The sequence below is a fragment of the Xyrauchen texanus genome, chromosome 12, assembly GCF_025860055.1.
Source record: "Xyrauchen texanus isolate HMW12.3.18 chromosome 12, RBS_HiC_50CHRs, whole genome shotgun sequence".
NCBI classification, from domain to species: Eukaryota; Metazoa; Chordata; class Actinopteri; order Cypriniformes; family Catostomidae; genus Xyrauchen; species Xyrauchen texanus.
In genome coordinates, this window is record NC_068287.1 from 1,853,753 (window position 1) to 1,920,063 (window position 66,311).

General features: G+C 41.4%; 1 long non-coding RNA gene across 1 annotated transcript; it reads right to left on the minus strand.

Annotated features, from left to right (window-relative positions):
- Positions 1-44,273: 44,273 nt before the first annotated feature.
- Positions 44,274-47,654, minus strand: LOC127653369 (uncharacterized). Its single transcript, XR_007971794.1, has 4 exons — positions 46,158-47,654; positions 45,824-46,007; positions 45,499-45,658; positions 44,274-45,413 (listed from the first exon to the last, which is right to left on the minus strand). It is a non-coding gene; the product is annotated as an uncharacterized LOC127653369 (long non-coding RNA).
- Between the last annotated feature and the right edge of the window lie 18,657 nt (positions 47,655-66,311).

Consider the following 66,311-nt stretch of genomic DNA (forward strand, 5'->3'; position numbering starts at 1 on the left):
CTTCAGAGTATCTTCTCTAATCACCTTTCCATCAATACAACCTGGACTGGTGTAGGGGATAAAGCATGTTTTAGAGACATGTTCCTGAAGACCATTGTTCAAAGTAAGTTGGATATTTTTTTTATATTTAATTAGATGTGTATGACCTTATGCCATTCAAATGGAATGACAGATCTTTATTTTCTACAGGAGCCATCTGGAAGAACCCGGCAACCCAGGATGCCACTGATGAGGTGATCCAGGTTAACGTTACGCGTTACCTGAAAGGAGCATCTGAACGTGAAGGTGGAAAAAGGTGCCGCACAGCTTAGAGGGACCCACAGCCGACCCCTTAAACTTAAGCTGACTACTGACACCCCAGCATCACTGACAACTGGAACCCTTTCTTTATCCTGCAGTCAGTAACATCAAGACCCCTAAAAAAGCCTGCTAAAAGTGTCAGACTACACTCACCCAATCCACACTGTGGAAATTGCTCTCTTTTTTTTCTTTTCTTTTCTCTCGTGACCCTGCTTTGAGGGCAGCTCCTTGGATGAATATGTGATAGTTTGTCCTTTTATACAGGCGCACAGGAATCACTGAAGATATGCTAATTTGCACTGCCTCATTCTGGAGGTCGGGGAAAACCGGTGATTCTTAGCCCACTACGCCATGCAGACCCCAACCACTCCAGACATTCTGATTGGCTGTGTTCTCTACAGCCAGATTTTCTGCTGTTAATTGTATTTGTTCCCACTTGTTGTCATGTGTAAGTTGAATGTCAAAATTTATATTATACCTGTTATCCTGCACATTCTTTTATACCAAAGATCTCAATTATTTCATATACAATTTGCTGCTTATTTCATTGTTACAGTGCTTAACTATTCTATTTTTAAATATAGCTTGTAAATCCTAGATTATACATCTAATACTTGATATTTGCACATTATCTGGTATCAAATATTCTACTTACCGTGACTTTAGTATTGGTTTATTTAATTCCGTCAGTGCTTAACAATTCTATTATAGTTTGTAAATCCTATTTCATACCTCTGATACTTGATATTGCACATTAACTAGTACCAAAAATTCTACTTTCATTCAGTCACAATGCTTAACTGTTATTCTATTGTTAAATATAGCTTGTAAATCCTTGTGCCACAGGTCAGCATTGCAGTTATAATGGTATATTCTACTCCAGAGCTTTACTCTAAATTATTACCACTTATCCTATTGTTAGAAATGACTTGTAAATATGATGTTATACCTCAGTTTATTTGGTATCCTGCACTTTCTTTGGTACCAAATATCCTCATTGATTATGTTTACTGGTAATTCTTTTCATCCCAGAGCTGACCTCTTTATATTATTAACAATTACTGTAAGTGTTATAATAGTGTGTTTTTTTTTTTTTTTACCAAAATTGAATTGGAAACCTGCATGTTCTTTAGTGTGTGTGTGTATATATAATGTTTGTATTTTTCTGTTATTTATATTTCAGTGATCTGACATCTTGTTTCAATGACAGTTACTGTACTTTGAAATGTGGAATTAAAACGCCAAATGGAAATTTGTCTGGTTTGATCAATCATTATTCTTGATAAACTGCATGCTATAAATATAAAAAAAAAAAATATATATATATATATATACACACAATAAGCGGCGGCAGATCGCTCGAAAATAGCGTTTGCCTCCGACACCCCGCGGAAGGTCCGCCTTCGATATAACGGCGGCAGAACGGTGGATGGCCAGCGGGCCGGCCGCGGAACGAAGGCGGTAGGAAGGTGGCTGCCGCTTTTAAAAAGCGGCTGCCGCCGGCGGTGCGCCGTCAAACGTGTTTGCAATATCGCCATTCTGCCGCTTCTACTGCCTCCGGAGCACCGCCAGCGGCCCGCCGACTCATTGCTATCTGGGATGTTGTTGATTTTGAGGTAGTCATCAATGAATGGGCCCCCTAGTGACGTAGGGTAGTCGTAGAAAGTAGAGAATGAGGCGCTTTTGGTTTCAATAAATGCTTTTATTGCATTGGGGATTAATTTTGATTTCTAAATTTACAGCAAGTTTTTATAGTAGAATGACCACTTATATGTCAAAATATCAAGGACGATTTTATTCCTCATGACACTTTGAAGGGATAGTTTACCCGAAATATAAATTCTCATCATTTACAACTGGGAAATGTAAGGAAACTTATCAGAGGGAAAGTCTTATAAATGTGAAAGGCATCAATATTTCAGCCCTGCCTCTTGAGGGGGAGTGGTGCTGCTCGGTTGCCACTACATTGCCTAATTGCCAGATACACAAACCAGGAGTGGTGTGAGGTTCTGCATGAAGGATACATGAACTGAAGCTTTGTCTGTGGCACTGTGTGGTCACATGGGCAGGAAGAAACTTTGTCACTCTGGAGGTGTCGCCACTGCAGCTACTGCTGGTGCTGGTAATGTCAGTGTTTTCCAGCAATACTGGTGTGTTCATACGCACTCGCTCAGCATTAAATTAAACTCACACACCTCATGTTTCACTGGGTTTTTAGTGGCCATCCTGACATTAACACACTGTTAAAAAGAATGGAATACAACCAGCTTATTAAAATGAATAATGAACACAAACAATAACATAAAGCAGTCTTTCCCAGGGGTTGTTTTTATTGCGTGTTGCCTCAGCTCTGCAGTAAGCATTTAAAATAGGGTAGAGTGGTCATACTAGGAAGTGTTATATCTATGTCAAAAGTCCTATTACACAAATGTTTTTTCTCTAGTAGTGGTTTTATATTTTTACACACCTCCTGTAATTCAACATACTCTTAAATCCTTTTTGATCATTAATTTCCCCAAATTAAAATTAGTTATCCAGATAACATTTTATGTTTGCTGGCATGCATTCAGGCAAATGCCAACTATATAATGGTAACTCTTCACATTAATGTTCTCTTTGTTAAGGCTTTATAAAGGGGTTCATTAATAATTAACAAATCATTTAAAAATGTGTTATAAGTAATTTATGTACTTACAGCAACATACAAGACAAGAAGGGCAACTTTTGCTAGATAGTGAACATTTTAACTTGCTTTAACATACTTATTCAAAAACTTAAAATGCCCTAATTCATGATTTATGCAGCAAAAATAGAATATTATAGAGAGATTAAAAAGAGGGATAATGTAATTTTGTTACAGTCCGGTTTGTGTTTATATTCATCACTGTAATGTCTTGTCTGTACTGTGCAGTCCCTACAACCTAGTCCTTGTTACCTTGATTGTTCTGCAAAAACACTTTTCAGGTCTTTAAGCTCATTCACAGCATACAGTATATCATTTAATAAAGCCTCAAGAAAATTAAACCATACTGGACTTTTATATACAGTATATGATGAAAACTCAAATGCTTCACAGGTATCTACTTTAAATTTAGGTAAATTTTTAAAGGTCACTTATGTTGGATAAGTGTTATTTAGCATTTATAACATTTGAGGTAATATGGCTCACTATTTTACAGGCATTGCAGGAAAGCCTCCAATTGTATTAATGTTGTTATAACCACATATCAATGATTATTAATTCATTTGTAAATTAGTTTTGATTTATAAGTCAATAATCAACTTCTTTATAAACCCTTGAAAAATTTACCAAAAAAAAAAATTTAAGTGTTACCTATATTATTTAGATAGATTTTTTAATCAAAGCAATAAAATGTGTTTTTAGGACAAAGGTTTTGATAAATGTCAGGTCATGTCATTTTGTCATTAGGGCTCAAGCACTGAAAGTGCGGAGACCCTATTGTTCTTCTAAAGATTATTATTTTATTATTGGGGTCCAAGCAATGAAAGTGTGGAGGCCCAATTGTTATTCTAAGTATTATTATTAATAGGGCCCAAGCACTGAGAGTGTGGAGGACCTATTGTTCTTTTAAGGATTATTTGTTTTACTACTATTATTATAATTAGGGCCCAAGTAATGAAAGTGCTGAGACCCTATTGTTGTTCTAAGGATTATTTTTATTTATTTATATTTCTATATGTGGACAACTTTTGTGCTGATAGTCATAAGCTCTGCCCAACAGGAAGTCTGCCATTTGGATTGTTTGAAAAAGGCATGCTCTGGAATTTTAAATACTCCTTCTAGGGGATTCATGTTACAGGTACCAACTGGCAGAAGGAAGTATGGCACTTTTAACAGTCTTTGAAATATCCCTCATATTTACATTTACATTAATGCATTTGGCAGACGCTTTTATCCAAAGTGACTTACAGAGCTCTTATTACAGGGACAATCCCCCCGCAGCAACCTGGAGTTAAGTGCCTTGCTCAAGGACACAATGGTGGTGGCTGTGGGGATCGAATCAGCGACCTTCTGATTACCAGTTTACCAGTTATGTGGTTTAGACCACTACACCACCACCACTCTAGCATATATTTACCTGAATTGCTTAAACATTTTTTTTAATAATTTTAAGACAGTGTAGATATACAATTCTGAAGGTATTATTGATATCTTAAATGGTGTTGCATTAAATGTCATTATTCCTTTTTATGTATATTCATGTTTTTGAGGTACTTGACATGCTTGAATTTTCATGATATTTTGCACACACATCAGAGTTGTCAGCTATTAGGTCTGGCCAAAAGTTAACACATGAGTGTGGCTAAGGAGCTCTGTAGCTCAACCTTTTGACACAAGTGGTGAGGTCAGTTTCTTCTATGGAAGCAAACTTCCTACATATATTGTTCTCTTTTACAATTATAGTCATTAGGTCCACCCAACAGTAAGTCTTTTGATTTTTGATTTTTTTTAATATTGCAGTCTCTGAACTTTTAAATACTCCTCCTAGGTGATTAATGAGTCTGACACCCCATTTAGATAACATTATGCCAAGACAATGAAGATGCTTAATTGCAAAGAGATTTTGAAATATTGAATGGTGTTGCCATGGCAAGGCATTATATTAATGGCGAAAAATGGGAAACAGGAAGTGTCTGATATCTTTTGTGTGCAATGTATGATTTAGAAAAAAATTTTGATTTCTGTTTAATCTTGGGGGCCAATCACATGGATGTGACTATTTGGGTCATGGTCATAGCACCACTATCTGGCAGCTGGAAGTGTGGCTCTTACAACAGACTTTAAAATAGTCCTCTTATATTACCCAGATTTCTTCAAAATTGTTTAGAATAATGTCAAATGCCAAATGCATGTGTCCCCCTTGCATTGTTTTCTAAAAGACACCAGGTGGAAATGGACCAGTTGTGCTTGGACACATCATCGCTGCTTGCGGCTATATTTAGGGCCCAATCACTAAAAGTGCGGAGACCCTAATGTTCTTCTAAGGACTATTAGTAATTATATTAGGGCCCAAGCTCTGAAAGTGCAGTTGCTCTTTGTAGCACATCCCTTTTGAGCTACCATAACCAAAATATGTACACATATAAAGCTCATCAAGCCGGACAACTTTCGTGCTGACAGTCATAAGCTCCGCCCAACAGGAAGTTGGCCATTTTGGATTGTTTGAAAAATTAATGCTCTCTAATTTGAAATACTCATTCTAGGGATTTCATGTTACAGGTACCAAATGTGTGCAACATCATGCCATTTTGATGATGCTAAATTCTGAATGGATTTTTGATATATCGAACGGTGTTGCCATGGCGACACGATAAAGTAACGTCAAAGAATTAGAAAAAGGAAGTGTGTGCATAGTGTAATTTACATCATAATTGAGCCAAATGTTTTTCTTTGTGGGCTGATCACATTGGTGTGGCTATTGTGGGTCACAGGCATACCAACTGGTGGAAGGAAGTGTGGCACTTTTAACAGACTTTAAAATATCCCTCTTATGTTTACATTAATTGCAAAAAAAATTTGAATAATGTCAAGACTGCAGATTTAAAATTCTGAAGGGATTCTTGATATCTTAAATACTGTTGCAATGGCAATGCATTAAATGTTACTATTCCTTTTTATGTGTATTCACATGTTTTTGAGGTACATGGCATGCTTGAATTTTCATGATATTTTGCACACACATCAGAGTTGTTGGCCATTAGGCCTGGGCACAAGTTAACACGGGCTTGGCAGGGGAGCTATGTAGCATCACCTTTTGACAAATGTTCTGGGGTCAGTTTTTTCTATGGTCACCAAACTTGCTACATATATTGTACTCATCAAGCTGGAAAACTTTCAATATTACAGTTATTAGCTCCACCTCACAGGAAGTCGACTATTTTGGATTGAATGAGCAGGCCCTTAACTTGTAAATACTCCTAGGGGATTCATGCGATTCTCACCAAATTTGTTCAACATGATGCCAAGACATTGTAGATGCTAAATTGCAAACAGACTTTTGATATTTCAAATGGTTTTAGCCATGGCGAGGTAATACATTTATGGCGAAAACGTATAATTTTTAAAAAACCTTTTTTCTGAGAGCTTGATTGCCTTTTCTGTGAGCTTGATTGCCTATAATCCAATGTTAGATCGTAGATGTTCTGAACAAAATATGCCATCCAGAAGGAAAGCATGTTAAATAAATCAACAGCTATTGATGATAAAATGTTAATCGCAAAGGGGAGGATCTCAACTTTCTAATGACACTGGAGCTAGACAGCTTCTAGTCCACTCAGAGGCTAAGATATTCAATGAAACAATGAGGGTGGTGCATGAATTTAAAATTAGACTGAATGTCTATGGACAAGCACATCTGTGAGGGCTAAAATGCGTTTGAGCACCACCTACATTTCAGATCTGTATATTGTGATGGATTGTGATAGAAAAAAAAAATATTGTGCTTGCTGCCATCCAGTGGAATGAAATAAGAATTTTCAAATAGAGATAGAGTGAAAATAAACTTTTCATTATTGTTTACAAAGTTAGGACAAAACTTTATCATAGTATTATAAACACACTAAAATATTTATGAATAATTTGAGTCTTTTTTATTTATTTGGGGAGTTCTTTGAAACATAAGACTAATGTTTTGCATTTAGTCTATAGTATGTGTGAATGGTGAGCTTTAAAATGTGAGTGTGAAAAATTGAAGGTGGTAGCCCAAAAATGCACCAGAGTTTAAAATGTTGCTTTCCCTGTGTTAGTACTGAAATGTGACCGCATAGTGTCATTTGTCATTGTCCTTTTATAATAGCTTGGCACGTAACTTAATAAATACATGTAATTTACATTGCTGTAAAATGTTTTAAGTTACTCTCTTAAATAATCAAACAAATGATGTACATAATTAAATATATAGTTTTGCATTTATTATTTGGCATTACGATCTATCATTTTCACACAATCACTGCTTTGTTGTTCATCATATGCATTTGCAATTTTTCACAAATTCATCTGTGGGTCGTTGTGCAAGCTGCAGAGTCAGTGAAGACTGTATATACAAAATATACACACTAATGAGCAAAAACATTATTACCACCTGCCTAATATGCTGTTGGTCCTCCGCTTGCTGCTAAAACAGTGCAGACTTGCCAAGTTATGGACTTTTAGCAGCAAATCCTGTAAGTTGCAATGTGGAGCTATTGTGGATTGGACATGTTGGTCCAGCACATCCCACAGATGCTCAATTGGATTGAGAGTTGGAGAATTTGGAGGCCAGGGCAACACTCTTCATCATGTTCCTCAAGCCATTCCCGAACAATGTGTGCAGTGTGGCAGGGCGCATTATCATGCTGAAAGAGGTCACTGCCATCAAGGAATACCATTGCCATGAAGGGGTGTACCTGGTCTGCAACGATGTTTAAGTAGGTGGCACATGTCAAATTGAAATCCACATGAATGGCCGGTCCCAGGGTTTCCCAGCAGAACATTGCAGAGACCATAACACCCTCCATCGGCTTGTTGTCTTACCACAGTGCATCTTGGTGCCATCACTTCCCCAGGTAAACGGCTTACATGTGCACGGCCATCCATGTGATGTAAAAGAAAACGGGACTCTTCGGACCACATTTTCTGTGAATGTTCGAACCGACAGGAGATCTACTGTGGCACAAGATGGGATAGCCTTCATTGCCCTCGCGCATTATTGAGCCTATGTCACCCAATACCATTTAGCTGGTTTGTAGTTTGTTCCTCCTTGGCCACTCTGGTAGGTACTCACCACATGCCACCCAGTGTTTTTCTTCCACTGTAGATGTCAAACAAAGATGGCACGCTGCACAAGAGTTTGTTTGTAGCCTGCTTAGGCTGCTTAGCATTGCTTATTCTTATGCACCCGTTTTTCTCCTCTGCGGTATACAGATTATTGCATCAATCTCAAAAGCACCGCTTATCAAGAACAACCAACAACATAAACAATTTTGTGAGGGATTCACATCAATCTCAAACCCTCAACTCTCAGGAACAACCAACAACAAAGAATTTGCGGTAGCTCATGGCATCCCCTCATGTTATTTCTTCCTGCATTGCATGTCACATGTTTACTGTAGCCTCGTCCGTCAGCAGTGAGGGATTCACATGTGATATATGTAAGGAATGAGTCAGGCTGACGGAGAAGGTTAATGAGTTAGAGACTCGCATCCAAACGCTAGTGGAGGTCAGTGAGAAAGAGAAGCCGGTAGACAGAGAGCAACATACACACTTTGGTTCCTGCTGTAGAGCTCCTGCAGCAGGGCATTTGGGTGACGTCTCGGCGGCATACTCGCTCAGCAAAGAGACACCACTCACCCTTTCCTGTTAGGGTTTCCAATCTCCCCACTCAGTGATAGACCCACTGAGAATCATGTTGAAAGAGCCCTTGTTATTGGCGATTCTATTGTAAGGAACGTGGAAATAGAGACTCCAGCCACTATTATTAATTGCATTTCGGGTGCCAGAGCATCTGACATCAAAACAAATTTACATGTGCTGGCTAATGCTAAACGTGCATTTTTTTTCGACGACTAAAGATAGCTTCACTAATAATCTTCCAGATCTATCTCATACACTCAATAAACCCCAAAGCCCAGAATAACTTGATGAAATATCAAAAAATATAAATGCAGTCTTCTCTTGCACTCTTGATATTGTCACCCCACTTCGATTTAAGAAATAAGCCCTGCACCATGGTACAATGATCACACTGATGCTCTCAAGAGAGTAGCTCAGAAAATGGAGCCCATGTAGAAAAATACAAAATTAGAAGTATTTCGTGGTGCATAGAAGGATACAGACAGGCATAAAAAGCTGCCAGGTCAGCATATTTTAGTAAACTCATAGAAAATAGCCACAACAATCCTAGAGGTTTATTCAGTACTGTGGCTAAATTGGTTAAGAAAAAAGCCTCAACGGAACCAGACATTACTTCGCAGCACAAGAGTAATGACTTCATGAATTTCATTACAGATAAAATTGAAATAATCAGAAATAAAATTGGAATTATGCAATCATCTGTCATAGCACCTCAGAAAACAGTGTCTAATAATTTTCCTCATGTCCAACTTCAATCCTTCTCTGTCATAGGTCATGAAGAGCTAACAAAACTTATTGAAACATCAAAAGCCACAACATGTTTGTTAGATCCTATACCAACTAAGCTCTTAAAAGAGGTATCTCCCGTCATTTCAAAACCTCTTCTTAATATTATTAACTCCTCGCTATGCTTAGGACATGTCCCAAGAAACTTTAAAATGGCAGTTATCAAACCGCTTATTAAGAAGCCACAACTTGATCCTGGAGAACTGACTAAGTATAGACTGATTTCAAATGTTTCTGTTTGTGTCAAAAATACTACAAAAGGAAGTATCCTCCCAAATATGTTCATTTCTACAGAGAAATAGTAAATACGAAGAATTTCAGTCAGGATTTAGGCCTCATCACAGTACAGAGACTGCACTTATCAGGAGTTACAAATGACTTGCTCTTATCAACTGATCGCGGCTGCATTTCTCTTCTAGTGCTTTTAGATCTTAGTTCTGCATTCGACACGATAGATCATGACATACTCTTGAATAGGCTAGAGAATTATGTTGGCATTTGTGGAGTTGCATTTGCTTGGTTTAGGTCATATTTAGCAGACCGTTACCACTTTGTCTGTGTAAATGAGGAATTGTCAAACCAAAAAAAAAGTAAATTATGAAGTGCCACAGGGATCAGTTTTAGGGCCTCTGCTTTTCTCCATGTACTGTATATGCTTCCCCTGGGAGATATTATCAGGAATCGTGGATTAAGTTTCCATTGCTATGCCGACAACACACAACTTTATTTTTCTTCAAAACCTGATGAGATTTCACAATTCTCCAAATTAGCAGTGTATCAATGAAATAAAAGATTGGATGGCCAGAAATGTCCTTCTACACAATTCTGACAAAACAGAGATAAAAATTATTGGACCAAAAAACTCTAAAAATAAGCCACTACAATATAATTTGACTCTCGATTGATGTACGGTTACATCATTTTCAACAGCGAAGAACTACCAATGTTTGTAGAACAGCATTTTCCACCTAAGAAATATTGCTAAATTAAGGCACATGCTCTCTGTTGTTGATGCCGAAAAACTAATTAATGCGTTTATGACCTCAAGACTAGATTATTGTAATGCATTACTGGGAGGATGTCCAGCAAGGTCAATAAATAAACTTCAACTGGTTCAAAATGCAGCAGCCAGAGTGCTAACGAGAACCAAGAAATATGATCATATTAGCCCCATTTTATCATCGTTACCTGTTAAATTCCAAATTAATTGAAAAATGTTAACTACGTACAAAGCTTTGAATGGTCTAGCTCCACAGTACTTAGGTGATCTTCTACTACGCTATATTCCATCACGTTCATTAAGATCGCAAATTTCTGGCCTGTTAATAGTTCCTAGAATATCAAAATCCACAAAAGGAGGTAGATCCTTTTCATATTTGGCTCCTAAACTATGGAATAGTCTCCCTAACACTGTTCGAGATGCAGACACACTACCTCAGTTTAAGTCTAGACTAAAGACTCATCTATATACCTCATTTATCCTCCAACCCGCAATTAGGCTGCTTTTATGGAGTTTTTCCACAGTCGCTTTCAGCATGCTCACTGGGGTTATGACAAGACAGCCACATCTATGGAAAGTGCTACAGTACGTGTGGGGTGAAATGCCACCTGGGTATCTGGACAAACTGACAGCTAGAATGCCAAGGATCTGCAAAGCTGTCATTGCTGCACATGGAGGATTTAATGAGAACTATTTGAAGTAGTTTTTTTTCCAAATTGTAATAGTAATTTTTCACATTATAAATGCCCTGACTATACATTGTGATCAGTTGAATGCCACTTGGTGAATAAAAGTACAAATTTCTTTCTATAAAAGCAAAGTCTGTACATTATTCCAAACTTTTGGCCACCAATATATATACATAAAATACAATTTCAGTCAGAAATTTACATACACTTAGATTGAAGTCATTAAAACTCTTATCACTAATATTAGCAAACTATAGTTTTGGAAAGTAATTTAGCTCATCTACTTAGTGCATGACACAAGTAATGCCATTCCCAACAAGAGGATGCCATTTGTCCCAATTTCAAGCATCCTCGTGTATGAACTTACAAATTATATTTTTCAGGGTTCGATTAAATCGTTCCACCAGCCCATCAGTTTGCGGGTGATAACCCTGTTGCGAATCGATTTAATCCCCAGCAATTCATTAAGTTCCCGTGGTGTTCGTGACATAAACGTTGTGCCTTGGTCATTGAGGATTTCTTTTGGAATCCGCACCTGAGAGATAATTTTGAAGAGTGCCTCTGCAACCCCACGTGCTGAGATGTTGCTTAAAGGCACTACTTATGGATATCGTGATGTATAATCCACCAGGACTAATACAAAACGGTATCACCAACTGACATTCATGTCATCCCACACATCATCTGCTTACATTCCCGCGAATGTCTGGCCAATAAAAGTGGGCCATGAAACAGTGTAGTGTTCGCTCCGATCCTAAGTGACCCACCATAGGATTGTGGTGAGCTGCCTGGAAAAGCATTTCCAAACAGCTCCTCGGGACTAATAACTGGGTTGTATTTTCATGAGTTTGAGTATCCTACATCACTCGATACAACTGGTCCCTAATAATTGAAAAGTACAGGCATGTGAGGGTGATGTCTGACTGGAGCTGCTGACTCTCACAAGGTCAAAGGCGAGCCTAAGGGTTTCGTCACATGACTGCTCCAGAGGGAAGTCCCCCTCTGGGAATTTCCTGAGGGCAGGAATAACAGAGGATTCTCCTGCTGAGTCATTCTGATGCTGAGCAGATGTGGACGGCCCGGCCCCCGCCTCCCCAGCCATCATATCACACATCACACAAGGTGTTTTTGGTTTGCAGGACCCATACGTACACCGCGCTTTCAATAATCTTTTAAACCCCAGCCAATTTGTTCCCAAAATCAGTAGATGGGTGAGGCGGGAATTAACCGCGGCCTCCACTCTATGTTTTACTCCCTGAAATTGTATGACGGTGGTCACTACTGGGTATTCGTGAACATCCCCGTGCACACACACCTCACCACCACCCTGTGATTTGTAATCAAAGCCCCTTCATGAACCAAGCCATGGTCGATCAAAGTTTGATTGCAACCCGAATCCACCAAGGCTTGGAATGTACGCCCCTCAATCCTTCCCGGTATGCAATACATCCCAGGTAGATCGAGGGCGGCCTGTGTAGTGTCGGGACCCGGATCAACATCCCCACGTACATTACCGGACACCGGTCCCAAAGTGTCCATACTCCCCACAACTACAACAAACCGGCCCAGGCTCCCCGACGACGGAGAGGGGTATGGGGTCGGCGTGTAATGCAGCCCGCGGACGTGGGGCACCGGTTTGGGTAAATACACAGGTCGCAGATCGAGAGGGAGGGGCAGAAGGGGGTGTAGAAGAAAGAGAGAGAGAGAGAGAGAGAGAGACTCTGACTGCTCGCCAGCTTCGGGCTAGGCCGCCATGTGGGCTTCAGCCAGCTGGACGGCATCATCCACCACGTGGGACGATAGCACTAGACCCATTTCGCAGTCATATTGGGCAGACGAATGGTAACCTGCTCCAGCACCTTCAGCTCTATTATGTCCTCCACAGTGCACCCTCTCCCGGCTAGCACCCATTTTTAGCAGGTATCCCAGAGCTGCTGGGCAAATGCAAATGGCCGACTTCAATCAGCGTAAGGGAGAGGAACCACTGGCGATGTTGTTCAGGGGTACGGCCCACCCGTTGAAGAACAGCGACCTTGAGTTTTGCGTGGTCCAGGCGGTCCTCAGCTGGCAGTTGTTGCGCGGCGAGTTGGGCCTCCCCGGAAAGCAGCGGTAGCAAGTGGAGGGCCCACTGGGCTTGAGGCCTGCATGGCTGAGTGTTCAAAGAGGCCCAAGAATGCCCCTGGGTCATCCTGAGGGCCCATCTTTGTCAGGAGATGGTGCGGCTTCATCACTGCCTCCAGGGACGTGGCGGAGTATCCGCCTGGAGCTAACCAGCTCCATAGAGCCTGCCAATCCTGGGTCAAAACTTCACTCCTGGGCAAGCAAGGCTTGGTGATGTGTCTCCTGGATGCTAGCCAGGATGCGGATGACTTCTCCCAGCGTTGAGCTGTCCATGGCGACCAGTCTTCTAACTTCAATTTCCCGGGTTTTGGTACCAGTGTAAAGGTTCTAACAGGAAGGAAGCGGGAAATGGGTTGGCAGTCCAGGTAAATCATCTTTATTCAAGCGTTCAGCTTCACAGACAAAGTATAGACTTTTCAGCTTCATAAACAAAGAGCTGGCTTTTCAGCTTCACAAACATTAAACAGATTTCACAGATACAGAAGAGGCTTTTCAGCTTCAATCAACTCTCTCTCTCACCATCTCGCTGCTTCCTCTTTCCCCAGTGACAGACAGACAACCACGTCCCGCTCCACAAAGTGATAAATAACAAAATTTAAATGAAACGTATATGGCGGTCTTCACTCCTGTCCAAGCCAATAACAACCACTACAGGTTACAATAGTTACAATTTTATTTTCTTCTATAAACACAAAAGCAAGCATAAAGACTTCAATAGGGGACCAGGCCAAAATAATAAACTAGCTATAGTTAATTGAGTCTAGCTGATGGGAGGCACAAACTACTTACCCTTACAAATAAAGAAATAGAAAATTAACAACAGAAGTCTAGTCTCACTCCCTATCTAGCCATAAACAGGAGAAAACAGAGTTAACAACAAAAATGGCACCTACCTCTTTATTACTTCCATAAATGTTAATGGGTGGAAATAAGCACACACCTAACAAAGGACCTTATACTTTCAAGGTTTAACCAAAGCTACATGCTGGGGCAGGAGGAAAGATTATATTTAAGCTGACTTTGCACCTCAGCTTTATCCACATGTTCCCCATGTTGTCCACCAATCAAAGCAGCTCAGCACTTGACCTTAATCATTGGCAGCTGATGTCAATTAATCTGGTTGGGAAAATGACAGAGAGAGAACACAAGGAAGAACAAGAAAGACAACATTTACACATCTGCCCTGCTCTTAAAATGTATTTTTGAATGCCACAAGGGGAGTGATACAAAGAGTGAAGTGTCTGAGTACTGCTGTTCTGAGACTCAATCAGATTTGAGGGCCGGAACTAAATGTTGTACCGTACATATCGTCAAATCACCTAGCCCTAAACAATGCTATCATAAATTATGCATTTTTTTCTTTCTTTTTTTAGCAGAGATCACACAAAAACTATTTCCCAAGCTGATCCAGCTGATGCGCATGCACATTCCCGAGTTCACTGACAGGCGATGTCTCTATCAAAAAGGTGATTCTCTTTTACCTGTAAGGAAAAACTTCCTTTTCTACTCCCGGCATATTGGGTGTTCCAATTTCTCCCATTAATTTTATTACAAGTGGTCCATCTCAGCTAAACTGTCTCTGGATTTGAGAGATTTTTACTTATCTAAGTGACTGCAAATGAGATTGGCCACATTCATAACTCCTCTCAAGTGTAACCAACAGTTACATGGAACAAACCAAAAACTGAGCTAATGTCTCGACAGGCATACCAGATTACTTACTAGCAGGTTTAAAGAACCATGAAAGCGTGTTTCAGTGCATGACACACAACACACAGTCTACCTTTCAGAAAGAGTCTCAGCAAAGCCAGCAGACATTGAAAAATTCCATATTTTATTGGAATAGGTCAAAATGTGTTTTATTGCATATGTAATACAATCCTGTACAAACACAATGAAAGGTAAATTCTAATTTCCAAAGACTCCTTGAGAAGGAAAAGGGGAGCGACACATGCAATATTCACATTACTAGTTCTATTTTTCCAGCGTGCAGAACAGCCATTCCTACTTCCATGTTTAAAAATAAAGTATGCCAGCAGTCTGCTTGTTATTCTCGGAAGCTACGACACAGATTACTTTATCAAAACATGCCTCGCACTGACATTTGCTTCTGTTGCTATTGGCGCGTTTTCCAATTTGTAATCATTTTGCAACTGTTTTGCAAACAAATGTTTGCATTTTTTATTTTGCATTCTTTCATAAATACTAAAAAATAAATGACAAAATGTCACTATACAGAGCACCAAGGCATTGTCTATTAAAAACATAAACAGATTCTAAATGTTTTTTTAGCTTGACCGGTGCTAGTTGCCACAATTTTTTGTCCAGTAAATATTTTTCAAAGTAGGTGGTAGTAGATTGGAAAGTCATATAGGCCCTATCTGTAAAGCCACATACATTGAAGTCTTGGCTACAAAAAAGCAATTCAACATTTTCACTATAACTGCCCAGATAAAGTTTACTGAACGCATGTTAGTTGTCACAATGGAAACTTCCATTAAAACCAGTGGCATAAGTTTAATGTGAACATTTGTATCAACCCTGATAGAATTCACAAAAATAGATGGTAATTTAAGAGGGTTTTGAACTAAGTGTTTTAAACCAGCATACAAAACCACTGCTAAAGAGAAGAGACATTTGTGTAATTAGACTTTTAACTTAAAATCTCATTGTTACTTAAATATAGCCCTTGAGACAACTTCCCACATGTGACAATTAGTCTCCCTTTATCAAATTTAAATGTATAAATAAATAAAATATTTCCCAAAATAATAATATTTTACATACTTTATATAACTGGCATTAAGGTTAATGAATAGATCACACTTATTAAGCATCAATGTTGTAAGGGCTTGGAAAGGCAAAAACACAGGACGAAAAGAGAAACAAACTATGCTGTTAATAATGACAGGTTATGTAGAGCATGGGGTAATAAACTGCATGAATAATTGTAATAAGAGGTCAACTCTGACATTGTATCTTGTTCAGTGAAGACCTGGAAAAAACTGAGAAATTCACATTTTACCTCTAGAGTTGAGACAGCATCAGCGATAATATACAGTACTTACATTTATATTTTATACATTGGGATACCACATGCTGGGGTGGCACTTGGCACCCAATGTATATCTGCCCATAAAAAGATTTTAATAGACATTTTGGGGTGAGCTCTTTGGACACAGGTGCTCAGAACACCCTTGCAACTGCTTAAAATACCTGCCTACAATTTGCTAACAATTCTGCAAACATTTGGAAAGAAATACAAACATTGTCATCAACATCTGCAGAAAGTTATGTCTTTAGTAGGTACATGAATTAAGTTCAACATGTTGAACATATCTTCATTCATAAAAATGGAATACTTGGTGTCATTCCTGATGCTAATACAGGGAAAGTAAAGCCCAGGTAAAGTATGGGGTGCCACAAGGCTCTATTTTAGGTCCTCATTCCGATGACACAGCTTTAAGTTTAATTACAAATGTGCCTTAAAGACATTAAATATTGAATTGATTTTGGGAGTTATCCAAGCCTGAATACAGAATCCAAAAAATCTAGAGCCAACTCTGTTTTAATAATGGGAAATGGTTCCATCTTTTCAGTATGCAGTTTTGTGTTCTACCTTTATCACTTTGGATTGATGATCAGACTTTGGTGTAGTACCACACAGTGGAACCTGCTGTATTTTGCTCTCCATGTTCCCCTGTAATGAATGTGTCTACTGTGATTGTAAAATAATTATAAAAGGTTGACCTACTCGAGGTTGGCAGAATTTTCAACCTGGATGGTGGTTACATATGCAGCCAAACTCTAAGCTAGTCAGCCACCACAGGAAATATTTTGGTTCTTTCTCCCAGACCTTTCCGATAGTAAAATTGAGTTTGTTTATTTATCTGTGGTCACTAGGTAAGTAAGAGCCTGTCAGATGTTGAAATTAACACTTGTGTAAGTCTGATTAAATGTGGTTTAGGGGTCTGTCTGGAGCAGTCTGTTCCACACGCTTGGTTGTAAATCTCAGGTAGGGAGTAGCCGTGGTGACATTCATCTCTGACCATACCACACACCTTCAGTGACATACCCTTCTAGACAGAGCCACACTCACTTTCTCCAGTCACTTCAAATTAAACTCTTTAAGAGATGAAACATGTTTAAGATATTTACAGTGCTCTTATTAAATGAACTCCATTGAGATCCGATGAATAAGCTTACTTGCCCATTTCTCCAACACACTGATAAAAACTGGAAAAGGACAGTTACAGATTCAAACAACAGATGCTAATTCAATCACAACATTAGATGGTAATTAAATAAAGACACCATTAAAGGGGTTAAATGTGACAAAGCAGCTTTTTTAAATTAGAAAATAAACATCAGTGTCTTTACATGCATTATCTGACTCTGATTGTACTGAATAGTGATGTGTTGTTCATCAGTGTCTTTGAACAAATGTTTTATGTGAACGAATCATTCTTGTTCGCCTCCGTACACTGAAAATTAACTCTTGTTCACTGAAGTCTCTCCGCTTCCAAATGTTTGTAGCCCAAGATGGCTTTGGTGGCTTTTCCTGTAAGAACTGACTAAAGCATGAACCAACAGCATTCGAGTGTGGGCTGTCAAGGAACATTTAATTGGTTTGACCCACTGAATGAATACGCTTTTCACAGAACTAGTCAGTGATCGGAGTCTGAACAAGACGTCTTGTTCATGAACGAACTGAATGCACTGGTACACTCTGTTTCTGAACGAAATTAGCATATCAGTCATCTAGTTCATGAACGAGGATCTGTTTACCAACTGCATGAGAGGAACAGCCAAATCGTTCATTCAGTTCGGCAATCTCGTTCAACAAAGAGAGAAAGCGTCTGGAGGAATTCTGAGTAAAAGTAACTGATGATCTCACATTGCAATGATATAAGGATGTTGTAGAAATTATTATTGCCTTTTTCGTATAGTTTGATAAAAGTTGTGCTACATATCAAATTATAGAAATACTTTGTTGTCATTTGTGGGGGATATGCTTATGGTGCTTAAAAAATCTGCTAAAGTCGCTTAGTAGATTTGTTGAGATGCCGATACACTTGGTTTTAGCATGAACGACTCATTGCTCTGGTTCAGTGATTCACTCATAACACAAAAGCTTCTACCAACATTTGTTGCTACCAACTGGCAAAAGGCGTAAATGCAGAAAAAGTCTTGAGTCACTGGAATGAATACCCATCACTAATATTTAATTAAATACAATGAGCTCATTTACATGCACAATCTTTAATGCTTAACACACGATTAAGCTTAATACGCTGACAACATGTAAGGTCATGTAAATACCTTAAACGGTTTTCCTTGATAAGGTTATAAATGGTTTAAGCATTTAAAAAGTACAAAAGTAGATTTTTGTCCAATACCCTGATTTAGCTCTGCATGTAAACACCCATACTGGTGTTTTTATCTGTGCATATGCTGTGCGCATGACTGTATGCCAGATCAAAATCAGTGAAGGAGCTTCTGAAAATAGTAGGGGTGCTCTGTATGAAGGGAATAAATCATTTAAAGGTGCACACTGTAACTTTTGTCTTTGTCATCTTGGACTTACACCTAGCGGCTTGGAGGCAGAATCATTAAAAATCAATAAATTTTAGTTTCAGATGCTATTGTATAAATTTAGTATTCACAGTCAGCCATGATTATTTTAATCAATGAGTGGAAGTGTCAAATAACAGGACGGTTACTGAGATTAAGCGAGTAGTATTCGACTGGTCATGTGATTCTAACATTGCAGCCACCATTAGGGATGGGCGAATACTAAAATATTGATACTTCTGATACTGATGTGGTATCAAGAATATCGATCCTCATATAAAAATATAATGAATAAATATAACTAGTATAAATCTTATAATTTACATAACATGAATATTAATGCATCTTATAAGGTTCGAAGTGGAAAACAGAAAAACTGCATCTGGAGTTATTAACACTAAGTAATGAAAAACCTAGATGTGACATGTATTGTAATGGGCTTGTTTGACCATTTTTACAGGTTTATTTAAATTCATGTTTTTTTTGTTTTTTTTGGCAGTAACCAAGGTTTTGATACAATTAACCATGGTTTTACTACAGCATTACTGTAGTTGTATCCATATGGTAACATGTTGTTAGTAATAGTAACTATATATGTGGCATATTGTGGATTGTTAACGATCTCTCTGTCCCGCACGATCCCCTGCAGTCGACCTTTATCCCTCACAGAGGCATAATTAGCCTAATACGGGACCGGGTGTGTAGGATCACGACCTGGCCCCGCCCTCTGCCCTGCCACAAATATCTATGGTTAATTTTGAGGTATGTGTGGCTTATACTAACTAATTATTAAAGGGTAAACAAAGCAGCCTAATATTTTTTTGTTTAGGTCCATGAATATTTAAAACATTTTAGTAATCATTTAAGTTACTAATATTATACTAAGAATTTGTAAAAATTAAATGTTATAGAGGTATAGGTATTTTTATCGATATCGGTGATATTGGCCTAAAAGTACTTGGTCTTGGATCGAAAACAAAATAAGTGGTATCGCCCATCCCTAGCCCCCATATGTGGACCTTCTCCATTTAGAATAAAACAGCTTTTATAAGGTTACTTATATGAATGGAGTCTTTATTTTAATGTGAGTGCTCATGATTTCATATATATATTGTTAGATAATTTTGTCATCCAATGTATTCAATTTATTTTGTTGATCTGCAATCCCCGTCTCGATATGGCTCAGCTGAGGGAAGAAAGAAATGACACAGAGAACCAATGGTATCAAATCCTTCTTCCACGTTTATTTGTTCAGCATTCTGTTATATGGTCCAGAAAACCACATTCCACTGGACCCTCCCAATGAAATAGTTCTTTACCTTATATGGGGGTGACATACATTTGAGGTGTGAAACGTGAGAGTAGAGAGAAAAAACACATTCCTTAGAACATCTTTAGAACAGGAAACAGCTGTAGCTACCCCCAACAAAAGAAGTTTAAAAGAGGCCTTCATTATTCCACATTACATCACCAGAGAAGTTGTTGAGAAGCATTAATTATTTCACATTGCCCACTTTGATCCTGAAAGGATCACGTAGCCTTCTCAACCAACTTCATTATTAGGTATACACACATAATGGAGCATGGCGATATTATGCCTGTTTATCATCACATTCAACTTCTGTATTAGTAATTATAGTAAACAAGGGCCAAATAATAACATAAGTAGAATGCATACAGCAATCGATATAATGGAAGACATTCAGGGTGCAAACCACCCAAATACATTGAAAAATGTCCCCATATTCCCTGATGTTATCAGCTAATTCTTTATTCAACTTATCCATTTCCTTTCATACCTTCATGAATTCACCATCATCATCAATGTGACCCAGGATGTATGTATAGCATTTGTCACCAAATATTTTACATATTCCTCCTCCATCTTTAGCCAAGAGTTAATCCAAACATTTAATACCTCTTGGCTGTCCAATGCTGTCTAGATATACTTCAGGGTCACTTGAGGCATCACCTTCTATGTACCTTCGTTTCCGGGTGTTTACCTGTACCTGCACGTACCCATACGTAGAAACATCTTCCTTTAACATTACCATAAAACATAAACCATCATACATTATTTCTAGGAATTGGAATTACACTTGTGACTCCTTGCTGTTGTGTTGATACTGAACAGGCATAGGCAAGCACGACCACCTGCCATATGCAGAGTGTCAGTAGGAATGTTTTCATGTTGACTGTTCCGGGTCCCTCCTCAGGTCCTCCTAATTCACAGATTCCTGGTTGGGCACTGGCGCTGCGTGTTCAGCTCCTCCAGTGCTTTCACCGTTCACCTTGAATCAGTAAGGCCCTCCTCTGGAGCAAGCTTCACGTGGCTTGCGTGGATCCACTGTGGTTGAAGGTCAGTTAGCACCCCCGTTCTGGTCACCGGCAGTACAGTAGTTGGGCCCACTTTGGTTCACCTAACTTTGTTGGTTTCAGACACTTCACCAGAACCTGCTGATTCGGAAAAAGTGAGTAGGGCTTTCTGCAGGCAGAGGGAGAGAGATATCATCATTTATACCATTTAATATTTATTGAGGGAATCCACATATTCTGCAATCACTACCTCCTTGTCACCTGTGGAGAGAAAGCTAGCACGGCCTTTGACCCCAAGGGGTCGGGAAAGGCTTACCCATTAGTATTTCAAATGGAGAGATTAACAACAGAGGATGGTGAAATTCTGAGCTCAGTCAGCCGAATCTCTGTAATTTATTTTGCCAAATTTTCACCATTTTATAATTTTACCTCACACACAGGAAAGCTTCTGTCCATTTAGAATGGCAGTTCCGAGTGTGTTAATGAGTTGTGCTTCATAGGCTTGTGTCTGTTGTTCTGTGTGCATATTAGACATAAGACATACATTTTACTGCATTTTGTACCCCATTTATGCAATAAGTTTGATTTCACTTAATTTGAGGCCCAATGTTGTCAGATTCAGATGGATTTGCCTGTAACAATTTAATGTCATTTTCTTTTACCAGTGTTGATTGTATTATGGAAAGTCTTATCAGCTTGATTCAGCTCTGGGCTTACCATAACTTCCCTTGCAGCCCACTTTGCTACCTCATCAGCATACTTCGAGTCTGTGTATATATCTATTGATTTAACTTTAGCCAAATGGCATGCTCTGATCAACGCAAACAACTCAGCATCTTGTGCAGATTTATATGGGTGAATAAGCTTCAATAATTCGATTCGGATGTTCCATTACGGCATAACCAAACAGGACCAATCAACATACCAATGGTCCCCCTCCTCCAGGGCGGATGATGAAACATCTGGCCTGCATAAAGTATATGTTTTTAGGCGATCAAAGCAATCATGTGGATCGTTGTAAAATTCACCTTTAGTTAGTAATTTGTAATGATAAAGTCGGGGCGTGTACAGTGGAGGTTGGTTTAATGGTCAGATTAGCAGTAACCAATAAAATAACTGTCAATGTCATGCTGTCATGTGGTAATGTTGTGCATGATTGTTCCTACCTGGTGAGAGGTGTGCACAACTAATGGATGTGAGAGAACAATACGTTCTGCATGTTGTACCATCAACGCCGCAGCAGTCACTGCTCACAAACATGCAGGGAGGCCTTTGGCGACTGCCTCTAAAATTTTGACAAGTACGCCACTGGTCTATATGTTCCGCCATGGGACTGAGCGAGGATCGCTGCTGCTGTGCCTGCCGCCTCGTGCACGTATAGATGAAAGGGTTCATCATAGTTCGGTAAGCCTAGCGCAGGTGGAGAGTTGAGGCTGTTTCGTAGATGTTTGAAAGCCATGTCCATTTCAGCAGTCCATTCTATAGGTTCTTCAGCATTTGAGAGTGTTGCTTCTCTCAGTATTTTGTCATATAACGAGCAGTTTGGCACCCATGCTCGACAATAGTTCACTAAGCCCAATAAGCTTTGCATTTGAGCCTTTGTTTTAGGGTGTTGGAAGGTATTAATCATCTTCAATCTGTCTGTGGAGAGACGTACTGTTCCTTTCTGTAGTTCATGACCCAGATTGAGCGTTCAGTTTCACCCATTGCATTTTTTCTTTTGATGTCTTGAAGCCAGCCTTCGCTAATACATTGCACACAATAGTTGAAGCGGTTGTGCATGACTTGATGTCCGGACCGGAAAGCAGAATGTCTTCAGCATATTGCAATAGAGAGGTGGCAGCTTGGTGTCCTTCAAAGTAGCGTGCACTACAGCAGAGAACACAGCAGGTGAGCCTCTAAATTCTGTTACTATTGGCCTCCATATGTGAATGCGAACAGCGGCAGCGTATCAGCCATGACTGACACTGAAGAATGCAGAACACAAATTAATAATAGTATAATGAGTGTGGTCTGCTGGAATTTAGTTAATAGTAGTGCACACATCCGGCACCACTGGTGACGATGGCATTAATTTTCAAATCTTGTGTTAACCACCATGTATTATTAGCTTTCTTCATAGGATTAATTGGTGATTTATATGATGAGTGAATGTGTTTCAAAATACCTTGTTTCAGGCAATGCTGTATTATTGGGCCAATGCCTTGTTCTTTGGAAAGTGGATACTGTTTGCAGTAGGCTATACTGGTAAGTTAAAGCAGAGTTTTGCAACATACGGTCTTACGTCAATAAAGCCCGCCTCGTCTTTTTGGGCGGCCTTTTTGGCCTTGTTGTCAGACGTTCAGCTGCAAACTTCTCCGTAATGTCCTGAATACACAGACTGAAAATATACTGAGGGAAACAGTAATTGTAATCCGGGGGGGATTACAATTACATCCCCCCAAATTCATGCATCGGATCACAGACCAGTAGGCAGAACGGAGAGTCAGGCAAAATCATACATTTTAAACAAGTTTGTGTTATCTGGAGATGTTACGGTTCATTTTGGTGTCATATTACACTTCACAGGATTGCCATTAATTCTCACAGATTTCAGAGTGCGTCCCGTAATAGAGCCCTCATAGCAATGCGCTGTAAATGAACTTTTAAATGCAACAGTTTCGATGATAAAGGTATGCGGTTTTTATATGGTAATTCTTTGCATATAGCCAGCATCTCTGACAATGTTAGTGGAATGATTTTATATCCGTCTGGGCACTTGATACAAGGAAATGCAAATGTTGTACCCTCATTCGTATCTTTCTTTGAATCTGAATCGAATACATCCGCGGCTGCAGCGAATGAGTTGCCTTTAAATTGTGTTAAATCGGGATATAACAGTACACATGGTGACTTTGGGTGGTTAGGGGTAAAAGCTTTGTTCACGACAATATCATATTTAGGATGTTTGGACAGCGGCGGTCTGGAACCTGGAGGAGTTAGAACAGAGAACGTACATTTAGTAAAGTAGCAAAGAATTGGATAAGTGCAAATTCCAGCAAAATCTTTTCGTGGCTAGAAGACAAACATGGTTGCTTACATGATTGTTGTCAACATGGAGCCATTAAATCTCATATGCAGTCCGACCACATATCGGCGGTAAAAGGCAGACAGCAATTAACTATCTCTAGTTACTTCGCAGTGACCGACAAAGTAACATCTTCAGCAACTACTACTACTACCACCACAACTGCTGCTGTAGTGACCACCGCTTCCTGCGGAGACACTATCAAAGGAAAATCGATCGAACTTTGACCAGTGTTTGGTTCGAATGTGACACTGCAGGCAGAGGTGCAGCACCACTCATACGCATCAAATGAATGTGTATCTGAGTTGTTCCAGGGAATGTTTCCTGATTCTCAAAAAGCCAAATCTTTCACCTGTGGAAAGGACAAAACCAGCTACATTTTAAAATGTGGACTTGCCCCATACTGATTTCTGCGATTAACAATGCAGGACAATTGTGAACTACTGGCTTTTGTAGCCTCAGCCTGCACCATATACAGGATCTACCTTGATGAAGAGAGGAGGAAGAGAGAGGGTGCCATGCGTGGACTTAAGAGAAAAGCTTTGGAAGATGAGCTGGAAGAACTGAAAAAGAAAAGGGAGGTGTTGATGGAGATGTGCGCCAGCCTTCAGAATGATGTCGATAAACTAGCTGAGCAGGGCAAAAACAAATCTAACACACTCATGGCTCAAATTATTACAAAATCTAATACTATGAGGAGATACAAGGATATATGCAATGAATTTAAAAATGTTGAGTCAGAGTTGGAACTAAAAGTGAGCGAACTAATGCACATGGATTAATTCTCTTAGTAACACAAAGTTAAAACTGTGTAATTTCTATAGCACTTGAATTTTGCATACATTAAGTTCCAGCCTTTTTTTTTCACTGTCCTAACTGAATTTGGGGTTATAGTTGAAGGAGGTCACGTGTATTCGATGGCGGTACAATTTACACAAACATGGCTTTTTTCCAGTCATGGACTGATTTTTCAGTATGCCTTTAGCATTCAATATCTAGTTGATTGGTACTATGTTAAATAAAATTTGACATATCTGCAAATAAATTTATATTTTAAGCTGTCTCCTGAGCCATTTCTAGTTCAGGTCAGAGTGATACAGTTTTTTTCAATTATGTAGATTGTCTCAAATATCCTTGATTATCATCATTGCATCATTGTCAAATTGAATGGTTACAATTGGGACATGGGCTTTTTAAAAATGTATCGTTTGTATATGTATTTGTGTTTATATATGTGTATATATATATATGTGTGTGTGTGTGTGTGTGTGTGTGTGTGTGTGTCTATATATATATATAGACAAACACACATATACACTCACCTAAAGGATTATTAGGAACACCTGTACAATTTATCATTAATGCAATTATCTAATCAACCAATCACATGGCAGTTGCTTCAATGCATTTAGGGGTGTGGTCCTGGTCAAACTCATCTCCACTACAAATAGGAAAAAGAGGCTACAATTTGCAAGAGCTCACCAAAATTGGACAGTTGAAGACTGGAAAATTGTTGCCTGGTCTGATGAGTCTCGATTTCTGTTGAGACATTCAGATGGTAGAGTCAGAATTTGGCGTAAACAGAATGAGAACATGGATCCATCATGCCTTGTTACCACTGTGCAGGCTGGTGGTGGTGGTGTAATGGTGTGGGGGATGTTTTCTTGGCACACTTTAGGCCCCTTAGTGCCAATTGGGCATCGTTTAAATGAGCATTGTTTCTGACCATGTCCATCCCTTTATGGCCACCATGTACCCATCCTCTGATGGCTACTTCCAGCAGGATAATGCACCATGTCACAAAGCTCGAATCATTTCAAATTGGTTTCTTGAACATGACAATGAGTTCACTGTACTAAAATGGCCCCCACAGTCACCAGATCTCAACCCAATAGAGCATCTTTGGGATGTGGTGGAACGGGAGCTTCGTGCCCTGGATGTGCATCCCACAAATCTCCAACTGCAAGATGCTATCCTATCAATATGGGCCAACATTTCTTAAGAATGCTTTCAGCACCTTGTTGAATCAATGCCACGTAGAATTAAGGCAGTTCTGAAGGCTGAAAGGGGGTCAAACACAGTATTAGTATGGTGTTCCTAATAATCCTTTAGGTGAGTGTATATACACACACACACACACACACATATATATATATGTATATATATATATATATATATATATATATATATATATATATATATATATATATATATATATATATACATATATATATATGTGTGTGTGTGTATATACATGTATACATGGTTAGTCATGAGTCATGTATGGCATTAAAATTTAAAAATGGCATTAAAAATGGCATTAAAAAGCATTTAATTAGATTTAATGATACTTGCAGAAACCCTGTATTTATATATATATATATATATATATATATATATATACGTGCACAATAAAGTTTCAATGGCAATAAGAAATGTTTATGGCGAGTATTCTCCCACCATGTAGCCAATAGCACTACAAAGACCCACACCTAAAAATTTCTTAATTTCAAGAAAATTACAACAATTAGGTCTTGATTCTGTGTATCTATTATTTTATACGGTATATGTTTTTCACATAATTCGCTCCATGGGACTTCTCTCCTTTATTTGAGCTTTGTTTAATGGATAACAAACCAGAGAAATATTAGCTAATGAATTCATTGCTCAACACTGGAGGGTGATCAGGGGCTGTTTGGGTCCATCACCCTGGAGGTTAATTATGCTAACATATTTGAACAGGAAAAGCATACTAGTAGCCAGGGTTGAAGAGTAACAAAATACATATAACTGGATAACGTATTTAAAATACAAAATACAAGTAACTGTATTCCACTACAGTTACAATTTAAATCATTGGTAATTAGAAAACAGTTACATTCAAAATTTATTTTGACTACTGAAGAGATTACTTTGCATTTTATTGTCATTTGTTTAATTTAATATTGAATTCTTTCAGATGGAAAACATTTACACATATAAACTGTTACGATTCCCTGTTGTCTGCCCCGCGTTTCACATGTCACTGTCATGCACTACATTTCTCATAGTTCCCTGCCCTCATCACTGCCATCGCTATGTCATTGTTCGCACCTGTTTGTCATTTGTATCCTCATGTGTCTGTGCATTTAAACCCTGCTGTTCCTCCATTACACTGTCGTTCGTTGTTCCCACTGTTTTGATGTCCCATGTTCAGATGTTTGCTCGGTTACCTGTCTTCCCGTGTTCTTTCCAGCCGTGTTCAACCAGTTCGTGTTCCCTAGATGTTTTCGTGTTTTTAGTTTTGATTTACCCATCGTGGTTGTTTCATTTGTGCGTGTCTGGTTTTTCCACTCTTGTCAAATAAAACCCGCACGTAGATCCAACCTCCTCGCCTGCCTTCATCTGCACTCATAACAGAACGAATGACCCAATGGATCTAGCGGTTCTACAAGCGAACTGTCAGCTGCTCAGCCTGATGCAGGGAAGCCGTCCGGTTGAAGAGCACATCCGCGATTTTCTCGCGATTGCAAGTGCCACCGACTTCCCTAACTCCTCCCTGGTGGTGTTCTTCCGGGCTAATCTGAACTGTGCGCTCAAGGAGCGGTTGCCACTGGCGACGCGCGGCTGGACGCTCCGCAAGTACATTGAGGAGACTCTGCTGGCCTGCACCTCACCATTCACTGTGGGCGTCGTCGAGGAGAACCCTGACCCTCCTCCCACAGTGGTAACCCTCCATTCACCCATGGTTCGTCCCTTCATGCCTGCCTTGGTCAAAGAGCCAGCCCTGCCAGCTTCGTCCGCCCGGAGGAGGAGGAGAAGAAAGGCTTCCGCTCCCCAGTTTATGCCTGCCACGGTCAGCGAGCCAGCGCCTATGCCTGCCACGGTCAGTGAGCCAGCGTCTACGCCTGCCACGGTCAGCGAGCCAGTGCCTGTAGCCTCGACCGTCCCAGAGCCAGCGCCTGTAGCCTCGACCGTCCCTGAGCCAGCGCCTGCAGCCATGACCGTCCAAGAGCCAGCGTATCCCAAGCCTCTCGAGCCTCCCAGGGGTCCGTCCCTCGAGCCTCCCAGGGCTCCGCCTCTCGAGCCTCCCAGAGCTACGCCTCTCGAGCCTCCCAGGGCTACGCCTCTCGAGCCACCCAAGCCTCCCTCGGCTTCACCTCCAGAGCCTTCCAGGCCTCCGCCTCTAGAGCCTCCTACAGCGCCACTTCCCTCGGCTCCGCCTCCAGAGCCTTCCAGGTCTCTGCCTCCTGAGCCTCCTACGGCGCCACCTCCCTCGGCTCCACCTCCCTCGGCTCCACCTCCAGAGCCTTCCAGGTCTTCGCCTCTAGAGCCTCCTACGGCGCCACCTCCCTCAGCTCCACCGCCAGAGCCTTCCAGGCCTCCGCCTCCTGAGCCTCCAGAGCCTCCCTCGACGTCACCTCCAGAGCCTTCCATGGCTCTGCCTCCTGCGCCTTCCACGGCTCCGCCTCTAGAGCCTCCAGAGACTGTCTGCCCCTTGTGCTCCCTTGGACTGTCTGTTTGCCCCTGGTGCCCTCTTTTGGTCTGCTAGCCCCCCTCCATCCCCTGGATGATTCTGTTTTTGTGTTTTTTTTTGTTTTACCCATCGTGGTTGTTTCATTTGTTTATTTCCACTCTTGTCAAATAAAACCCGCACGTAGATCCAACCTCCTCGCCTGCCTTCATCTGCACTCATAACATAAATGATGCGACCCAAAGTGCATTTGAACAGCAGTGAAACACTTTCTTATGATGTGTTACATTCATACGAGCAGACAGAGAAGTAAGTTTGAAGTTTGGAGCAGAAGAAATAGAAATAAACCTTCTGTAAATTGTCAGCTTTACGTTAAGCTAAAATGTTATTTCTAGCCATTTTACATGCACATGTTACCAGAAATTTAATATCAACATGACATTTTACAGCATGTATTCTGTAATCTGTAGCGGAATACCTTTTAAAAGTAACCTTCCCAACCCTGCACACCATTTACTAAGGGACAATTATATTTTCTTTCTACAAGATAATTTAGTTAAGGGGTTTTCTGATAGAATATTAAACATTAGAATGCCTCAGAATATACATTTTAGAATACCTTTGTATATGACTGGTGGAATAGTTACAATAATGCCAGTCTTCATTATAGAGCTGCACTTGGGATGCGAGTGGGTGGATTGATGTTTAGCTTGGCCATGCATCTCACCACAACCAACCAGACAACGAGTCGTGGGTATATGGAGCTTGCATTTCTGCACAGAGTTTCCTTATTACCTTGGCCAGAGCTGGAGTCTAGCCCAGAACCAGACTAGCTGCAGGTTCCCTGCATGCATACTTGCCATTTAGTTTGGCAAAGTGCATAGCTCTCCTGCCTGTAAATGTAGCACAGACCACATGTACATGATTGAGTGGAATGGGTGATTATGCTGGTCAGTAGATGAATACTATGTGGCAATGGTCAGGAAGAACTCCATCATCGCTTGTGTGCTGTGTAGATATAATGAATGGATAAAGGCCATGGTTGATGAGACTTGCCGATACACAGGTCATTTCGGAATAATACAGCCAGACTTGAACAATAGTTTATTCTTTTGCACACATTTAATAAACCTGATGGGTTGTCCATGTGCTTCAAGCTATTTCAATTTGGAAAAAATCTTAAACGAATCATCGACAAGCCTGAAACAGCAACAATGACTTAACAAATGTGAGTTTGGGGTGGGACTGTCCATCCAAGCAATAGCAAACAGATCTTTGTTTTTGCAATACTGTTGGTAACACTATGGCTCTGTCCACATGAATCCAGCAATTCCAAGTAAACTTCCCATCACCATTGAAGGAATGCAATGTGAAGGTTATACAAAGTAACATTTATCTTTAAAGGATTAGTTTACCCAAAAATAAAAATTCTCTCATCATTTTCTCACCCTCATACCATCCCAGGTAGATCCCAGAAAACTATCTTAGCTCAGTAGGTCCTTAAAATGCAAGTGGATGGGGATACTCTTACGAATCAGACGAGGGCAGACGAGGAGTGAAGATCTACATGCAGTTTATTAGAAAAATTAACAAAGACAAATGACTGGTAAACACAGGAACAAACAAAACATCCACGATGGGAAACCAAAATATAAACAAGAGGAACAAAATGTAAACAAGAGGGACATCCACGAAGGGTACGGGCAGGAACACATACAGGAACAGATATTACCTGAACATTTAACAACCGACAAAGACTGAACAAACAACAGGGCTTAAATACACAAAGGATAAATGACACACAGGTGAGAACAATGAAGTGCATTGGCAGTGATGAGGGCAGGGAATTATGGGAGGTGTAGTCCAGAACAGATGACAAGGGATTAACACAGGACAGACAACAGGGGATCGTGACATAACCCCCCCTCAAAGGAGCGGATTCTAGAAGCTCCCAAAAAGAAAAAAATACCCCCCCAAAAAAAAAAATCGTCCAAGCTCGGGGCAAACAGGCAGTCCAAGGGGCAAACAGGCAGTCCAAGGGGCAAACAGGCAGTCCAAGGGGCAAATGGGCAGTCCAAGGGGGCCACAAGGGGCAAGGGGATGAGGGGAATAGGGCAAAGACCAGGAGGAATAGTGCAAAGACCGGGAGGCAGACCAAGGGGATGACCTCACGGTGGGGACTGGGTCTGGAGGTCTGGGAGGCAGCCACTGGACAGGGACTGGGTAAGGAGGTCGGGGAGGTGGCCAGAGGACGGGGAGTGGATCAGGAGGCCTGGGAGGCGGACACAGGACAGGCACTGGGTCAGGAGGTCAGGGAGGCGGCCACAGGACAGGGACTGGGTCAGGAGGTCGGGGAGGCGGCCAGAGGACAGGGAGTGGGTCAGGAGGCCTGGGAGGTGGCCACAGGATGGGGACTGGGTCAGGGGGCCTGGGAGGTGGCCACAGGACAGGGACTGGGTCAGGAGACCCTGGAGGTGGCCATAGGACCACAGCCATGGAGAACTCCGAGGGCGGAGCCGTGGAAGGCGGACCCATGGGAGATTCAGGTGGTGGAGCCATGGAGGGCGGAGCCATGGAGAACTCCGGGGGTGGAGACGTGGAAGGCGGAGCCATGGAAGGCTCGAGAGGCGGAGCCGTGGAAGGTAGAGCCGTGGGAGGCTCGAGAGGCGGAGCCCTGGTAGGCTCGAGAGGCATAGCCCTAGGAGGCTCGAGAGGCGGAGCCCTGGGAGGGTCGAGAGGCGGAGCCCTGGAAGGCTCAAGGGTGACCTCAGAGGACGCGAGCACTAGCAGAGACTGGGAAGAAGGTGCCCTCTTCCTTCTCTTTCTTATTTGGCCAGCAGGGAGCATGGTCCCAGTCGAGGCTACAGGTGCTGACTCTGGCTCTGGGACGGTCGAGGCAACAGGTGCTGGCTCTGGCTCTGGGACGGTCGAGGCTACAGGTGCTGGCTCTTGGATGGTAGAGGCTACAGGCGCTGGCTCTGGCTCTGGGACGGTCGAGGCTACAAGCGCTGGCTCTGGCTCTGGGACGATCGAGGCTACCTTTGCCAGCTCCAGAAACTCACGAATGTGATCCTCCACTGGACGGTCCTCTTGCTTGAGGCAGAGACGTCTGTAGTTTGCCTGTTGAACTGCTAGATCTATAATCGTGGTCGGTTGTTCTGTTACAAATCAGACGAGGGCAGACGAGGAGTGAGGATCTACACGCAGTTTATTAGAAAAATGAACAAAGACAAATGACTGGTAAACACAGGAACAAACAAAACATCCACGATGGGAAACCAAAATATAAATAAAAGGAACAAAATGTAAACAAGAGGGACATCCACGAAGGGTACGGGCAAGAACACATAAATGAACAGACATTACCTGAACATTTAACAGCCGACAAAGACTGAACAAACAACAGGGCTTAAATACACAAAGGATAAATGACACACAGGTGAGAACAATTAAGTATATTGACAGTGATGAGGGCAGGGAATTATGGGAGGTGTAGTCCAGAACAGATGACAAGGGACAAACACAGGGCAGACAACAGGGGATCGTAACAGATACATTCTTTGAAGCTCCAAAAAGAACAGACAGTCATCATAAACCTCATCCATACGACTCCACAGGTTAAATTCATGTAAATTTATGTATAAATCGTTGCTTACGATTGATGTTATCACGCGAGAACAGATGCACGTGCAACACACCCGGAAGAGCAGCGCTGTTAACAACTGAGAAGGAGGAATGCTGTTTAGATGCTTTGTTGGTTTTATCTGTTTGTTTACCCACTATGGGGCATTTGTGTGCTCATCCTGGATGTCTCACCTGAGAGAAAAACATGAGATTACATACATAAAACGCCAATACGAATATGTCACATAAGACCGCGTGAACTCTCGTAAATGTCCATAGGTCTGTCAACCGGAAGTGATGGTATATAGTTTAAAAATATGGATCTTTTTTGCAGCAAAAGCAATTGTGACCATCATCAGGGAGAGGCAGTGGTGAATTAAAAAACACTAAATAGTAAAAATATGAAAAAAGTAAAAAATAGCTTTTTGTCCATTGCCAAATACTGAGACAGAACCTGCAATATGTGCAACATCAGGACCAATATTACAGTCCTATCAGATGGGCAACTGCTCCCTTTTGATTGCAATTCCTCCTCTTCTGATTGCTTTAATTTGTTAATTAAAATGACCGCAAGCTGACTAATATACGGACATATGGGAGGTGCATTAGCGATATACACCCATTTCTGAATGGAAAAGGCTTCAGGGCTGATTTCTTTTGCACTAAACCATAACTTATGCGACAAAGTGTTTTTTTTTTTAATGGAAACGGGCAGAAGGTGGCAAATGTCCAAACAAAAATTCTTTCATTTTCACTTTGATGATTTTAGGCTATAGACTTTGGAATTGTTTGTAAAAAAAATACAAAATTATGAATTAGCTCCATCTGAAATGAAACTTTAAATACAATGTGATTTAAAAATTAGGTTTAAAAAACAAAACAAAAAAAACAATAGATATAAACCACCTGATAGAGTTTGGCAGTATGACCAACATTTTTGGTCATTGATTATACATTTATGCTGGAAATGTAATAAAAAGTGGGATAATCCAGTGAATTAATACTTTACAAGTTAAAGTTGTTTCAAATCATTTCGTTGTTGTCTTAATATTTTTATTAGGAACTTGATAGACGGAAACCAAAAGATAGATTTTTCAATGCGAATTAATAAATTTGGCATAAATGCATGTTTGAAATTAGTTTAAAAAAAATTATTAAAACATTGAAACTAACATTATAAAAACAGAATGACTATTTGCACTAGGTGTAAATAGCACCTGCCATACAGTGGGGAAACTGCACTCCCAAGTTTTGCTGCAATAGAGTAGTGTGTAAAGTTTTTATCAAGTGGACATCCCAGTTCTATTCCCCTCCATTTCCCCATCCTTTATCCACTCTTAATATTTCCTTTAATACTACTTGTCATAATAAATAAAAAAAATCATAAAAATGTTTTTTATGGGAATTTGAGAGAAAGATTGATGTGGGTAAAATTAACCAAGATTTTACCATAGTAATATTGTAATAACACAATAAACACACTGCAGAGATACTGTATATTAGTATTTAATTAGTAGTGCAAATATAATCTAACACTATTTGCACTCAGTGCAAAGAAGATGCTTTTTGGTTCTATTTATACTGTGTTGCCTTATAAAAAGGATAGTTTTGACTATAAAGACTCAAACATTTTAATAATCAGATACTGTTACTGACTTTCAATTAAGATAATACATTTTTAATTCATTTCTTGGGTTACACATTTTTTAAATAATATTATTTAAAACATGAATTATGTTCATATACAGTACATGTCTCTATACAGCTAAAGTGCGAATTTAAGGGAGAAATGTGCTGGAAGGAATGTCTAGGTTACTGATGTAACCTCCGTTCCCTGATGGAGGGAACGAGATGTTGTGTTGAAGAATTGACACTAGGGGTCTCTCTTGAGAGCCTCGGGCATCTCGGAACTTGAGAAAAGGCCAATGAGAAATTGGCACAGAATTTGCATGTCCCTCCTCCGGACATATGGGTATAAAGGGAGGGAATCATGCATCTGTCCATTCAGTTTTTGCACTGAGGAGCTGAGAATGAGGTTCGTAACAGTGGCTCGGTTCAGTGTTGTGGCCAGGAGGACACAACATCTCGTTCCCTCCATCAGGGAATAGAGGTTACAACAGTAACTTAGACGTTCCCCATTCAAAAGCGTACGCCGCCATGGCAATTTGTGTACGCTACCGTCGCAGTGCTGTCTGAACGGATCAAGACGTGCTTGCCCTGAATCAGCGGGTGAAACCTCTACAGGGCAAGGAATACAACCAGCAACGCTAGGTAGTTGATGTGCCAACGCAGTGGGGGCCCTCTCCAGGAGCCAGCGGCTGCGTGCCCGTTGCACATGGTGCCCTAACCCTGTTTGGAGGTTTCTGTGGTGACCAGAACGCATCTGGACACCTGCTGTAGGGGAACTCCTGTCTGCAGAAAACAGAAGTCTGCCCAGGGGTTGAAAGTCTGGCAGCAGGCGGGGGTGATGAACATACTGTGTGTGCCGTGTAGCCATGCCCATCTTGGGACTCGAGTCTGGAACCAGTGCTGAAGCAGTCTCATATGCATTAACCCCAGTGGCGCGACCGCCGTGGAGGATTCCATATACCCCAGGAGCCTCTGGAATTGTTTTAGAGGAACCACTGTGCCTGGCTTGAACAAGGTGAGGCATTTCAGCACTGACTACGTGTGCTCGTTGGTGAGGCGTGCTGACATTGAGACTGAGTCTAACTCCATGCCGAGAATCTGAACCGGGGCAAGCTTGCTCTTTTCCCAGTTGACCTGAAGCCCTAGACGGCTGAGATACCTGAGCACCTTGTCCCTGTTGGTGCACAGTAACTCTCGGGCTAGGATGCGCCAGTTGTCGAGGTAATTAATTATGCGGATGCCCACTACCCTTAGCGGAGCAAGGGCTGCCTCTGCAACCTTTGTGAAGACACGAGGGGACAGGGACATGCCGAAGGGGAGGACCTTGTACTGATATGCCTGGCACGCGAACCGTAGGAAGGGTCGGTGTTGAGGCAAGACAGAGACGTGGAAGTAAGCATCCTTCAGGTCTAACGCTGCAAACCAATCTTGATGCCGGCTGCAAGTTAAGATGTGTCTTTGCGTGAGCATTTTGAACGGGAGTTTGTGCAAGGTCCGGTTGAAAACTTGCAAGTCCAAGATCGGTCGTAAACTGCCGCCTTTCTTGGGTATGATGAAGTAAGGGCTGTAGAAACCCCTCTTCATCTCAGCTGGAGGGAAAGGCTCTATTGCGTCTTTGAGTTTAAGTGTCACAATCTCCACATGCAGGGTTGTGGCGTCTTCACCGAGGTGAAGCGGACGCCACTGAAAGGGGGCGGGGGCCTGGCGAACTGAATCGCGTAGCCGAGTCAGATGGTCCTTGCCAACCAGCGCGACAGGTTGGGAAGTGAGAGCCACGTGTATAAGCTCTGTGCGAGGGGCACCAAGGGGACCATCGTTTTCGACGTACCTGGCGAGGCTTCGCAGTGGGGCGGGGCAGATAGTGTGGCGTCAGGAGGCAAAAGCGCGTCCCGAGGCTCTGGTGCTGAGAGAAGTCTCAAAGCACTTACCTCCCTCCACACACCCGGCAGGGGGCGGGTTAGTGTCTGAGGAAGAGGTCCCGTGTAGGTGTCCTCAGAACTTGTCAGAACCGGCCAGCCGGGGGACAGCAGTGACGTGTTCGGAGGCGAGAGGTCCGCGTCCGAGGTGCCGGGACTGCTGAAGTGTGGTACCGGGTTGCCGTGAGAACGGAAGAGATTCTCCTTCAGTGGTTCTCCTTCAACGTCTCGTTCCCTGGGTCATCTGTCTCAGGAACGCTTGGGAGCCTTCCGGAACTACACAGGGGGCGGAAGAGCATCTTTATAAAGACACGTCCTGAAAAGGACATTCAACGGCGCTGTGTATTGCTCTTTTAGAAAAAAAATAAACTCTTTTAAGAAATATTCTCTTTTAGAAGTGCTGTTGAAGCACCCAGGGGCAAAGCTGCACTGCCGTGCAGAGAAGGAGAAAGCCGCTGATATGCGCCGTAGATCCAACAGCATACGCTCTATAGAAATGAGTGGAACAGTAAGTGACTGCAGCTCGCTGATCACACAACCGCTCGCTCCGAAGAAAAAATCTCAATGGACAGATGCATGATTCCATCCCTTTATACCCTTATGTCCGGGGGAGGGACATGCTAATTCTGTCTGCCAATTTCTCATTGGCCTTTTCTCAAGTTCAGAGATGCACGAGGCTCTCAAGAGAGACCCCAAGTTTCGCTTCTTCGACACAATGTCGAAGTGAGCAACGGGGGACATCATATCTGTGTTTATTATTTTGAATTAATTGTGCAAAAAACCTAAACTTTTCTTACTTTCTAAAACACTTTTCACAGAAAAGGAAATAGTATTGTGATTGCTTTTGATTAAGTAATCAGATGTCAATTTTCATTTCACCTGGCCACCATACACAGTACTGCTTCACCTTCTCTGTGAACACAAGAGAGTGAGTTATCCAGGGCTCCACACCCCTGCTGGCCACAGCCACCCTCATTACCAACAGGAGCCAGACTCCACCTCAGTGCAATAAAAACCTGCCAAACCTAAAATTCCTTCAGAAATCACATTGAATGAAAACTTTCAATCAATGACAAAAGTGATACAGATAACAGCAGTTACACGGCACAGTAGAGATGTCGATGATGGCATAAAACATTGGAAAAATAAAAGCAGGTACAAGATATTGCAGGCAAATAAATCACAGTGTAAGAAAGTTCTCCCACAAACTGCCTTTAGCTAACAAGACCCAAAACAGTCTCTAAAGCACAGTAAAATTCACAGTGAGGAAATAAAAAAATCCACAGCCTGAAAGGAAAACAAAAATCCACTATAAGATGCAAGACATTAATGGAAAATTTAGCACACAGGTTATGAAATAAAATGATGATGACATGTTTAGTGACAGGAATATTAATTTGCAGCTTAATCCAATTATTGAGGGAAAAATATGTCACTAAATATTGGATACAATCCCGAGAGCAAGGTTTGTTCACTGTTATGTCTTAAAAGTATTTAATAATTGACCTGAATCTTAACATAAAAAAACAAAACAAAAAAAAAAAAAACATCTTTGTTCATGTATAACTTAAATTCTGATACTGGCTGGACAATATGTTTAATATAAACACAGATATGATGCAGAGGCACAATTTATGTGTTTTTCTTACCAAAACTTAACTTTTTGCAGTAATATAATCAACATAAAAAGGACAGTTTCCAAAAAGACTTTACAAGTGTGCACTTTGCAGTTTGCACTCTAGAGGGTGTGTGAGCACTGGATTGAGATGGTCTTTTCCTCTCAGAAATCCTCTGTAGTCAATACAGCAAACATCAGCAGAATTGAGTATGGGGCATACTGTGACATCACTTCTTTCTCTATGGGAATGGAAATTCTCTCCAGTCACTTGAAAACTCACACCTGTCTGCCCTCTGATCCAGCCCGAGCCCCACTGTTTGTTCGGACCACCTCACTCATACTCGCTGTTACCATAGTCAGGCGTTACAACACTTTGATAACGGAGGTTCAGAACGTAACCTTTGGCTTCTGCTCTCCTGAACTATGTCTGGGGGTACTGGTGCTTACCAGCTGGTGGTGTCTAAAGTCTTTGCTGTATACAGTGTTTGGGAGTAGTTAACTAAAATTTGTCTAGTGATGCTACAAACTTGACAACATTTTTCAGTAGCATGGCAGTATTTCAGCTATTTTCACAATAATGCATCTTTTTCAGCAACAAGCTACGTTTTCCAACGAGTAGCAATGTAGCATCACAAACCGCTATATTTGTCACATTATATTGTGAACGCAGCAATGGAGCCAAGGGAGTGATCAAATACATTCACCTCTCACTCTCATGGAGCGCTGTGAAAACCAAATAATTTAAGTGAATCTTTTTTTTTTCTGGATAGTTCATGTAAATGAACCAGTTAAAATCAATGTTTCCCTTTTATTAGACTTTGGGAACTCTAAATCATTTTACAGTATGAGTCAGTTCTTTTGGTCGGTTTATGTATAAATGAATAGTGATTTCAGCCCTGTTACCAAATTTTGGTCATCCGGCTTTCACATTGGTGCCCCCACCCCTTGTTGATGGTGCCCTAAGCAATCGTCTAGTTCGCTTATACCTAGAAATGCTCCTGACTGATTTTCTTGAGAACCTGTGCAGCCTTTTGAGGAACATTGTCTTTTTTAGACTGATTCAGTTTTATAAAATAGGGTGTTTCCCAATTGTATTAGTTTATATTAAGATATGACCAAAATCGTATATCACGATATGAGTAATTTTATATCACAATAACGATATACACCGGTGAGCCAAAACATTATGACCACTCAGAGGTGAAGCGAATAATGTTGATCATCTCATAACAAGGCCACATGTCAAGGTCTGGGTAGAATAGATGGTAAGCAAACAATCAGTTCTTGTAGTCAACAAGTTAAATGCAGGAGAAATGGGCAGGAGTAAAGACCTGAGCGACTTTGACCAGAGCCAAATTGTTATGGCCAGACGACTGGGTCAGAGCATCTCTGAAACGGCAAGGATTGTGGGGTGATTCCGGTCAACAGTGTTGAGTACCTACCGACAGAGGTCCAAGGAGGGACAAACCACAAACCGGCGAAAGAGTGTTGGGCTTCCAAGGCTCATTGATGCATGAGGGCAACAAAGGCTATCCCATATGGTCGCATCTGACAGAAGGTCCACTGTGGCGCAAGTCACAGAAAAATATAATGATGGTTACGGGAGGAACACACAGTGCATCGCAACCTGCTAGATATGGGGCTGCTTAGCCGCAGACCAGTCAGAGTGCCCATGATGACCCCTGTCCACCGTTGAAAGTGCCTACAATTGGCATGCGAGCATTGGAAATGGACCTTGGAGCAGTGGAAGAAGGTTGCCTGGTCCAATGAGTCCCATTTTCTTTTACATTACTTGGATGGCCGTGTACATACGCAGCATTTCCCTGGGTAGTGTGATACTCTGGTTAATGTTCTACTGGGAAACCCTGGGTCCAGCCATTCATGTAGACGACAATATGACAAGTGCCACCTAATTAAACATCATTGTAGACCAGGTACACCCCTTCATGGCAATGGCATTCCCTGATGGCAGAGGCCTTTTTCAACAGGATAATGTGTCCCGCCACACTGTTCGGGAATGGTTTGAGGAAAATGATGTGGTTCAAAGTGTTGCCCTGGCCTCCAAATTCCCCAAATCTCAATCCATTTGAGTGTCTGTAGGATGTGCTGGACCAACAAGACATTTCCACTGCGCTCAACCTTGCAACTTACAGGAATTGAAGGATCTGCAGAGTCCATACCTCGCTGGGTCGGCACTGTTTTTGCGGCATGAGAACAACAGCATTTTAGGCATGTAGTCATAAGGAGTCTCATGAGCATATATCACAATATAGTTTTTTTTTTCTATAAAAATGTATAAAAATGGGTTTATACTATATTAAATAACATATTTGTAATGCCTATTTTTTGTCATTTCAAAACAATTGGTATAAGATAGAAATAAGTCATTTTAATGTAATAAATCTTTAATTCATTATAATGGACAAATAAAATCTTAATCTCATAAAAATCTTTCAACATTTGATTTTAGTAAGTCACCACTTCAAAAAGTCTGGGGGACTGAAATATTACTGAATCCCAGGAATGACTCATACATATATTTAAATGAATGTATTTAATATTTTTTACTAAATACCTTTATATAAAAAAAATATACTAATTTAAAACATTTTTAACAAATGTAATGATACTACTTAAATATAAGTAGTTAAGTACTTTTCACAAAACAAGTAAGACAAAGGGGAATAGTCTGTGACAAGGAAGCACTTCTTAAGATTATTAAAAGGCTAATAATAATATTAATGGTGATGATAATCATGATGTTGATGATGATGTAAACTTTCATAAACAGGCAATAGAATAATAGTGTTAGATTACCATAGCCTCTACTTTCACATGAGTGTGACAATCACATTGACTGGCTGCTGCTTTATAAATAAATATATGTGACCAGGCATACAGAAGTAGCTGACTGTTAACACGTCTCTACGCTGTGCTGTTATCTATCCGCTGTGCAGAAGAATCAACAAGCCGCAGAGAAACTGATTCATCAATGTTTCAGATGCTCCATTTCTGCACATCTAGAGAAAATAAAATTCAGAGGTGGAAAGTAACCAATTACAACTACTCTTGTTACAGTTTTTGAGTACATTTTTAAAACATTTCTACTTTTTTAAGTATAAATAAATAATAGTACTTTTACTTTAACTTGAGTTGATTAAAAATTAAGTATTCAACTTCGCTACAGTTATTTTCCCCCATAATAACAAAGTACAAAAAATACATAATATATCAGAATTTTGTGAAGAAGAAAGTTATAAGCACTAAATCTGTTTATAAATTAAAATGCACGGTGTGCAGAATGATGGAAGCCTGCAGGGCACAGCATCATGTGCCCTGCAGATTTCATAAACTGCTGCCGGTGTCCTTTCTTCTCTAGCTTCTCCCAAGACTTTCTGCCTTTTCACTATACAAGAACTGTAATATTGTGATTTTCTGCATATTTAATTTTATTCTGGAAAGGAGCCGTCTGAACACGTTTAACCACTGATCAAACTTCACTTGTAGACACAGTTAAAATATTGCCTACCTTAAAATAAGGTAGGCAATGTTTTAACTGTCTAACATTAACAATGTAGTTTGAGATATATGTGGGGATACTTGCTACTATATGTCTAAAACAAACTTTTAAATACCTTAAATCTCAGGCTCCATTCCTGTTGTTTGATAAATTGCTACCCTCCTCGGTTAAATGGGGAAAAAAACTACTTTATGATCACAGAAAATGAAGAAACAAGCTGTGCCAGCAGAAATGTCCTTGTCACCAATGGATCTAAACCAACCTAGCGTTGGGCGCTCAACTCGGGACATGGATGGACGTTTGGACGGCATTGAAAATCAGCTAGATGCTATATCCACTCAGTTTCTGAAATTCCCGAAACATTTTCCATAATCCACGAAATGTTTATTCAAAATATCCTCAAGCAATCCCGTTTAACCGAAACTGAAAACAGAATCTCTACCATGGAAGATGCTTTCTACACTGGTTAAAATGGTGACTCAGCTTCAAGCCAAAGTGGATGACCTAGAAAACCATGGAAGATGCAAAAATTTGAGAATTGTAGGTTTACCCGAAAAGGCTTGCTCAATTTCTGAGGGAAATTATGCCAAAATGGCTCGACCTCCCATCCAATCTCAACCTTGAAATTGCGAGAGCGCACAGATCAAAACGATTAAAATTGGCCATTCTTTTCTGTACAAATAATCCTGGATAACACTCATGTTTAGAAATTACTGGAGTAACTTTTGCGTTTCTCACAATGGGTAACTGTGGAGCGGAGGGGGGCGGGGCCGGGTCGGAATATCGCGCGCCCGGTCCCCAATCGGCCTGATGAGGCGCGCGAGGCATAAAGGCGGCCGCTGCCGATTGTTCGAGAGAGAGAGAATTACGGGCATGTCCGTCGTGTGTTTGTTTAGGTGTTTTTGAGTTTTCATTAAATTATTATTTATGTTGACAAGCCGGTTCTCGCCTCCTCCTTGCCCATCCTTTAACTGTTTTACATTGGTGCTGAAACCCGGGAAGGAGGAGGGATGCCCGTTGCAGAGTCCTCGACACTGCCGTCCACCCAGGGGAGCGCCGCTGCCATCTCCCGGGTGACGGAGTAGCCCGACCGCCCGGATGCGGGGTACGGCCGTCGTCCGTGGGGCAAGTGGGGACTGGATACCCCGACCGCCTGGAGCGAGGGAGCCGCTGCCGGGGGCGGAGGAGTGCCCTGCCGTCCCCAGAGACATGGAGGGGTCAAGGGAAGACCGTCGTCCGTGAGGGGAGGAGGGAAGAAACTCTCCGACCGCCCGGAGCGGTAGAACCGCTGCCGGGGGCGGAGGAGTGTCCCCATTTGCCGCCAGAAAAGCGGAGGCGCGTTCTACCCGCTGGGGGTCGACGGTTTCACTCCGGTTCGCCCGGGTTTGTAGCGGCTGTCGTCCGCCTGAGTGTGGAGGAGTGTTTGAGGACCACGCGACGGTACATCAGAGAACCGGTGAGTGAGCTTTTTCTCTCTCTCCTCTCTCTCTCTCCCTTTTGCACCGTGTTGGCCTTTTCCCTCGCCTATTTTGTTGTTGTTTGTCCCCTTCTGTCTCCTCCCAGGGCGAGGAAGGCGGGGATGACCACGCGAGATACACCCCGCCCCAGGGATGGGGGGGTGTAAGTCATGCCGGTGGCACCCCGGCCTGAGATAATGCCGGGAGGAATGTGGAGCGGAGGGGGGCGGGGCCGGGTTATGGCATGTCCGTCATGTGTGTTTGTTTAGGTGTTTTTGAGTTTTCATTAAATTATTATTTATGTTGACAAGCCGGTTCTCGCCTCCTCCTTGCCCATCCTTTAACTGTTTTACAGTAACTTTCTGAACCTTATGTTAGTAGCTGGTATAACAGTTTTTTGCTTGGAAAAAAATGGGGTACAGAGACCTAGGTTCAGGGTTATTTGGTAGGCCCTGTCGTTTGGGGACAGGGCCAGGGCTGGAAAGGAGGAGGGTGATTTTCTTTTATTACTTGTTCCTGAAAGTTAAAAACTCAGGCAGTTAAAGGTGCCTGTCATGAATTTGTGAGCTCCTCATGCACCTCCGGGAAGAAAGGGACCGGAGCACTCCCTGGACCAATCATTAAGCAGCAAGGGTTCAGGGCGGGGTGGAGGGGTACACTCCAGCCTGATGCTCACAGTGGCCAGGGCAAGCATGACTGTCGCAACGGGGCGACCGCACCCAAAGTTGGGAGCCCCGTCGAGTCCTCGGCGTCAAAATGAGCCAGCCCACTCTCCGATGCTGCAATCAAGAGCTCATCCGCTTCGCAAGCCCTGAATGAGATCGCACACTTGCCCATAGACGAGCTGGCGATCTCATCACAGAACTCGACCAGAGCAAATGAGCATCCTGGGGAATGGGAGCTCCGTGGGGGGCTACCCGGCGGAGGGACTCCTATTGGAATCCCAAATCGCGCCCAGTGCTAACCGACATGTCCTCGTACCATAGGTAGGAGGTGGGGAGCAGAAGTTCCCTTCGACGAAGGCAAGCCGTGACTGCAACGTTGCCATGATCATGTCCTTGTAGTGAGGACATGACCTGTCCACGAATGCTGTCTCCACATGGGCAACAGCCAGGCATGTGTGGCAGCGTTTGTGGCCATCGGAAGCGGACAGATAAAGACTGTAACCAGGAACTATACACAAACGGAAAGGCATCTTTAAAAAGACTCTCTCCATGAGTGCCACTCTTTCAGAAGGAAAATATATAATTTTAGAGGAGAATATCCACTTTTAATCTGCTGAAGCACCCACCCAGATAGCAATAAGTCGGCGGGCCGCTGGCGGTGCTCCGGCGGCAGTAGAAGCGGCAGAATGGCGATATCGCAAACACGTTTGACGGTGCACCGCCGGCGGCAGCCGCTTTTTAAAAGCGGCAGCCACCTTCCTACCGCCTTCGTTCCGCGGCCGGCCCGCTGGCCATCCGCCGTTCCGCCGCCGTTATATCGAAGGCGGACCTTCCGCGGAGCGTCGGAGGCAAACGCTTTTTCGAGCGATCTGCTGCCGCTTATTGTATATATATATATATATATATATATATATATATATATATATTTATAGCATGCAGTTTATCAAGAATAATGATTGATCAAACCACACAAATTTCCATTTGGCGTTTTAATTCCACATTTCAAAGTACAGTAACTGTCATTGAATCAAGATGTCAGATCACTGAAATATAAATAACAGAAAAATACAAACATTATATATACACACACACACAAAAGAACATGCAGGTTTCCAATTCAATTTTGGTAATAAATTTTTATTTATTTTAATAATTGTTAATAATATAAAGAGGTCAGCTCTGGGATGAAAAGAATTACCAGTAAACATAAGCAATGAGGATATTTGGTACCAAAGAAAGTGCAGGATACCAAATAAATTGAGGTATAACATCATATTTACAAGTCATTTCTAACAATAGGTTAAGTGGTAATAATTTAGAGTAAAGCTCTGGAGTAGAATATACCATTATAACTGCAATGCTGACCTGTGGCACAAGGATTTACAAGCTATATTTAACAATAGAATAACAGTTAAGCACTGTGACGGAATGAAAGTAGAATATTTGGTACTAGTTAATGTGCAATATCAAGTATCAGAGGTATGAAATAGGATTTACAAACTATAATAGAATCGTTAAGCACTGACGGAATGAAATAAGCCAATACTAAAGTCACGGTAAGTAGAATATTTGATACCAGATAATGTGCAAATATCAAGTATTAGATGTATAATCTAGGATTTACAAGCTATATTTAAAAATAGAATAGTTAAGCACTGTAACAATGAAATAAGCAGCAAATTGTATATGAAATAATTGAGATCTTTGGTATCAAGGAATGTGCAGGATAACAGGTATAATATACATTTTGACATTCAACTTACACATGACAACAAGTGGGAATAAAAATAATTAACATCAGAAAATCTGGCTGTAGAGAACACAGCCAATCAGAATGTCTGGAGAGGTTGGGGACTGCGTGGCGTAGTGGGCTAAGAATCACCGGTTTTCCCCGACCTCCAGAATGAGGCAGTGCAAATTAGCATATCTTCAGTGATTCCTCGTGCGCCTGTATAAAAGGACAAACCATCCCATATTCATCCAAGGAGCTGCCCTCAAAGCAGGGTCACGAGAGAGAGAAAAAAAAAAAAAGCAATTTCCACAGTGAACAGCGTGGATTGGGTGAGTGTAGTCTGACACTTTTAGCAGGCTTTTTTAGGGGTCTTGATGTTACTGACTGTAGGATAAAGAAAGGGTTCCAGTTGTCAGTGATGCTGGGGTGTCAGTAGTCAGCCTAGGTTTAAGGGGTCGGCTGTGGGTCCCTCTCAGCTGTGCGGCACCTTTTTCCACATTCTTGTTCAGATGCTCCTTTCAGGTAATGCGTAACGTTAACCTGGATCGCCTCATCAGTGGCATCCTGGGTTGCCGGGTTCTTCCGGATGGCTCCTGTAGAAAATAAAGATCTGCATTCCATTTGAATGGCATAAGGTCATACACATCTACTTAAATATAAAAAAAATATCCAACTTACTTTGAACAATGGTCTTCAGGAACATGTCTCTAAAACATGCTTTATCCCCTACACCAGTCCAGGTTGTATTGATGGAAAGGTGATTAGAGAAGATACTCTGAAGCATTCACCACACGGTTGTCTTTAGGTCCCTCCCACATTTGATTGCCAAAAACCGAAGCTGAAAATACAAAAAAAACGTGTTACAAATTACATTTCTCTGAAGCTTCTCATAAATTTAAAATGTGACAGGCTGTGGATTCAGACTGTAGAATATGCAGTGTACGATCTTAATTTTACTTTTTAGATTACCCTATGGCGTTATAAACGAAATCGGCACACTTACAAATCGTTGCTGGAGCTCTTTATCCTGCCTCAAACTGTTGTCAAGCAACGCCAAATCTGGCAGGGATAACTCTCCAACAGACACATTGGCACTGAAATGTTGCAGCATAGCATTTTGTTGTCCATGCTACGCACAACATCGCCTAACTCTCCAAGACGTCGCAGCATTAGGGTCTGATCTGCATCTACAGGGGTTCCCAGAATAAAAGAATAAAGTAGTCAGTCCTGGTCCTTCAACTACTAAACTATGACATTTATATCTAGGTCTACTACATGTACAGGTGGCCCCAGTGGGAATTAAACCAACAACCACAGGTGTTGTTTGCAAGTTGTACCTGATTGCCCAGTGCGAGCAAACGTCTTCAACATTGTCCCAACTTGCTTCACTTGCTCTTGAAGTGAGCCGCTGTCACCTGGGAAGTAACAATATATTGATTAGCAATACACTAAATATAATAGTAATATAATATAACCACAATTATCATACCAGTAACTTTCCCTGTAATTTCTATCCACAGTATGTTATGCATGGCATACAAGTTCATAATGAAGAACCCTTATGATAACATCAATTTCATTTTTTTTTCTTTGAGGCAGAATAATTGTTTGTAAAAGGGGAGGAAAAAGAAAATAATGAAATATTGGTATACAGATTTTGGTTGCTATATCATACTGTACAGTGAAATTTGCTATTGTTATATCATTCCCTACTCACCTGAAGGACGGATAGATCAGGCAAATCTCCAGTCAGGCCTTTGTAGAGTGTGTGCTCCTTTGAATAACACTTTCATGAGTGGGAAGTGGCATATCCACAGGTATTTTAATTCAAACATGCAACATATTTTAATAAATCTACAATATTCAGCCTTTACCTTACACCCTCGGTTGTTGCTCTACACTTTTATTATATTAAATACTTATTTATATAGCTTGCTCACTGTATAATCATGATAGCCTAATACTTATAACACAAGATTGCATCTTAAACGAATGACTGAGTTGAAAACTTGAATAAGAACGCATTTTACACAGAGGGACCAGCTAGGGAAACTTACCTGCCTACAATAACTGTTTTCATTTGATTTGAGTTACATTAAACATGAATAACCTTAGCCGAGTCCCCAGGAACATCGGGCTATTAAAGTAACAAGCCTATAACTGCAGTCTTATCAATTCTAGCTTCACCATACACTCAAACTGTGAGGTTTATCTGCTTTCCTCGTGGACCTGTAGCACAATGCCTTGACAGTGACTTCACCTGTGCCCTGATCTTTATTAGAAACTGAGAGGAGAGCAAGTTAATATAATTTGTATTACAATTATCACAAAAATTAACAAACAGTCTGCTTTAAAACTAAGAAAAAACAAGCTTCTATACTAACGTTACATTAAAAATGAACACATGGCGAACTAGCTTAGCCGCTATCTGCTGGCACACCACATTAAATTAAAATACTTACCCTTGTAGTTGTGCAGATAACTCGATATGTAGAGTTTAAAGCCCTTGTCCCTCTTGCTTGTCAGAGCAGGGGACCAGGCATCAACAATGCGATGAACATCGCTGACGCGTATTTTCGGAAGATTCTGGAGACATCGAGTGAAAACAGACATTTTGGGCGACGCGCAAGTAAACCGGAAACAGATATGGCGACAGCGGAACTTCACAGTTCAGTCTTTGTATTGTGTTTTAGCAATACATTTTTAACATTTATAATGCGTTTAGATTTTTTTTATTGCCTTTACAGGGACTTTAACACTTTCTTAAACATTTGTACAGGTCATAATTGCAAAACCTGTAAAAGGTAAAATAACAAAAAAAAATCGAGGTTGGAAAAAATTTAGACATAAACGAAATTTCTGCTTAACTGTGAAACCAGAGGATAATTTCGCTTTTTCATTGAGTTTATCCTTCACGTCAAAACAGGGATTTTCATGTTTATGATAGATATCACCATGGTTGCAAATTAATAAAAAAAATTAAAGTATACCCGTGATTTTGGCCATGTTGCAGATGTCTTTCACTGTTCACTGATACAGGCATTGGTGAAAAGTCTAACTTCATCAATTTATTCTGCTAAATTGTTCATACCATGAATTAAATATCTATTTTAAAACCTAATCAGAATCATAAAGATATTCTTTTTGGTTTATTGGTGCATGTCTCAAATGCGCAGCAATCAAAGAAATGTAAACAATTTTCAAGTGCATAAAATAATTCAATATATTTTACATATATTACTGTATAATCGCTTCAGAGTTTCAAAGTAATTTAAATGTCATTTCCTAAACCTTACCTTATCATGGAATCAAGAGTCAAGCCTCTGTTATAAACCCTAATGGCTTTGGAGCAAAAATAATAATAGCCAACATGGCTGGTCGATTTTGAGAGTAGAAATCCTTATATTTCAAAGCGGCTTGCCGCCAGCCGCCCGCGGTCGATCAGCCCGAGGCAACCGCCAGAGAAAATGAAGCGGGCGGCCCGCCAGCTTTTCGCGGGCGGCATCTCGCAAGAAATGGGAGTGACGAATTCGGCGGCAAACGTTTCATCCCCGCCAGTGGGATGCACCTATAGCCGACAGCTTAGGGACAGCGGCAAAAAGAAGCCGTGCGGATATTTTTTGCTATCTGGACAGGGGCATTCTCAGAAGCCGCTGTAATACGCCATAAATCCAACAGCTTTTCGAGGTGAATGTTGGAGGAATTCAGCTCACTGATGCACAACCACTCGGCTCCAAAGAAAAAATCTGAATGAGCGGTTGCGACCCAAGTCCTTATATACCTGTATGTCCGGGAGAGTGGCATGCAAATTCGCCAATTTCCATTGGCCTTTTATCAAAGATCAGAGGTGTTTGGTGCTCCAAAGAGTGACACAATGTTGAGTGAATGACAGATAGGGATCTATTTTTTAAATATGTTACATGCAATTTGCTACATGCAATTAAGCAAGTCCCATCTTTTTAAAGTTAATTTGTGTATGTTATGGAATGTTTAAATGTCTTCTGCCTATCCCAGCTTAGTATACATAGGTGACTATAAACATGCAAATGGTTTACTTATAGTCATCTCTGCATATTAAGCTGGGATTGTCTGCCATGTATCATTAAGAAAGCTGAACAACCTCAGGAGTCCTGGATTGGTTTTAATTTGACAAAACTCAGCAAATACAATCAGAATTCATTATGGTTGTATCAAGTTGTATCAAGATGCAGGTAATCGACTTTCTTTATCAAAACAACAAGTTTATGATTAGTTCACGAGCATGTTCACATGAATGAATGACGTTTGCACCAAATAGCAAATTGCATGCAACATGGAGATACAGCGCAATTCACTTCTCGCTCAAGATCATTCTGAAAATCATGAAGATTTTAAACACATTTACATAGCAAAATCAAAAACCGCTGCTGCCATGAGAGGTCGAGAGGACTGCTGGAAAAAAATCTGAATGTCATTAAGATGTAAAAAAAAAAAAAAAAAGCTGATATCGATGTGTTTGTGAATGCATGTACGTAGGTCCACAACATGAACATACAGGCTTATTCATTTGAATTAATTTATTAATATTAAAAATATAAAATTTTATATTAATTTAAATGAACTTAGCATTGTTATATTATGTCATTTGATATTATAATAGATTAATATAGCCTACTGTTGAATAATTAAAAAAGTGAGCACTTGGAATATGACAAGATGGTATGCATTAATAAGACCTACTATTCTTTCTTTCAAGGTGACAAGCAATGAAGACATATTTGGTGTATCAATGTGCTTTTATTAAACTTCAAGTGAAATATATGTTCAAGGCCAGCAAATCTATAAGAAGAAGGGGTTTAAGTTTCTGAGTTACTTTTCTGATTAAATATGCTGCAGACTGATTAAAATCATTCATTATTGACAGACAATGTATTAATCCATCTTGCTATTTGCTATTTCATAGATTTATTTTAGGTGTATTTTTTAAATAAATTTTATGGCAAGAGTTGGTAGATGATCGTGAAAATTTTTTTGTGTCTTTAAATAAAATGCAAGACTGCTGTTATTCTATTTCTCACAAATAATAAATTTTCATAAAAGGTGATTTTGTGGATTTCAAAAAATAAATGATTTGAAGTGCTTTCAATTGAGGTGAGAGCGACAGGGGGGAGGCACCTTATTGTACTTTGCTCACAGCTGATTGGCCCAGTATCTGTGTGCAATCTATGAGTCAGTTTACATGCACATCAATACAGCTTATTTAAAAAATCAGACAAAGCACATTATATAACATTAACAGTATTTGATAGGTTATACATGAATAGACACTAGTATTTTAGTAATGATTGTGGGAATAAATGACACACACACAAATACAGATAGAACGAGCTGCACGGGCGACCATGTCAAATTGATGGACGCCCTGATTGTTTACATGGGGCCGGTTAATTTTAGGGCCGCCATGGTTTCTAACTGGGGGTCCCATCTCTGCAGACATTCTGTGAACAATTCCACTCATTCATTAATCATCCAGCTAATTTGTTTTCGCGTGGCCTCACTGACACAGAGTGACTATTATTACAGTGGTGTACAGAGTGTTTTTTTGTCCATACAATGCGTGCAACGCCTCGTAGTTCTCTCTGATTGGTGTGCATGTCAAGTTGCGGTTGAGTATGTATGGGAGCTACCGGTCTGATGGATGTTGTTTGAACATATTCAAACACACCTGTCACATGGATAGCTTCATCGGCTGACGAGTTGAGTGGTGACACATATTGAGTTTCTGAAAATCAGTGCTGCTCTCAATTACGACCGAAAACCCAGAAAAGAATTGAACAAAAGCCAAGACGCCAGCATGCAGCGGATCCAAAGAAAATAAATTATCATTAATAAGTGTGCATATTGGACTATTTAATAATTGTTGTTTTGGCAAATTTGTACATGAAAAATTTAAGAAATACAGGAAACAAGTAATTTGACAGCAGACATAATAAAAATTTAAAGCTGGTGGACATCTTGATTTGGTGGCAGTTGTTTTGACATGATCACTGATGGGAGCTTTATTCTAGTTGAAGAGAGTATGTTGTAATATATTTGTCTTAGTTCTTATGATTTATTTAACCGCACATGATTCAATAAATGAATGCTTACATTGATCAACTTCACGTGGAAAGAAAAAGCTCAACACATGTGGCAAAGTAAATTTCAGAAAGTGCTGAACACAGAAGGGTCTTATGCAAAGTGTTTTTTAAGGACAAGAATATAAAGCAGGTGAATATCATCACTGGACATGATCCAGATATCATTACATAACTCATGACTGTGATTAAACTAGAATACTCCACGGCTGTACTTACTTACTTTAGAATTATATTTCCTTGCTGTTATACTTAGTATGTCAGGGATATTGCACAGTGAGCCAGACATTATCACAAATTATACCACATCTGTTAAATGCTTGATTCGGATTGGTTGACAGATGTTGTAATGTGTGAAATAATTTTCCAGTAAAGGACAACTATCAAGGTCTTGACTGCATAAAGTTTCCATACTTAAGTGCCCTACCACCTGCAGTGGTAGGGCACTTAAGGACAGGACAGGGCTCCCTCGAAGAGGTGCCTGTATGCTAATTGGTGTTCTTCCCGACACAAAGACCCCCAGAGATGCGCAGTTGGATCATTGCTTTCATTTCTGAAGGAGAGGTTGGAGGGACGGCTGTCCCCCTCCACCTTGAAGGTGTATGTTGCTGCTATATCGGCACATCACGATGCAGTAGACGGTAAGTGTTTGGGGAAGCACAACTTGATCATCAGGTTCCAGAGAGGTACGAGAAGGTTAAACCCCGCTAGGCTACGCCTCGTTCCCTCATGGGACCTCTCCGTGGTCCTTTGGGGCCTATGGGGAGCTCCATTTGAACCCTTAGAGTCAGTTGAGTTAAAGGCACTTTCCTTGAAGACTGCCCTCCTGACGGTGCTCACCTCTATCAAGACCTCTGTCAGTGAACTGTGCCTGGAGTTCAGTCCGGGTTACACTCATGTGATCCTGAGACCCTAACTGGGCTATGTGCCCAAGGTTACCATGACTCCATTTAGGGATCAGGTTTTCCCACTTGATTGCCTTCCGGTCTCTTCGGAGATGCCATGAATACGGTTATCTCCATATTCCAGGAGGCGAAAAGCCACGTGGAAGCCTTCGGGCACTCAGGGGGGCGGGGCCGTCGGCCACCCAGTCCCGCCCCAACTCTGCTAGGCAGAGCGTGGTGAGTCGCGCTCCCCCTCGTAAAGACTGGGGGACAGGCTCGTCACCCTCAGCAGCCCCCGAAGCAGGACCTCGGGGTCATGATCTCTAAAAGAAAGAAACCCTGACGGTCTTGTACCCAGCCTTGTGGGGGTGGTTCCTCTCGGGACGGGGCGCGTGTACCAACCACTTCGGCCCTCCCGATACCCTCACGAAACCTCTTCACTCCCACCGCCTTTGGTGTTTCGGGTGACAGAGGCTTCCAACAAAGAGTTGGGTGTACCGTTGCTTCCTGCCTTTATCCAGGACGCGGAACACTCGACATCCCCTCAACAGGAAATGTCGAAATTGATACCCATCTCAGAGAACCTGGCAGCGTGGAAACTTCTGCCGGGCAATTCTATGTGGGTTCTGAACACAGTAGAAAGAGGCTACAGAATTCAATTTGCTCGCCGCCCTCTGCTTTTCAACGGCGTGGTTCCCACTACCGTGAAACCGGAGCAGACACGTCTACTGTGGAAAGAGCTGCAAAATCTCTTGGTCAAAGGGGCCATGAACGTGTTCCCCTTCCAGAGAAAGAGTCAGGCTATTACAGCAGATACTTCCTGGTCCCCAAGAATGGGGGTGGTTGCGTCCGAATTTAGATCTTTGAGACTTGCTCGGTCAGGGTGTTCAAGTTCAAGATGCTAACTGTCAAGATGGTCGTGTCTCAGATCCAACATTACGATTGGCTGATCACGATCGATCTCATGGACGCATATTTCTATATTGGAATTCTGCCACAGAACAGGAAGTTCCTGAGGTTCGCTTTCGGGGACGAAGCCTTCCAGTATCGGGTTCTTCCATTCGGCCTAGCCCTATCACCCCGCACATTCACGAAATGCATGGATGCAGCACTGGCTCCTTCGCGACTCCGGGGCATCCGCATTCTGAATTACATAAACGACTGGCTGATCTTAGCGCAGCTCCAAGAACTGGCAGTTCAGCACAGGGATATTGTCTTAGCTCAGCTGGTTTCTCCGGGCCTGAGACTCAACGTCAAAGAGCGTTCTCTCTCATCACCTATCTGGGGCTTATATGGAATTCGATCATGATGCGGGCACAGTTGTCTCCCGCTCGTATCACGTCCATTCAGAACACCCTGAGCAAACTCAGACTAGGTCAAGGTTGCACTATTCACCAGTATCAACAAATACTAGGTCTCATGGCATCTGCGTCCACGGTGATCCCTTTGGGCCTGCTCCATATGAGACCATTTCAGCTGTGGCTAAATGCCAGGGGATTTCATCCAAGGGCCAGTCCCCTAGGGCTAATAAGGGTTACGCGCCACGTGCTTCGTTCCCTTGCTATGTGGTTCAGACCCCGGTTTCTTACCGTGGGTCCATCTAGGTGCGTCTCGTCGTAGCAGGCTGCTAACGACAGAAGCCTCCCTGATGGGCTGGGTAGCGGTCTTAAGTGGTCGTCCAGCTCAAGGGGATGGGAGGGTCATCAGCTCGGTTGTCACAGTAACTGTCTCGAGTTGATTGCGGTATTTCTGGGCCTGAAATACTTCCTCCAGAGGCTACCATGTCTTGGTGCGGGTGGGCAATACAGCAGTAGTCTCTTACATAAACCATCAAGGAGGTCCACGTTCACGTCAGCTAAATTTCTGGCATGTCGGATTCTTCTTGGGGCCCAGGGCAAGCCCCTGTCACTCAGGGCAGTTTATATCCCTGGATGCCCATATGTGGGAGCAGATTTACTGTCCAGATAGAAAATACAGATGGGTGAGTGGAAACACCACCCCTAGGTAGTGGAACAAATCTGGGTGAGATTTTACAGGGTAGAAGAGGACCTCTTCGCCTCTATGAACAGAGCAATGTCTCTTCTACTTCTCCCTGAGTCACCCAGCCCCACCCTGGGTCTGGACGTGATGGCGCATACATGGCCCTGAATGCGTCTGTATGCATTTTTCCCTGGTTTCTCTGCTCCCGGGAGTCTTGGCCAGAGTTCGCCAGGAAGGGTCTTGCCTCTTACTGATAGTGCCACGTTGGCCAAACAGGGTATGGTTCCCCGAGCTAATATCTCTCCTCGACGGCTCGCCTTGGGAGATTCCGGACAGGAGGGACCTTCTGTCTCAGTCGCAGGGGACGATATTTCATCCCCGGCCCGAATTGCGGAAACTTCATGTTTGGCCCCTGAAGGGTACCAACTGAGGGACACAGGGCTGTCACCTGAGGTTATCAAGACCATTCTTAGTGCTAGGGCTCCCTCTACCAGAATAATCTACACCAATAAATGGGGTGTCTTCGAAACGTGGTGCAGTTCACATGGTGCAGATCCAGTTAACGGCCAAATTGTTTCAGTTCTGTACTTTCTGCAGGAAAAACTGTCAGCAGGCATATGCCCTGCTACTCTCAGGGTTTATGCGGCCGCCATTTCGGCTTGCCACGCCTTGATGGACGGGGTGCCTTTGGGGAGGCATCCTCTACTCGCTCGCTTCATTCGTGGAGCCATGTGACTGAGGCCTCCTGTTAGGACCAGAACTTCTTCATGGGACTTAGCAATAGTCCTGGAGGGTCTGGTTGAGACCCCCTTTGAACCTCTAGAGTCAAGACTCTCAAGATGGTCTTTCTTATGGCGATTGCCTCTCTTAAGAGGATTGGGGATCTACAGGCTCTGTCTGTTTTGCCGGCCTGTTTAGAATTTGCCCCAGGTATGGCCAAAGATATTCTGCATCCTCATCCTGACTACCTTCCTAAGGTGCTTTTTTCGACACTACATCCTGTCACTCTGGAAGCCTTCTGCTCCCCGCCGTTTTTAACACCGGAGCAGGAAAGACTTCACAGACTCTACCCAGTGCACTAGCCAGTGGCGTAAGTCAGGGCAATTATTTGGCTGCTTGGTAGCGGCCTCCCCCCAATGTCACATTGGGTGAGGGATGCTATTGCCCTGGCCTATGAGGCGCGTAGTCAAGCTTCGCCAGTAGATGTCAGGGCTCACTCCACCAGAGGGGTCGCCTCCTCTAAAGCCTTGGCTAGAGGGGTCCCTCTGCAGCAGGTTTGTGATGCGGCAGGCTGGTCCTCTCCCCACACATTCATCAGATTTTATAGTTTGGATGCTCTTACGTCCTTGAGTCGACATCTCAAGCTCATGCTTGAACAAGTTCGTGATGCGGCAGGCTGGTCCTCACCACACACGTTCATCGAACTTTATGGGTTAGATGTTTTTGCTACTTCGGACTCTTACGTCCTTGAGTTGACATCTCAAGCTCATGCCTGAACAAGTTTGTGATGCGGCAGGCTGGTCCTCTCCGCACACGTTCATCGAACTTTATGGGTTCGATGTTTTTGCTACTCCGGACTCTTACGTCCTTGAGTCGACATCTCAAGCTCATGTCTGAGACCTCTCGTGTTCTTGTGAGCACACTTCACAACTGTAGGGGTCCGGACAGCCCCAGTGCGGTGGCATGGGTATTGCGTTCCCAAAAGCGCTTAGCAAAGCGCAGCATCATAGTGAAGCTTTTTGTAAAGGGAACATCTCGGGTTACATGTGTAACCCTTGTTCCCTGAAAAAAGTCCCAGGACTGCTCTTCAGAAAAAGATATCTGACGACACGCTGGTGACGCGTCTATGTATAGCCTGGCCACAAGTGCATCTAATGATCTCACCAGCCGAGCCTATAAATTCCGGTCAATGTTCATTGACGTATTACACACATATTCACAGCTGGTCACAATGCAGGATTGTTCCCAAAAGCGCTTAGCAATGCGCAGCATCTCGTTCCACTTTTTTCAGGGAACAAGGGTTACACATGTTTAGACTTGGGAGGAAGCTTTGAATTCTGAAATGTACAGAATGTACATAGTACAGTCAGGGTTGGGAGGATAGTCACACTATCTTGTTAGATTACTCAAGGTCAGTAACATATTCTAAATACTTTGGATTACTTCTTCATTACTGGTAGATTGTTTTCACTTGTTTTGACTATAAAAACAGTCAGTACAGTCACAAAAAATACACATGTTAAAAATACATTCTCTGAAAAACCCAAATATCTTATGCAGTGTTGTTTCTAAAACAAGGTAAATCTAATTCATAAATGTTTTCATCTGAAAGGACTAAATATTAAATGAAACAAATGACAATAAAATGCAAAGTAATCTCTTCAGTATTCAAAATACTTTTTGAATGTAACTATTCTAATCACCAATTATTTAAATTGTAACTGTAGTGGAATACAGTTACTTATATTTAGTATTTTAAATACGTAATTCCGTTACATGTATTCTGCTACTCCCCAACCCTGAATACAGTTATACAGTTTTTATAGTATAGTACCTCTTATGTCTAAATATCAAGGAAAATTGTATTTCATGATCCCTTTAATAATGTTGAACAAATGCATTAAACCTCTTTTACAGCTCTCTGACATACTTGATTCTGATTGGATTATGGTGTTATACTGTGGTCAAATATTTTTTGACTACAGTACTTGGCAAACAGTTTTTTCTTGTTTTAAGCATAAATCTCACTAAATTTGACTAGATTTCTCAACTTAAAAAAATCTTATGCCAGTTTGCTTGTCAATTAAATAAATCACGTTTTCAGACAGTTTAGATATTTTTACTGAAAAACAAGACAAATATACTTTTTTTGCAGTGTACATAAACCGTCATTCTTTCAACCAATGGCAGGCAGGGGGGTTTGAATTGATTATTTTTGCAATTCTGTTTCATGGCGCTAGTGGTGTAAAGATCTGAAGTATCTTAAATGCATAACTCCTGATTCATCCCCCTGTACCTCATCCGTTTTTGGAAGTTATACCATACCTCTTTAGTATTTCCTTTCTCTTATGAACTGTAAAAAAAAAAAAAGACAAAATTGCTAAATTGATTTTTTTCTAATTGCTTAATTACCAATAGTGTACAAGGACGTACACCTGAGATATGTAAAATTGTCACAATAGACATTTGCGCTTCCATAAGTCATATTGATATGATATTTTCTGTATCTTAATCTGTTGCTATGGCAAAATGCTCTATATTCTGATAGAAGTAACTATTACATTTATTTTTTCTATAAATAAAATCAATAAAAAATAAATAGATCAATCACATAATATAATAATAATTATTATTAATATCAATAATTATTATATTATGTGATTGATCTAAGTTCATGGGCAATGGAGGAGTCAGGAGACAGTGAACATTTGAGGTGTGTATTTATTTTCCTTGCACACACATAGATAAACAAAACAGGCTTTCAGTAGTCTTATAAATGCAGTCTCATAATATGGTGTTGCCAGACACTCAAACACCACCTCCTTTGGCCACTCTCTCTCCCACTCTCTAGACAGGTCTCCCTCAGCCATCACTATAATTTTATTTATTTATTTTTTATTTATGCTTTATTTTACCAGGTGATGTCCCATTGAGATATTCAAATCTCTTTTACAAGGGAGCCCTGGATGAGAGGTGTTAGAGTAATTACAACCAAAGTGACCAGCCTTACCACTTTCCCACTACTGCAGACAAACACATGACCACGCCCCCATGTCACATATTATTATTATTAGTCTAGAACACAAATTAAGATTTTTAGAAGAGTATTTCAGCTCTGTAGGTCCAAACAATGCAAGTGAATGTGTACCAAAATTTGGAAACTCCAAATATCACACAAGTCATCTTAAAAGTAATCCATATGACTACAGTGGTTAAATCAATGTCTTCAGAAGCGATTTGATATGTGTGGGAGAGAAACGGATCAATATTTTAGCAATTTTTACTATAAATTCTCCTCCTTGCTCAGTCAATCTCTACTTTTAACTTCCCCATTCTTCTTCTTGTGTTTTTGTTGATTCACATTCTTCATGCATGCACTCCATACTGGGCAGGGAGAAGAATTTATAGCAGAAATTGACTTAAATATTGATCTGTTTCTCATCCTATCATATCTGCAGGTATGGGTTTAAACACTGTAGTCATTATGATTACTTTTATGCTGCCTTTATGTGCTTTTTGCTTCATCAACATGTTGGCACCTATTCACTTGCATTTTGAGGACCTACAGAGCTGACATATTCTTATAAAAATCTCTGCAGAAGAAAAATATTTTTTTGGGTGAACAATTCTTTAAGATACACTCGAGGCTGATTTTGTGTGCTTGTAATTTAATGTAGATTACCTCATTATTTTGTTAAATTAAATGTTAAAAATGTAAGTAATGCAGTGGAATAAATAGCAAGAGCGTGCCTCTAGTTTTTCCAGAAGAGAATAGTGGAAAAAGAACGAGCATGTTTTAATTTCTCTGTATCACTTGTGGAGACATATTCTGAAAAATGTACACTCTATGGACCATTTACTTTTTTTAAATAAAGGATTAACCAGAGAATTACCTTAATCAGTGATGTGGACATAAATATGGTTAAGACGTGGACAGGCGAGAAATCATCACTTCAGGTCAGGAATTCAACATCACTCTGGTTGGCTTATGTGAATCATGTGAAACATTAACATAGACAAGTGGAAAATGTATATGATATAGTATCTGAGTTAATGTTACTCCTAACAAACGGAAATGGATTTGATTTTGGCTTCATTTCACAGACATAAGTTCATAAATCCATAATTTTGGATATGTTTATTTAAAATACAGCTTGTAAGCGAGAGAGACTGTTCTCTTTCCCGTGCGCACATCATGATGTGCTCTCCGCCGGCCCTTGAGATGCCGAGCCACTGAAGAAAAATGCGTTGCGTTTATGTGACATATTGGAATGTCGCTTTCTTTAAAACCCCGGAATATATAGCTTTATTAAATGCATGTAAATGTGGTCTACACATGATTTGATAGAATGAAAAATATACAGTAAATGAGATAAAAGATATAGAAGCCTTAGTGTCCATTTATGTCCACACAGTAATCTAATGAGGAACTATGCTTCAAACCACAGGTGAAGAGCTGTAGTTCCAACAACACAAATTTGCAATTTTATTTCCGAATATTCATTGGATCTATTGTTTCGGGAAACACCAAATCATTGAACTATGTTGATAATGATGGAACTTGTCACCGTAGTTGGCTAATGATGCTTTTGGGAAACGCACCCCAAAACGGTAAAATACTAAATTGCTCAGAATTGTATTTTTGATTTATTTTCAAAGCTACTAAATAAAAAGTATTGCAGCCTAGTCCGAGCACCTCCAAGATGACATTCATCAGAGTTTGGTGATGAGAAGAACTTGAACAGCAGGTTAGAGGGAAGGGGATGTCAGGAAGAAGATAACACTTAAGGTGCAAATAATGACTTTAAAGTGGAATACCCAGCCGTAACTTCAACAAAGAGACCCATTCAGAATAAGATTGCATCTCGTGCTTTAAATAGTCCATATTATGGACTAACAGCACATGGAACTACAGACACCAGAACAATGGAACAATTTCATTAACGCTGCAGTACGTGGATGAGAATATTGAGACTCATTCTGATTTCCTCTGATTTTAAAATGCTCCTAACTGCAGTGGAGAAACCCAGTTCAAATCAAAATCAGAATCAGAATGAGCTTTATTGCCAAGTATGCTTACACATACAAGGAATTTGTCTTGGTGACAGAAGCTTGCTGTGCACAAACAATACAACAACATTACAGAGATAATAATGATAATAATAAAAAAAAGAATAGAAAATATATGTATATCTAGAAATACACAATATGACAATATATACACTTATGTACAAATACAAATCTGTTATATACAGGTAGTGCAAGGGAATGTAATGGCAGAAGATGTAGTATTTATTGGATACATATAAATAGACTAAGCTGTGTATTGCACATAATTATTGCAAAATGGGGCAATTTTAACTGTTCATGAGATGGATAGTCTGAGGGATAAAACGGTTCTTGTGCCTGACAGTTCTGTTGATCAGTGCTCTGTAATGCCGGCCAGAAGGCAACAGTTCAAAAAGGTAAAGGGCTGGGTGAGTGGGGTCTAGAGTGGTTTTTCCAGCCCTTTTCCTCAATCTGGAGGTGTATAGATATTGAAGGGTGGGCAGGGGTAACCATTAATCCTCTCAGCAGTCCAAATTTTCCTTTGTAGTCTACTGATATCCAGTTCCGTAGTTGAACCAAACCTATTGAAGTGCAGAGGATAGACACATTGACTGCTGAGTAGAATTGTGTCAGCAGCGCCTGGTTGCAGGTTGAAATTATTCAACTGAAGTTCAACCTCTGCTGGTCCTTTTTCACAATGGAGTCAATGTTGGTATCCCACTTCAGGACCTGTGAGATGGTAGAACCAAGGAACCTGAAAGACTTTACTGCTGTTCAGAATGGTGAGTGGGGTCAATGTTGGGGTGTTCTGAAGTCCACAATCATATCCACTGTTTTGATTGTGTTCAGCTCCAGGTTGTTTTGACTGGACCAGACAGCCAGCTGTTCAACCACCCTTCTGTATGCAGACTCATTGTCATCTTGGATGAGGCCGATGACAGTAGTGTCATCTGCAAACTTCAGGAGCTTGACAGATGGGTCCTTGGTGGTGCAGTCATTTGTGTACAGGGAGAGGAGTAGTGGGGAGTCAAGTCAAGTCAATTTTATTTGTATAGCGCCTTTCACAACACACATCGTTTCAAAGCAGCTTTACAGAATATCAGCATTAACAGATGATAAAACTGTAATGTCTATAAAGTCGATTAATCATCATTGTGTAATTTAGATAAAATACGATTTTTAAATGATAATTGTATTAATAACCCCAGTGAGAAAGCTGTACGCGACTGTGGCAAGGAACACAAAACTCCATAAGATGTAGATTAATGGAAAAAATAACCTTGGGAGAAACCAGACTCACTGTGGGGGCCAGTTCCCCTCTGGCTAACATTATGAATGTAATGTAAATATTAATTATGTATAGGTAAAATCATGGTTTAAAATTATTAAACTAAGTGTTAAGGGTCAGTGATTAAACATCGATTGTGTTTGAACTGTAAGATTAATGACCACAGTCTTTGAAGTCCATCTTGATTAATTGCAGAAGTTCACATAGATGCAATTGTCCTTGTTATTTGGCTGATGAAGGCTTTTGTTGGCAATAGTTAGTCTAAGCATTTCATTTCAAGATCGTAGTCCATAAATAGACTGAGGTGATGCAGGTTGGAGTTGGCATCATTTCATCCTCTGAAGTCCGTCATAATAGATTGAAGTGATGTTTGGCTGGCACCGGCTGCATTTAGTCATCATCATTCTGCGACATGTAGCAGTGAAGTCCAACATGAAGCAGGAATGGTGCTGGATCTAGCCGGTTCTGGTGACCTCAGGATAGGAGTCCTGAGGTTGAGACAGGGAAACAAATAAAAAGATGTAAGCGTAGATGCCATTTAATTTATTGCAGCCTTAGAGATCATGCTCAATGTTTCTGGTTTCTGGTTCCGGCAGACCCAACTAAAGCAGCCTAATTGTGGGTTGGAGGATAAATTAGGTGTATGCCTGGCTAAACAGATGAGTCTTTAGTCTAGACTTAAACTGAGAGAGTGTGTCTGCATCTCGAACAGTGTTTGGGAGACTATTCCATAGTTTAGGAGCCAAATATGAAAAGGATCTTCCTCCTTTAGTGGATTTTGATATTCTAGGAACTATTAATAGGCCAGAATTTTGCGATCTTAATGATCGTGTTGGAATATAGTGTGGTAGAAGATCACTTAAGTACTGCAGAGCTAGACCATTCAAAGCTTTGTACGTAGTTAACAGAACTACGGAGAACACAAATCCCTGGTGGGTGCAAGTGCTGATCAAGTTCTGGAATGGAATTTCCCCATTCTCACTAGCTGCTGCCTGTCCTTCAAAAAGCTGGCGATCTACTGACAAGATAGTTGTGGGAACGGAGAGTTGTGTTAATTTAGTCCAGAGACTAGCTGGGATGATGGTGTTGAAAGCCAAACCGAAGTCCACAAAAAATATCCTAGCATATATGTCCCTGGTCTGTCCAGAGGTTGCAGGATATGATGCAATCCCATGCTGACTGCATCATCCACAGACCTGTTTGCTCGATAAGCAAATTCAAGGGGATGCAGAAGTGTCCAGTAAAGTCCTTCAGATGGGCCAACACCAGTCTCTCAAATGACTTCATGACCACAGACATCAGAGCGACGGGTCTGTAGTCATTAAGTCCTGCAATCTTGGGATTCTTTGGGACAGGGATGATGGTGGAGCATTTGAAGCAGCTGGGAATTTCATACTCCTCCAGAGATGTGTTGAAGATCTCTGTGAAGATGGGGGCCAACTGGACAACACAGGTTTTTAGACAAGTGGGAGAAACACTGCCTGAACCCTGTGCTTTCCTTGTCTTGTATCAAAGATGTGCAACAAAGTTTTGTTTCTCAGGTTGAAGCTTCCTATTGAATGACTACAAGGCTACTGTTTTGTCAGTAACATGTCAGGATGATTTTCTGGAGTTCAGGCAAGACTCAAGAAATATGCCCTGAATCTCTGTTTGTACACTGTGCCAACTACTCGCTGGACAAAGTTCTTCAAGAGGTCACTCGTGAGGTAAGCAATGATCTTTGTTCAGGGCATAGCTCTAGTGATACGCGAGTCATCCAAACGCAAGGAGCTCAACAAGACAATGTTTGGCTTTAATGAAGCAGTTGCCATACAAGCCATGTGTCCAACAAGATGGTATATATGGACAATATCTGTCATTGGAGCTTGAAGTGCCAACAGACATTTCCTTGGAACTTTGGGAAAGCTAAGGAATGACAAAAGTGTGAGGGGAGATGGCAGAGCAAAGATCAGAGGCCTGTATAAAGAAGCTCAAAGGCAAGAACGTATTTCATCCTTCTCTTTTGTCAAGCAATTTTCAAGCCATTACCATTCCCCATCCCTGACAACTGCTGTCACCACAGTCATCGACTGAGGGAATTCATTGCAGTGAGTGGAGAGACACTCTCACGCTGAAGCAGTTTCAGGTAAAATTAGTAAATGAAAATATACGTTGTCCCGTATAATAAGGAATTGACCCGTATTTAAGGGTAAAATCTGTGTTCCATATTAATTGCTTTATTTGCGAGCGACATGCGTCAGAATTTCCTGTTGCTAAGAATTCACAGTTTGATTTTGAAAAATGTGTGGTTGGTTGTAGACTGATTTGTGTTCTGTGAGTGCTACAACATGTCTTTTTTAAATGAAATGTGCTTGTTTAAAACATTACACTGAAGCTCAATTAATATGGTAACACCATAGATATTTTCATTCAATATCTTGAACAAGGTCATTTGGGTTCTTCGAAAGAATAATGACAAGAAAAAAAACTCATCTTTAATAGTTTGGAGAGGTGAGGGTGTCAAAGGCTGAAATATTTTGACATTTGGCAGCCACTCTGCCCCAAAATCCGGGTTCAGATAAACAGCTTCAGTCGTGCCAAATACCTCAAAGGTGCATGGTAATGTCATCACCATTATTAGCATAGGACACGGGGTTGGAGCGTGTGGGGAAGGCAAGGAGACACGATGAAAGATTAGGCCATTTTTAAACCAAGATTATTCACACATTGATGTGTTAGTGATAAATTACACACAGTAAATCACAGATTTACCAGGATGGAACATCTTAGAAGAGGTTTTGTCCTCCTGGGTCACAAAAGGGTTATTTAAAAACTATTGGAGCAATGGTTCCACTTTAAACATTAATTGTTCACCCCAAAATGAACATTTATTTAGTCACCTTAGACTCCTATTTTGCTAAATAAAAAAATATATCATACTAAAACTGTAAGACTAACAACAGAAAAGTTATTTTGCTAAATGTAATGGCTACCCTATTCCATACAATAGAAGTGAATAATGTCTGTCCTGTACATTCAAATATACTATGTCAAAACTTTTTGTTAAATTTCACTCACTGACAACAAACGCATTGGTTTTTGCATCCCGTGTAACCAAAAGTCATTGACATAAATCTGCAATGTGTCTTGATGTGATATATTTTAAAATTTGTAAATGTTTGTGAGATTTGAGAGCTAAGATGGAGGGGAAGATGTTCACTGAATAATGATTTATATTTCAATCAGTTCCTCAAACTATTGCATGGCTTTAGAAGACTTGGAATATAGAAGACAAGTCCAAGTATGGACCAATTTTATTATAGTTTTATGTTTTGTGGTTATTTTTTTATCTCAATAGCCCTAGTCTCCTTTCACTTACTGTGTGAACATTTAGCTAAACATCTTCTTGTCATGAAGATGAACAACACAGGGGTGAGTAAATAATCACAATTAAAATTTTGGGTGAAATATCACCTTAAACACATTTTGCAGAACATTTTTGCTGATATTTTGTGCTTAATGACAACAGCATGACTATTATCAATGATAATGTTCCCTCATCCTCTTTATCATTAACATCTATCATAATGTCCCTTTGTGTTAAATGCATTAGTTAATGACATGCTCTTAAAATATTCTATGGCACTGGTGTGACCAACCATAAATTAATCTGCTAGACTAGTGGATGTGGTAACTGATTTGGGCAAACGTGTTGATCTTGCGTAATTATGCTGTGCTATGTCAACTTTCTAAATGGAGAAAAGAGTCAAAATAAACAACTTTAAGAAAATGTACAAAAGAGCATCAAGTCAGTATAACCAGGGAAATCAGTCAATGCATATGCTCAGTGTCATCAACCATGGTGAAAATCAACAAATAAATAAAATTAAAAAAATCTCTTAATATTACAAAACTAGTTACTCAAAGTGACAACAAAATCTACAGAACAGAAAACCAGACAATAGATAATAAATATAGTTCACCCAAAAAATATTATTCTCTCATCATTTACTCACCCTAATGCTGCCTCAAACTCTTATGACCTTTTCTGCAGATCACCAATGAACATATTTTGATGGAGAAACGAGGTGTTCCACTTCTGTCACTCACTCGACATTGTGTCGATTGTAGTGACACAAGGCGTCTCTTCTGACAGCCTTGCGTACCTCTGAACTTGAGAAAAGGCCTATGTCAAGTTGGCAGACAGAATTTGCATGCCCCGCCCCCAGACATACAGTTATAAAGGGGAGCTGGGGAGCCAATGTCAGACGAACGGTTGTGTGATCAGCGAGCTGTGTGTCACGAATGCGTCACCCACCTCTGCAAGAAAGCTTTCAGTTTTGATCTGACGGAGCATTCCAACGGCTTTCTCGGAACCGGGGGATGGAGTAGTCTTGCCCGGAACCGACCTCCTCGCTCGTCCGCTCTCGCTACCCTGGATAGCGGGACAGTCCACGGGTACACGGAGGTCCCTCAGGTGGACAGGGCAGTTGCGATCCACTTGTTTCCTGAGAACGCCGCCACCTGGCGGGACCGCCCATTACTGCCCTCCAAGGCCTGTAGGACAATGTTGTCACTGACTGCGAAAGCCTACAGTGCCAATGGACAGGCCGCTTCCGCCTGCATGCCATGGCTCTCCTGCAGGTACACCAAGCAAGGGCGCTCAAAGAACTGCACCAGGGTTGCCCCGATCCCGACGTGCTGCAGGAACTGCACTCTGCCACCGACCTCACTCTCAGGGCTATGAAGGTCACAGTGCAAGCACTCGGGCGGGCGATGGCCACCCTCATGATTGGTTTGTGGCGGTAGACCTGAAGGACGCATACTTCCACATCTCCATTCTGCCTAGACACTGACCCTTCTTACGGTTCGCGTTCGACGGCCAGGCGTATTAGTACAAGGTCCTCCCCTCGCGTCTTCACCAAGGTCGCAGAGGAAGACCTTGCCTCACTACAGGATGTGGGCATCCGCATACTCGATTACCTCGATGACTAACTCATCCTAGCACATTCTCGAGAGTTACTATGCGCACACAGGGACCAGGTGCTCGTGCACCTCAGCCGTTTAGAGCTTCAGGTCAACTGGGAAAAAACCAAGCTCTCTCTGGTTCAGAGCATCTCTTTTCTCTGTTTGGAGTTAGACTTGGTCTCAATATCAGCGCGCCTCACAACCGAGCGTGCGCAGTCAGTGCTCGCGTGCTTCGTTTTCTTCAAGCCAGGCACAGCGGTTACTCTCAAACAGTTCCAGAGGCTCCTGGGGCATATGGCATCCTCAGCGCGGCCATGCCGCTTCGGTTGATTCATATGAGACCGCTCCAGCACTGGCTTCAGACTCGAGCCCCGAGATGGGCACGCTGACAGGAGTCCCCCTAAAGCAGGTGTCCAGACCTGTCGTGGTCACCACAGACGCCTCTAAACTGGGTTGGGGCGCCGTGTGCTACTGGCACGCACCTGCTGGCTCCTGGACGGGGCCCCG